The sequence below is a fragment of the Bos grunniens genome, chromosome 4 (genome assembly GCF_055505025.1).
Source record: "Bos grunniens cultivar Pamir isolate PY7600 chromosome 4, Bosgru_T2T1.0, whole genome shotgun sequence".
Lineage (NCBI taxonomy): Eukaryota > Metazoa > Chordata > Mammalia > Artiodactyla > Bovidae > Bos > Bos grunniens.
In genome coordinates, this window is record NC_141168.1 from 1,795,921 (window position 1) to 1,853,729 (window position 57,809).

At 55.9% G+C, this 57,809-nt stretch overlaps 1 protein-coding gene and 2 long non-coding RNA genes across 3 annotated transcripts; 2 read left to right on the plus strand and 1 right to left on the minus strand.

The window, feature by feature from the left end:
- The first annotated feature begins 25,862 nt into the window (after positions 1-25,862).
- Positions 25,863-27,472, plus strand: LOC147373371 (uncharacterized). The gene is made up of 2 exons (XR_015163069.1): positions 25,863-26,114; positions 26,773-27,472. It is a non-coding gene; the product is annotated as an uncharacterized LOC147373371 (long non-coding RNA).
- Positions 27,473-37,049: 9,577 nt separating this feature from the next.
- On the minus strand, positions 37,050-40,147 carry LOC147373372 (uncharacterized). Its single transcript, XR_015163070.1, has 3 exons — positions 39,860-40,147; positions 38,612-38,679; positions 37,050-38,037 (listed from the first exon to the last, which is right to left on the minus strand). It is a non-coding gene; the product is annotated as an uncharacterized LOC147373372 (long non-coding RNA).
- A 108-nt stretch (positions 40,148-40,255) lies between these two features.
- MNX1 (motor neuron and pancreas homeobox 1) lies at positions 40,256-45,760 on the plus strand. Its single transcript, XM_086398118.1, has 3 exons — positions 40,256-41,270; positions 44,040-44,200; positions 44,844-45,760. The coding sequence occupies exons 1-3, from the start codon at positions 40,571-40,573 to the stop codon at positions 45,204-45,206; spliced, it is 1,224 nt and encodes a 407-aa protein (XP_086254244.1). The 5' UTR covers positions 40,256-40,570; the 3' UTR covers positions 45,207-45,760.
- Positions 45,761-57,809: the final 12,049 nt, after the last annotated feature.

The following is a 57,809-nucleotide window of genomic DNA, read 5'->3' on the forward strand; positions in this document are numbered from 1 at the left end:
TCTCTTAATTAGCAAACCAATCTCTTTCAGAGGCTGAGAGTCCAAAAATGAAATCTGTCATCCCAAGTTCTCTGTCAGCTCACTCTCCGAGCAAAAAAGGAGACGCATGGATGTGATGCGCCCTCCCAGCCCACCAGCCAAGACGGAGAGCGCAGGAGAGCATTAGCATTAAGCGGCCTGCTAATGTCTGGAAGCCTAAACAGTCAGAGAACAGCAATAAAGGAGCTCTTCAAATGTTGCTGGAGAATGTCCATAAAGAGGATATAATGAAAAGGACTGCCCAAATGTGCAAGGATAATATAGTTAATGTATTACTTCTTTTATTATTTTATCATCTTTCATTAATTGCTGGCAGCGTGCCTGCAGGAGTTGGTTCCATGGAAAGGGCTTTTAGTTAAATGTCTTAAATGAAACGACCACTTAGAACCTGCGAACAAGGTTGAACCAAGGTTCACTTGACTTCAGTAAATCTTGTCTGAAGGGTGCAGGGGCGGGAGGAAAGGGATCCATTCTGGGACCAGCTAGCCGTCTTCAGCCGCCCCACAGCTGCTTGGAGCTGATTGTCTCAAGTTTGGAACCACAAAGGCGTGACTTTATTTTTGAAAGAAGGCCTTGTCTACCATCTGCTGCCACTGATCTGCTGTGTGACCCTGAAGAAGTGACTTGCAGTCTCTGAACCTCAAGTTCCTCACTCTGCAAAGACTTGACCTGACTCTAAGTTCATTACCTGGATATTTCAGGGTCACCAGGTCATATACAGGGTTTCCCAGGTGGCACCAGTGGTAAAGAACCCAGCTGCCAATGCAGGAGCCTCAGGAGGTGTGGATTTGATCCCTGGGTCAGGAAGATCCCCTGGAGGAGGGCATGGTCACCCACTCCAGTATTCTTGCCTGGAGAATCCCAAGGACAGAGGAGCCTGGTGCACTTCAGTCCATAGGGTCCCAAAGAGTCAGACATGACTGAAGTGACTTAGCATGCAGGTCATATATTAATTAATGGAGAGGGTGGTGAGGTTGAGGAGAGGAGTGTGACCCGAAACCAAAAGATGGCCCCAGAAAGGGGATGCCCACTGCTCAGGAGTGCTCTGGGGCCCCCAGGCATGTGAGCGTGTGCCCCTCCTTAAAGCCCCAGCTTCCTTCATGGCGCCAGGTGCCCCACCACCTCCCTGTAGACAGCAGAGCGCCGAGGGGTGAGGCGTCCCCAGTGCCAAGGTGCTCCTGCCCAAACGGCCTCCTTTTCCTGAAGGTCTGGGGAAAAAGTATGAAAATGCCGCCAACTCCTGATTTGAGCAGCTAGCTCTCCTGTCTTCTTGCACGTCTCAGATACAGCTGCCCCTCACTCGAAGCTAGCACTTCTGAAGCCTGGCCTGAGTGCTTCGCACTGCAAGGGCAACCGCACAAGCCACGGCTGCCCAGATGCAGCCTCAGGAGGTGAAGGGAGGGGCAGGGCTGGGCTGCTTCTGGGACTGACTTTCCCAGGCTTGAGCTCGGGTCAGCTGACCATTTCCACTTGAGGGTCCCATTCGTACCCCTAAACCACCAGGTCCCAAGCTGAATAAATCAACTTCCTCCTAAACTAACCCTCCTGCAGACATTTCAGTTTCTTTTAGCGGCTCTGCAGCTTTCCTCTCCTCTAGCCCTTTGTGCGCCCCTAACCTCTGGCCTGTGTTCAATGCCCAATCCCATCTAGGCACAAAACACCTGACTGTAAGCTAGTATAGACACGGCCAAGTTTTGATGCCAATAGGTGCATAACAATTCGTGAAATTTAACTGGAATGAATGACTCCCTCCTGGGTTAGACTCTGCCCTAGAACCACTTCCATCCCCTCACCCTAAGTCAAGGTCTTGGTAAAAGAGACAGCACCCTTCCCAGCCACTGTTTATCTTATTGCTGCATTTTATTCCGTTAATAACAGTTTTGCTACCTGAAATCGTCTTGTGCATTTATCGACTTGCACACCACGTGTCTTCCCCAAGTAGAATATAAATTTCACAGCAGCAGAGACCTTGTCTGTCCTGTTCCTCACTGTATTCCCAGGGCCAAGCATGGGGCCTGGCGGATCACAGGAGCTCGATAAGCACTTGCTGAGTTAATGGACTCATTCCGTGTCCTTTAATATTCCTCCTCAATCCATACTGCTCACCACTGCCAAGTCAGACTTCCCACTTGTCACCCGCTGCTTAGACACGTGTGGTGTCCCCCCACGGCCAGGGGACAGGGGCTCCAGCTCAGCCTTCCTCACCACCCACGCGGCCCCTCCAAGCTGACCTTCCACCTAAGCTTCTTATGCACACGGCCAAACCCTCCAGGAAGTACCCATGCCTGGCCCAGTCCCACGTGTCCTGGTTAGAACTCTTAGTGGCAAGTAATAGGAAGCACCTGGAGCTGATTCAGAAGGTGACAGAGCTTCAGTTTTGCCAGATGGAAGGAGTCAGGGAGATGGATGCACAGCCGTGCACAGGGACGCACGGTCACTGAGCTGCGTACTTACAGGTGGCTACGACGGTCAGTTTTGTGTTGTGCACACTCGGGCCCCCTGATGCAAAGAGTCGACCCATCGGAGAAGACCCTGATGCTGGCAAAGATCGAAGGCGGGAGGAGAAGGGGACGACAGAGGACGAGATGGTTGCATGGCATCACCGACTCAACGGATGTGAGTTTGAGCAAACTCCAGGAGATACTGCAGGACGGGTAAGCCTGGCGTGCTGCAGTCCAGGAGGTCACAAAGAGCTGGATGCAATTTAGCAACTGAGCAACAACAACCTGAAAAAAAAAAGCAGGGTAGGATTTAGTATGATGATAATAAGGTTGTAGTGGTCACTGAGTGCCTGTAACAGCACCGAGACAGTCCAGGCTCAAGGCTCAACCCATGAGGACCGACAGCTGCTGAGTCTCCATTCCCTGTCCCTGGAGCAGAAAACCTGCATAGCCAAGGCTGCATCAGGGTTCAGCTCCCCCGAAGTCAGCAGTGGTGCACAGAGGTCGCGCTGGGGTCCTCCTCCGGGACCTTGCTTTTAGAGAGATGGCCGTTCTCCATGAGTGGAAATCATCAAGAAAAGGGAGAACGCCCCCACGAGGGCTCACACCTCACCTGAGATTCAACTCAGCGAAGATTTCCTGGACGAAGCAGCATTCAATCTAAAATCTGAAAAATAAAGAGGCATGATCTGAGCAGAAACAGAGCAGAGAGAGGAATTCTATCCTGGGACTGTGTGCAGAAGCCTAGAGATGGTGCATCATTGAGTTTGACCACAAAGAATAATGGCGGCCTCCACCTCTTGATTCAAGAGGATGCTTGAGTTCCAGCCATTGTGTCTATATTCCAGGAAGAAGGATGAGGCAAGGGTCCCATCTCTTCCATTAAGCATCCACTCCAGACACCTCTTCTGCTTTACAAAGCACTGACTAGAACATAGTCGCACAGCCACTAGATGTAGGGAAGGCTGAAAAAGTCCATCTTTATTCTGGGTGGATATATGTTAATAGGGAGCTAAGAGTCGGGGATTCTATTGTCAGAGAAGAGACACGGATCCTGGGAGTTTTCTAGCGGCCTCCACTGAAGATGGGCTAGAGCATCACTCTTTCCAGGAAATGGGAAAGCGTGGCATGAGGAATCCAGAGATTAAGGAGGGGAGCCTCTGATTGGCTGTAGAGGTTGGCCACAGCTTTCATCACTGCCCATGTGTGTTCTTGCGCACTCAGTCATGTCCAACTCTCTGCGACCCCACTACTGTGGCCCTCCAGGCCCCTCTGTCCATGGGATTCTCCAGGCAAGAATACTGGAGTGGGTTGCATTCCCTCTTCCAGGGGATCTTCCCGACCCAGGGATTGAGCCTGTGTCTCCTGCATCTCCTGCATTGGCAGGCAGATTCTTTACCAATGCACCAACTTGGAAGCCCCTCTTTGTCCATGGGCCCAGCCTATTTTAAAGTAAATTATTTATTTATTTGGCTGTGCTGAGTCTTAGTTGAGGCATATGGGATCCAGCTCCCTGACTGGGGATCGAACCCAGGCCCCCTGCATTGGGAGCTTGGAGCCTCAGCCCTTGGACCACCAGGGAAGTCTCAGGCCCAGCCTATTTTTTGAAAACCCTTAATTTATCAATAACTGTAGAGTCACTGGAAGTTGCAAAGAAATGTACAGGAAGGTCCCAGGCACCCTTCCCTACCACTACCCCCCAGTATGAGCATCATCCGTCACTGCAGTACACTGTCAAAGCCAGAAACAAACACTCATGTGTATGTGTCTGTGTGATTTATCACCCATGTAGCCTCAAGCAGTCAGCACAGTCAAGCCACTGAACTGAGTCATCACCACAGACCCCTTTACCCCCTCCTCTGCATCCCTAACTCCCGGCAACCACTAATCTGATAATTACGTTATCTTACTCAAGCCACATGTTTCCTAACAGGCAGAATAATTTCCTTGAGGCTTGTCCGAGTTGTTGCGTGTATCAGCGCTGGTTCCAATTTATGGCTGAATCCTGTGGCCTAGGATGGCTATGCCCTTCGGTTTAGCCATTCACCTTCTGAAGGGCACGTGGGAAGTTTCCAGTTTGGGGCTAATACAAATAAAACTGCTATGAATGTTTGCATACAGGTTTCTATGTGAAAATAAATTTTTATTTCTCTGGAGTATATGGATAGTTGCTGGGTTGCAGGAAAAGTCCGTTTTTAATTTTTAAAGAAATCATCAACTATGTTCACAGTGGCTGGACCATTGTGCGTCCCCACCAGAAACGGACGGGTGACCTAGTTTCTCTGCATCTCTGGCAGCGTTTGGTTTTATCACAATTTTTAACTTTGATAGACGTGTAGTGACATCTTGTGTGATTTCCATCTCCATGTCTCTGCTGACCAACTTTTCATGTACTTGCTCGCTACCTCTACGTCAAATAGCACCGTGAAACCTGCGTGTCCCCTTCCTTCAGGAGACTGACGATTTCTTCTCTGGAATGATTGAACGAAAGAGGCTTCTTACATAAGGACGTGTGCAGAGAGATGCATGGAGGGGGTTGGCTCTGGTACAGCTCCCACGCTGGCTCCAGGCCGGAGGTGGCTCCATCTTGTCTACAGTCAGGTACCCAGGGGTTCACCAAACTAGAGGCCAGTTTGCCACCTGACCACCCCTTAGTGAGCACACTGTTGAAACCACTTGCCTAGCTGTAGAAGTGGTTGTCTATGCTGGGTCCCAAACCACCCCAAAATATAGTGCCTTAAAACAATGGCAATCATTTGCGTACAAGTCCACAGTCTGGCAGAACTCAGTGTGGACAGCTCATTTCTCCTCCATACAATGGGCTGGCGTGGCCAGGACTGGAGGATCAGCTTCTAGAACGGTTCAGGGCTGTCGGTGAGGGGCTTAGACCAGGCTGCTGATCCTCTCCACATGGGCCTCTCAGAGGGCTGCTTGTGCTTCCCCACAGCATGGCAGCTGAACTGCATAGGCAAGAACTCCAAAAGGCTGGGGCAGCAGCCACAAGGCTGTTTACGATCCGACCATAGAACTCTCAGGATGTAACTCAACAGGAGGAATAGAAGGAATTTATGACCCCACTCCAGTACTCTTGCCTGGCAAATCCCATGGACGGAGGAGCCTGGTAGGCTGTAGTCCATGGGGTCGATAGGAGTCGGACACGACTGAGCAACTTCACTTTCACTTTTCACTTTCATGCATTGGAGAAGGAAATGGCAACTCACTTCAGTGTTCTTGCCTGGAGAATCCCATGGGGGAGCCTGGTGGGCTGCCATCTCTGGGGTCGCACAGAGTCGGACACGACTGAAGCGACTTAACAGCAGCAGCGGTGGCATGGCTATATTTAAACCACATACCCAGAGCTCTGAACAGTTTTTTAGTGCCTTATCAAATGTGAGCTGATAGCCACATATCAGAAGACATTTGAGAAAAGCCTCCAATATGAAGACAAAGATAAAGAAAAGTAAAAGAGACTACAAAAAGCAAAGATAATATAGGAGAATAAGAAAACAACAACAACAACAACAAAACCACCAAACCCACTATAATTAATATCTGCAGAGAAGTAAGAGAAGATACTGGATTCATGCAGCAATGGAACTGAATGTTATTTTAACAGGGGAACAACTTATAAGTAAGAAAGTGCTCTTATACTGAAAGTATAAGAAATATTTAAAATTTTAGAAAATTTGGTAAAGGAGGTTGAAGAAATCTCTCAGGGGAAAAAAAATACAAGAAGACAAAGAGATGGAGTAGCATAAAAAATAAGGAAATGAGGATCAACCCCCAAAAGTCACACATTACACTAATAGGAATTCCAGAAAAGGAGAAGAGATACAACAGAAATGAAGAAATTAACAAGCAATACCAGCACTTTTCCCAGAACTGAAAGACAGGGGCCTCTAGATTGGGTTTGATAAGCATATAGCACATTATCATTTTTTTAGCCCATTATCTTTTAAAGAAAACTTTTAATGGAAGTATATTTGAGATACTGTTGGACTGTAAAGATGGCTGAGCACCAAAGAATTGATGCTTTTGAACTGTGGTGCTGGTGAAGGCTCTTGAGAATCCCTTGGACTGCAAGGAGATCCACCCAGTCCATTCTAAAGGAGATCAGTCCTGGGTATTCATTGGAAGGACTGATGCTGAGGCTGAAACTCCAATACTTTGGTCACCTGATGCGAAGAACTGACTCTTTGGAAAAGACCCTGATGCTGGGAAAGACTGAAGGCAGGAGGAGAAGGGAACGACAGAGGATGAGGTGGTCGGATGGCATCACCCACTCAATAGACATAAATTTGAGCAAACTCGCCAAGATAGTGGAGAACAAAGGAGCCTGCCCTGCTGCAGTCCATGGGGTCATGAAGAGTCAGACACGATTTAGCGACTAAACAACAATAGCCTATACTGTTATCTACAGCAACAGTGTGCTTTTCATTACCATCACGTATCTCCTTGAACGAATATACCACCAATTATTTATCCATTCTGTTGTTGATGAATTTGGGTTATTTCCAGTTGGTGGTTATAACAGATTTTGTTGCTGTGAACATTCCTGTTTGCTTCTTTTGGTTGACTGGATTTACATTTTGGGTGCGTAGGGAGATGTAGGTCGTACGATTGGCTTCAGTTGATACCGTTGAACAGTTTCCCAAAGCGGTTGAGCCAACGTGTGCCGCCATTAGCGGTGCGGGAGAGCTCCAGCCGTCTCTGCAGCTTCTTCGACAGCTGGTACTGCCTTTTCACCCGCTCCCATCCAGGTCATCATGACAAGTCGTGAAAGGATGTTCAGTAAGGGACATCGTGTTGTCAGAAGCTCTTCCAACCTTGTGCTGGGAAGGATCTGAGTAAGAAAGTGGCTCAAGAGAGGCCAGGAGAGCAGCCAAACCCTGCGGGACTCACGAGCCCTGACCGGGGTCAGACTTCATCCCGTGTGCTTGGCAGGCCTGAAGACCGCTTTTTGAGTGTCCGAAATGCCGTTTTGGCTTCACTGTGGACCATGGGTTCAAGGAAGGCGATATAAATGCAGAGGGAGCTGTGAGCTATTGCAGAATCGAGGCCAGTACTGACGAAGCTTCAGACGAGGGTGAGAGGGCTGAAGAGAAGTCGATTCAGGAGCAGTTCAGGTGGGAGACCCTAGCCGTCCCGGTGGCGGGTCCGTGGTGTCAGCTGAGGGTCGGAAGGACCACGGGGACCCCACGTGCCTGGCTCACCCCCAGGGACTGATGCTGCAGATGTGGGGTGAGGAGGAGAGTCCAGTCCTGGGTGTGCTGAATCTGAATTGCCCACAAGACACCCGAGTGAAGACCTCACACAGGCAGGGGGCTGTTTCAGCCTCCTGGTGCTCTCTAAACAGAGGTGTGGTGGGGGGTGGCAAAGATGTAGATCTGGGAGTCAGAATCACGAAATGAGGTCAGGAGCACAGGAAGAGCGCCTGGAATGAGAAGAGGCACAGACAGGCCTGAACCCTGAGGAAACACAACACTTCATGGACGCAGGGAAGTCTGCAAGGTGCTGTGGGGTGGAGGTGGGGCTGGGGAGGGCGTGGTCCAGGAGCCGCTTGGGCGGAAGGCTCTGCAACTTGGGACCAGTCTCTGAGGGTGTTCTCAGGGCGGGGGATTTGAACTTACAAGGGAGTTGGAGCAGGAAGAGTGAGACAGGATGGAGGAGGAGGCCAGTGGTAAATCCTTCTTTAAAAAAAAATGAAGGTCTGAGGCTAGATAACTTTCTCCATGGCCAGATGACTTCCCTCTAAGCCCCTCCCACCAACCACAGTCTGCCCAAGGCCCCGTCGGGGGACAGAGGTGAGGATGGGATGCTTGCTCCAGACTGAACTTTGTGGACATCACGGATGTCTCAAGGTCAGGTTCATCCAGGGCACAAACCGCAGGCGCGTGGGAGGGGATTTCCTTTTCTCCTTCCCAGAGGAGTGCCCCCAAGTGTCCCGGCTGCAGACTGAGGAAGGGGAGGGTCTCGCCCTGAGACTTGAGGAGCCGCTCGGGGGCGTCTCCAGGAGGCCGAGGACCCGAGACACCCAGAGGGACAGTGTCCTGACGGCGTCGGGAGCCGATGAGGGGCGCGGGCTGCCCCAGCGGCCAGTGAGCTGACCCTCTGAGGGAGGCATCCTGACCCCAGAATGAACGCCCACATGAGCAACACCAGCCGTGTCCTTCACAGCACGTCCTTCACAGAAGGCATGAGGCAGCGCTGCCCACTGGAGAGGGCCCACGACGGCGCTCGGACTTGAGCGTGAGAGGCTGTGGCAGGAAGAGCCCAGCCCCGGGCTCAAGGTGAAGCACCTGCTGTGCCCGGGGCCTGCCCACTCCTGACCCAGAAGCCGCAGCTGCGACATTTCTGAAGGGGCCAGCCGCTGGAGCCGAAACTGGGGCAGGAGCATTTGTGTGCGTGGTGTTGATTGCCAGCGGTTAATCACCAAGGGTAAGTGGAAGAAATCATTCCTGTTCATTTGCAAATGGAAATCAGACGAGGGCTGTGCTGAAATGCATCAGCGTTTTCCCTTCCAAATGAAAGGATTTCAGAAAGACAGCTGACCTTGGGGTGCCTGGCAGGCCCAGGCCGCCGGCTCCGAGTGTCCTGTGTCTCTTCCAGACGTTCCCGGGCCGCCATGCCCGCGGGTCCCCAGCAGACCTACTTAGTTGAGAAAGTAGGAGCATTTCGGATGCCATGAAGTCACAGGCACACAAACAGCCAGGCTCCCTCTTTTATTACCTTGCAAAGCCCTGGAGACGCTTTCACCTCACTTAAGGAGCCCCGGCAAATTATGCTGAAATCCTTCCAAGGGTTGAAATGATATGTTTATAAATCCTCCTTGCTGAACTGTTGGCCCCAAGAAATCTTACAATGATAAAGACGTGTGTGCTGGGGGCAGGAGGGGGGTTCTTTCCTCTGTCCACTCCCCCCCCAACCACCAAATGTGCAGCTTTTTCTGCCTACGGGTGGCGTGTTGATACTGCATTTTCGTCCGGCATTATCACCCTCCAAGGCCCATGATGTAGCCCCCTGATCAGACGTGTAATGAATGTCTCTCCATGCTGGTGGATTCATTACTGTGATTTATAGCTGTTTTAATGTACACAAGCTTCTTAAACAACTTAGAGTTGATTGTTCTGGAACTAGACCTGGGTCCCCGGGAACTCTTGGAGCTGAGCCATGGTTCAGGGAGTTATTGGTGTCCCTGGGCAGGTAAACAACCTTGGATCAAAGGTGCTAGGTTACCTGCAAACAGTGTCGATTGGAACAGGAAGCACCTTATAATGGGGAGCAGGGGCAGTCTAATAAACCTCCTGAACCTGGGCCAGCACCCCCCGGCATGGCTGCACTCTGTCTGTAGCACGCAGGAAGGACGGGCTGGGGCCCAGGAGAGGTGAGCGCTCTCGCCGGCATGCCTGGGCCGGCCGGGCACCTTCAGGGAACTTCCCCAGGAGGCCTGCACAGGGACATACAGAGGCTGACAAATGCCAGGGGAGAGAACCAACCTGGGTTACTCAGTGCACAGAGATCCTGCCTTTTTCAAAATACATTTTAACTTAGTCATCTTAAGAATGGCTCTAATGCTGTTCAGAATGTCAACCTAAACCAAGCACCCGCTGGAGCATTCTAGAACTGGGGGGCTGTGGGACTTCCCTGGTGGTGCAGTAGGTAAGAATCCGCCTGCTGATGTGGGGAACACGGGCTCAGTCCCTGGTCCGGGAGGATCCCACGTTTGTCGGGGCAGCTAAGCCCGCACACCACAACTACCGAGCCTACAAGCCCTAAAGCCCGTGCTCGGCAACAGGAGAAGCCGCCCCCGGGTGAGAAGCGCACGCAGCTCAAGTGGAGAGCAGCCGGGGAAAGCGGGCCTGCAGCGAGGAAGACCCAGCGCGGCCAAAAATAAATGCACAGATGATTAAAGAAAAGAACTGGGGGTTGTACTCAGAGGGGAGGGAGGGGAACCCTGTAGCAACTGCGACCAGGAATGAGGTGTGGAAAGCTTCAGCCGGACTGGGAGAGCTCAGGGAAAGAGAGAAGGCTCCAGAAGGAGGGTGAGGGCTAGGGGAGGGGGTGCTTTGCTGACGGAGGGCCGGCAGCGTTCTGGAAGTTACCGCCTAGAAGGAGGGCTTTCCTGGGCCCGGGGGAGGCAGCGGTGGTGAGGGCGCCCAAAAGAGACTGCCCACCTGTGCCGGGTGAGAACCCTTGAAAGGAGGCGGTGCCCACAGGGTTCCAGGGGCGCATCCCTGCTGCAGAAGGCTCTTCCTCACCACCCACCGGAGGACCCCCAGTGAAGTTCAGTCAGGCCGTCACTGTCCCCAAAAGCAATGCCACTTGGCTCATCTCCGTGGACCCGAGTTATTTGACTAAGAGGGTTGGATTTAGAAAAAAAAAATCACCGTCTGAGGCTTGATGACTTATTTCATGGCCGGATGACTCTCCTCTCTAAGCCCCGCCTACCCTAGCTAGGGTGAGGGGCATCTGCTCTGTGGAGCCGGACACCCCTCTGTAAGGCCGATGTGCAGGAGTCCTGGGCTGGGCTGACCCCTCTGGACTCCTGGACGGAAGGTCACAGAGGAGCCGTGAGAATGCCTGCCCAACAGGCACACAGCCTCCTCACCCAGAGGGGGACAGCGGGGTCTGAGGTGGGCAAGGGATGGCCACGTTCACCGGGGCAGAGCTGAGCCCAGGACCCTCTTTCCCAGCTTCCCGTGTTCTCCCAACTCCATCCTGCTCCCACTTCCATGGGACTGTCCCCCAAAATTCACAATGAGAGGCATGAGCCTCCCCCGCCCACCTCTCCTGCACCCCCACCTAAGGGCCACTGACCTCTGTCCCACAGAGGAGACCCAAGTCGTGGGTGGGCCCCTTTCCATCTGGGTGCAGGAACCTCTGCTATTCAGTCAAGAGCACAACTGTCTAGCTGACAGGTATTAATCGGCCAGACGGGGTGATAGTGTGCCCCACCGGCCAGCAACTTCAAGCCCAGCCGCGGCAGAGGGGATGCCCACAGGGAGGACAGCAGTGGACACAAGCCAGCGAAGAAGACCTCTCTCTGGCTGCGTCACTTCTGTAGGCTCCACTTCTCCAACCCTGGCTGGTCTGAGCATGGGCTCACCCAATGTTAGTGATGCCACCATGTCTGAGAGATGAGATGAAAGTGGGACCTGGCTTCTGTTTTGAGAAGCTCCCAATTTCATAAGATATCATGTACTTTATCAGTTGAATTACATTCTCCCTGCCCCAATTCACACGACGGAGTCCTAACCCCGAACCTCAGAAGGAGCCTCACTTGAAAATCAGGTCTTTGCCTGATGTGATCAAGTTAAGATGAGGTCATTAGGGTGGGTCCTGATCCCACAGGACTGTCCTCACACAAAGGGGAGATCTGGACATGGAGACAGATGCCCACAGAGAAGACCCCACGTGACGACAGAGGCAGACCTGAGGGTGATGCTCCTACAAGCCCAGGGACACCAAAGACAGCAGAGACCACTGGAACTGGGGGAAGGCCTGGGACCGAGGCTGTCTCGTGGCCCCAGCAGGACCCCACCCTGCCCACAGCTTGGTCTCGGGCCTCCAGCCTCCAGGACGGTGATATAATATATTTCCACTGCAAAGGATATGAATTTGAGCAAACTCTGGGAGACAGTGAAGGTCAGGGGAGCCTGGCGTGCTGCAGTCCATGGGGTTGCAAAGAGTCGGACACGACTGAGTGGCTGAGCAACAACAAAGCCGCCCCCGTGGCGCTTTGCTCCAGCAGCCCCAGGACTCTAATAACACAATGTGTGTATCAAGTTACCTCCTACAGGGACCCACGGCCCCCTGAGTCGCGGGGAAGGCGGGATCCACATACGCAAGTCCCACAGATCATTTTTTACCCGACCAACCACTTTAATTAAAGGGGGGAGAAAAAACAATTTAGTTGAACAGCTGGTTTCAGTGATATTTTTTTCTGTCTTTCACCAGCAGTTTGCCTGAATTTATATGGTCTTTCCACGGACAACTGTTCCAGCCCCTTGACCCTAGGACGGGCTCTCTGGCGCTGTGCTGGCGCCCTGCCCTCATGCCAGGCCTTGACCCCTGGATGCCTGGGAGAGTACCTGACTGATCCAGCTGGGGACTCTGCTGAGGTCAGAGACGCACGCATGTGGCTCCATCAGGAAGTAAGGTTGCTCTAGCCACCACCGATGAATGGCTTGCTTGGGGCCAGGAGACTGTCTCCCCTGAGAAGATGCATCCTCCTATAATTTCCATAAAATATTAAAAGTGGAGTTGGGTTATAAGAGCCACACCTGCTGATTCCCACCCCTGAAGAGGAGATGGCTGAAGGGCTCTGGAATGAGGTCACGCTTCCTAACCCGAAGGCAGTCTTGGGAAGGTGGGTTTCTGCTGTATCTGCTGAGAGCACCCAGCTTTGGAGACCGGCAAACTTCCGCCCACCATGAGGTCACAGCAGGGTGAAGGCAGCCATGTGGCCAGACGTCTGGGGGGCAGGGAAAGCAGCGGTCACTCAGAAACCTGGGAGACAGTGAGCTGGCCAGTGGGAGAAGGGCAGTGAGTCTCCAGCTGAACTCCAAGGACAGTGCATCTCAGGGCTGTGAGCCGAGGCGTCCCAGAGGCCCACCCCGGGAGATCTGTGGGCCATGTGCGGCAGCATGGATGGATGTAGAGACTCTCACGATGAATGAAGTGAGCCAGAGAGGGACGAGCATCCCATGACGCCACTTACATGTGGAATCATATACGGTGGTGCAAATGAACAGAAAAGTCACAGAAGCAGAAAACAAACTTATTTACAAAACAGAAATAGGGCCAGAGATGTAGAAAGCAAGCTCATGGTTACCAAGGGCGGGGGGAAGGGCATACAAATAAGTTGGGAGACTGGGACTGACATATGCTGCTGCTGCTGCTGCTAAGTCGCTTCAGTCGTGTCCGACTCTGTGCGACCCCATAGACGGCAGCCTACCAAGCTCCTCCGTCCATGGGATTTTTCCAGGCATGAGTACTGGAGTGGGTTGCCATTGCCTTCTCCGGGGACTGACATTTCACTTTCATGCATTGGAGAAGGAAATGGCAACCCACTCCAGTGTTCTTGCCTGGAGAATCCCAGGGACGGGGGAGCCTGGTGGGCTGCCGTCTATGGGGTCGCACAGAGTCGGACACGACTGAAGCGACTTAGCAGCAGCAGCAGCATATATAAAAATGTGAAGTGAAAGTTGCTCAGTTGTGTCCAACCCTTTGTGACCCCATGGACTATACAGTCCATGGAATTCTCCAGGCCAGAATACTGGAGTGGGTAGCCTTTCCCTTCTCCAGGGGATCTCCCCAACCCAGGGATCGAACCCAGGCCTCCCGCACTGCATGTATAAAAATAGATGACTGATGAGAACCCATTGTACAGAGCCGGGGACTATTCAGTACTCTGTACTGACCTGTATGGAGAAAGAACCTAAAGGAAAGGTGGATATGTGTCCATGTATCACTGATTCACTTTGCTTCACACCTGAAGCTAACACAGCATTGTAAATCAGCACCACTCCAATAAAAAGGTAAAAACGAGCTCTGTGGGTAAAATTCAGGAGTCCTGTACCTGGATAGGAAATAATTTCTTTGTTTTCACTAACCTGCGACCGGAATTTCGCAGGCCTTTTAATTATGAATGTGGAACAACCCACCGCCAGCACACGAAGCCCACCGTGTAGTATCACGTGGCTGCAGGCTCCTGTCACATGGCTATGGGCTCCTGTCACGTGACCGCAGGCTTGGGCCGCCTGCACAGACCTCACAGGGTGGCTTACACATGCCAGTCCTTCAGAGGCGTCTGCACCAGGGACCTTGTGGTTTAAGTCGCTGGTTAAGAGGCGAGCGTGTTACTCTCACACGTTTGTTCAAATGTTCTCAAAAATATGTTTCAGAACAATTGTTTTCCTTTATAAGCCCCCATATACCTGTAATGCAGGAGATGTGGGTTCGATCCCTGGGTAGGGAAGATCTCCTGGAGGAGGAAATGGTGACCCACTCCAGTATTCTTGCCTGGAGAATCCCATGGACAGAGGAGCCGGCTGGGTCGCAGAGTCGGACACAATGGAGTGACTATCACTTTCACTTCCACATGTTGCATCATAGCCCGAAACCCTTTCCTCTGAGAAGCAGGTCCCTGGGCTCCACCAAGGGGCCAAAGCGCCCATGACTCACAAGATGAGCTCCCAATCTTCTAAGAGGGGACGGGAGCCGGGTTTGAACCAGGAAAATGGTCAAGGACTAAAGGGAGGCGACTCGGGGTGAGGGGATCTCAGGAGTCGGGGGCCAGGCAGCTGAGCAGGGGCAGAAAGATTCTCGGCAACTGCGACAGCGGAACCACTACATCCCTCGAGCAGAAGACAGAAGGGGCACAGGGCCCAGACTCCAGAAGCAGCTGGGACTGTGGCAGAGATGCCCACTCCAAGACTCTCCGAGAGGAAGGCTACCCGCCCCTCCCTTCCCCCGGCTTCCAGAAAGCCACCTGTACCTCCTCTGGCTGAGTCCCAGTCGCGCAGGGGCTGGGATCGGCCTCCCCCGGCACACCCCGTGTCACCTCGCAGAGCAACGCGAGGGCTCATCACCTGGGCTGAGGCCCTTTCTCCTGGGGCTGCAGCGGCCCTGGCAGGACAGCGGGAGGGGCCTGGCAAGACCAGGCAGCCCCACGTGCAAGAGCCCCCGAGTAACCACACGCAGGAAACACGGAATCACAGCTCCTCTACTCTGAATGCGGGACTCCTGCCGACGTGCCCTTTCTGACCTCCCCCCTGGATTGTCATCATGTGCATTGACACGCTGTTGAGGGAGAAGAAATGAGATTATGAAGAGTTCTTATTGATTCACTTGTCAGCAGGCAGGCCTGATCCGGAGGAGACAATAAATATGGGTGGTACCTGTGTGAATTCGAACAATCACTGGCTTATTAGCGTTTGGCACCAGGAACACGGCTGGGATTAATGCCCCGGGATCCCTGGTGCTGCCTCCAATCTTATCTATTTTATGAGCCAGCGCTTTGCTTTCTGAGTCACTGGGAGAATTGCACTTGTACATCAATTACATTTCCATTAGTACTGAGATCTCTTTCTTCCTAGGACAGGATCAGGCTGCAGATACACAAAATATCAATACTCACTCTCCCTTCTTTATGCTAATCCCGGCCTCGTCCAGGGCCTAGAGGGGGTTTATGCTGATGCAGTGTTTACAGGCAGCTGGGCTTCCCGGACAGTGCGGTCCCCACTTCTGTGGGTGCTCAGCCCCAGGGCTAGAGACTGGGGTGGAGACCCCACGCGTCTGCCCAGGTGACCTCCTGGTGGTCCGGGCACGGTCGCTGCATCAGGGATGCTGGAGTCATGCTGCTGCCATTGGCTTAGTCATCGGCTGTGTCTCCACACCGAAGTCAGAGCATCCTTACGTAAATGAGTGAAGAGGACATGATGGAGATGTTAGATCACCTCCAGGAGCTTGTTCTTTGCCTGGTTTTCCGTCGCTGACCTGACCCCCACCCAGAGTCAGACATGGCTGAGCCCACATGCACAAGTATGTTCTTTGGGAGGGTGACCATTCTGACTCCCACATTCATTCATTCAAATGAAGGCAGCTATTATTTTATTCAATCAGTATTTATTGACCCTTTACTGTGGATATTGAAAGCCACGAGACTGAAGGAAGTCACCTGAGGAAAGATTTGACCTAAGGAAGAAAGGAAAGTTAAGGGCGGAGCCTGGCGCACTCCAGTGTCTAGAACTTGGAGAAACGAGGAGGAATCTGAGACAGGGACTGAAAAGCAACATCAGGTGAAGCACGGACACCACCTGGAGAGGGCATCCTGGATCCCAAATCAGCGCCGTAAGGAAGGTGCAGGAACCCCTGCAGCCACTGGGCAGGGGCCCAGACAGGGGGCTGGACTCCGCACACGGGCTCCCTCCCACATGTCCCAGCAAGATGAGACAGGCTCCAGGCGAGCCTGAGTGGAGAGGGCCCGGCAGAGGCCCCACCTGGCCTCAACAGCCTTGCAGAAGAAGAGCGACCGTGCTGGAGGACTCACCCGTGCCGAAGTGCAAACATTCCTCAAGGCACGGCGCTCAGGAGAGTGAGGCGCAGGTAAAGGACGGTGTCGGCGGACGGGAAAGAGCTGTGGACCCAGCCCTGAGCCCTCACATGTACACTCAGCTGTTTGCCACTAGGTTGCTGAGACAACTCGGCAGGGGAAATATTAATGACCACCTTTGCAACAGGTGGTCCCAGGACAACAGGCTACAGCCACGGCAAAATGATGAACCTGGATCCTCACACCACGCGAAACGTAGTTCACTCATAGTAGATCATGGACCTAAATTTTAAAATATTCACTTATTTGGCTGCACCTGGTCTTGTTGGGGCATCTTAGTTGCAGCGTGTGGGGTCTCAGCCCCCTGACCAAGGATTGAACCCGGGTGCCCCACGTTGGGAGCACCAAGTCTTAGCCACTGGGCCACCAGGAAAGTCCCCATAGATTTAAGTTTAAGAGGTCAAACTATCAAATTCTTAGAAGAAAACACAGTAGCAAATCTTTATAACCTGGGTTAGGTAAAGCCTTCCTAGGCTTTTAGGACACTAAAAGCACTAACAAAAGAAAGATAAGTAAGCTTGACTTTGTCAAAAAGAAACGCTTTCGTTCTTCCAAGAACACCATCCAGAAAGTGAATGGACAAAGTGGAATAAAATTCTTGCGAATCATACATACAAGTTCTGGAAAAGAACTTGTATCAGGAGTATGTGAAGAACCCTTACACTTTGATGGTAAAAAGACAAATGACCCATTAAAAACAAGCAAAGGATCTGAACAGACATTTCTTCAGTGAAGATGTTCAAGTGTCCAATAAGCACATGGAAAGGTGTTCACCTTCACAGGCCATTAGGAGGCGAAAGTGAAGTCGCTCAGTGTCCGACTCTCTGCGAGCCCGTGAACTGTAGCCCGCCAGGCTCCTCTGTCCATGGGATTCTCCAGGCCAGAGTACTGGAGTGGGTAGCCTTTCCCTTCTCCAGGGGATCTTCCCAACCCAGGGATCGAACCCAGGCCTTCCGCATTGTGGGCAGATTCTTTACCAGCTGAGCCACCAGGGAGCCCCAAGAGAAGTCAAAACTGCAGTGACACAGTGTGCCACACCCCACTAGGGCGGCTGCAACGAGATGGCCGGAGATAGAAGCTTGTAAGGATGTGGAGAACCTTGTAAGTTACCATGCTCAACAGCAGGGATGCCAAGACACGCCACCACGATGGGGTGGTCTGAGCAGCAGACTTTCCTTCTCACAGTTCTGGAGGCGGCAAGTCTCCGACCAAGGTGCTGCAGGTCTGGAGGAGGGCTCCCCTCCTGGCTGGAGACGGCCACCCTCTCTCCGTGTCCTCACATGGTGGAGAGAGAGGGGGAGAGAGAGGGGGAGAGAGGCTTTGGGGTCTTGTTATTGCTGCTCAGTCGCTCAGTCGTGTCCGACTCTTTGTGACCCCATGGACTTTAGCCCACCAGGCTCCTCTGGCCACGGGATTTTCTGGGCAAGAATACTGCAGTGGGTAGCCACTCCCTTCCAGGGTATCTTCCTGACTCAGGGATCAAACCCCCTTCTCCTGTGTCTCCTACATTGCAGGTGGATTCTTTACCCTCTGAGCCATCAGGGAATCCCCTTAAGAACAAGTGCAAAGGTTGGAAAAGACCAGCTTTCCAGCTCGTCTCATCAGGCAGCAGGGTCCCTCTTACTCAGCCCTTCCTTTCAGCCAGGCCTCCTGGTGACTGATGAGGCCCACCCTGGGGAGCCATCGGCTTTAGTCTATAGTTTCAAATGTTCATCTCATCCAGAAACACCCTCACAGACACGCACAGAGCAGCGTCAGACCAAACGTCCAGGCACCTGTGGTGCAGCCAAGTTGACGCGTAAATGAGGCATCACACAGTCCTCAAAACGTTCTGTGTCGTGTTACCAGACGACTCAGCCGTTCCACGCCTGAGCATAAGCGACGGGAAATGTAAAGGAACATCCACACAAAAGCTTGCTCACGAAATGTCAAAGCGGCATTTCTCGTAACAGCCAAAAGACAAAAACAACCTAAATGTCCACCAGCCGACGAGAGAGTAGATGGAGCCTGGTCCATCTCTGGCAAGAAGAAAGGAGGCCCTGACGGAGGCTGCGACGTGGTGATCCTCGAACACGCTGAGTGAGAGGCCGGACACAGACGCTCACGTGGCCCGTGATCCCATTTATACAGTGTCTGGGAGAGGCAAGTCCATCAGGACAGGAAGTAGATGAGCGGTCACCCGAGGCTGGGGAGGGGCAGATGGGAGCTGGGGTGGGGTTCTACGAGCAGGTAGGTCTATGACTACCCACTGGAGCTGAGACAGTCGGCGTGGGTGTCTGCTCAGCTGCAGAAGTGTGGACAGGATGTGTTCCTTTACTCCGCTTGGAGATTTGCAGGACGAGGGTCAGACAGGGGGTGGGATGCAGGCGCAAGGGAGTTTCGGACATTGAATGTACGCCATGCAAACCTGGGAGTCTGGACGAAACAGCCTGCTGCTGGACTACCTGAAGGGTCCTCTCTCCCCAGAGCTCACTCACCGCTGCTCCTGACGGCCTGCCCCGCCCCGCAGCATCGCACCATGGGGATCGTGGGGTGTGTCCTCCCCGAGACGACACGGCCGTCTCAGACAGCTCAGGAACTGGCTCCATGTCTCTTGGCTATGAGGACCAGTCTGTAAGACCGTTCTTAAATATTGATGTATATTTTTAAAATAGCAACAATTAAGTTATAAAGTAAAATCTGGGGAAAATATTGGCAATGAATGTGATAACTAAAGGTAAAGGCCTTTGGTACGTTCGCGTCAAGCTTTGATAAGTCAGTAAGAAAATGCTGAGCGCTGCATGAGGGAAACGGCAGAAGATACTACTCAAGAACAGGCTTTTAACCACGATGTTTTAAAAAAAAAAAAAAGGGCTTCCCTTGTGGCTCAGACAGTAAAGAATCCTCCTGCAATGAGGGAGACCTGGGTTCAACCCCTGGGTTGGGAAGATCCCCTGGAGAAGGTACGGCTACCCCCGCCACTATTCTGGACTGGAGAGTTCCACGGACTGTATAGTCCATGGAGTCACAAGAGCTGGACACAACTGAGTGACTTTCACTTTCAAAAAAGAATGTAAAAAGTGGGGTGTGAACTAGTGATACAGTGTGGCTGAATCTCAAAATAATCACACTGAGTGAGTCAGACCGAAAACAGTCTGGAGTCCACATTCTGTAGTGTATGGATAATCTACAGCCAGCCAGCCAGCCAGTGCCTGCTCAGTCGTGTCCAACTTTCTGCGACCCCACGGACTGTAGCCCACCAGGCTCCTCTGTCCATGGGATTCTCCAGGCAGGAACACTAGAGTGGGTTGCATTTCCTCCTCCAGGGGATCTCGCCGAGTCAGGGATCGAACACTCATCTCGGGGACAAGGTCCCAGCTCGATCGAGTGCTTCTTCAAGGAGCATGTACCCCAGGGCAGGAGAACTGGCTCTGCTGGGGGTGGGCATGGGGGGCAGGGCCGAGTCCTGCTGGAGGACCAGCTGACCAGCCTGGCCGGGGAGGGGCCCATGAGCCCGGCGCTGGCAGGAGCAAGGAGAAGCCTGACCCACACAAGGGCAGGGACGGCCTGACGACTTGGCCATCGACCGGCGTAATGGAGAGATGACGGAAGGAAGGCTGGCGGCCTCGCTCCTCGTGATAAATACATCGGTGGCCCTCCTGATAAATGCTCACGGCACAGCGGAGCAGATGAAGCTGTACCCAATAATGATCCTCATTCGTTCTTGGACCTCTCTGCTGAAACTGCCAATTAAGATAGTGCTTTAAGAGGGATGTGGGTTCCCACCGGCTCCAAGATGGCTTGAAACCAGCACGTCTCACCAGATGCCAGGAGGCTTTCGGGTGGCTCTGCTGATGAGCAGCCACTGACCTGCTTCTGACCCCAGGTGACCAGTTGCGGGGGGGGAGATGCTCACTGTCCTTGAGGCAGCCTTGGCGCTGCGTGCCCCTGCCAGGCCCTCTCCTGTCCCCGCCAGCACGCCGGTTCCGCTCCAGAGAGGGCCCCTCTCTGCCCCCCGACCCCCGCCTGCATCCCGCAGCCTCCGTGCCTGGTGCCTTGTTACCCAGGCCGCCTCAGGTGGACTGGGGGTTAAATGGAGAAGGCCTGGGCAGCCACACTTGTTCAGGAGGTGCCATGGAGGCAGGACCACGTGAGGGCTTAGTGGAGATGCCCTGAGCCACAGGTGACCACGCTGTGGTCCAGCCTCCATCAGCTTCAGTCTCCCCCACCTCTGATCTGAGAGCTGTCCAGGATGGGTTCCTGAGTCTCGGAGGCTGTGTTCCGTCCATCCCTCCCAGACCCCCACCCATATTTAACCGTCATCTAAGCCCACGTAAGTTGAAGCCACCCAGATCCCTCCTGGGGTCCCCTGGTGGCTCAGTGGTAAAGAGTCTGCCTGCAGTGCAGGAGAGGCAGAATCGATCCTTGGGTTGGGAAGATCCCCTGGAGGAGGGCCTGGCAACCCACTCCAGTATTCTTGCCTGGAGAATCCCATGGACAGAGGAGTCTGATGGGCTACAATCCATGGGGTCACAGAGATTCAGACACAACTTAGCAACTAAACAGCACCACCACCCCAGTCCCAGGAGACCAGGCTCCACAGCAAAGCCTGAACAGCCAGACCCTTGGCACAGTCTGAGCTCTGGGGTCTCTGTGTGCCCAGAGAACAGCAAACAGTCCTCACAGTTTGGAAGCTGCATGTGGTGGTTGCCTAGGGCTGCCAGAGCAGACCAGCAGAGAGCGCGTGGCTGACAAACGGAGGTCACGGTCCCCAGTCTGGAGGCCGGAGTCTGGACGTGGCCAGGCTCCCCAAGAGTGCTGGGGAGGGTCTGCTCCACGCGCCTTTCCTGGCTTCTGTGGGCCCTTGACTCGGGGCTACAGAGCTCCAGGCTTTCTCTTGCCTTCTCCCTGCACTCGTGGCCACGGCCAAAGGGCCCCTTTCTGTGCCGACACCAGGGGTATTGGGCTAGGACCCTCCCTAACGACCTCACCTTCACGTGGTCATCAGTAAAGTCCTGCTTCTCTAAATAGGGCACGTCCTGAGTCAATGGAGAACATCAGCACAAGCATTTGTGGCTGTGGGGGACACCATTCAACCCACAAGAGGGGGCAAAAGCAGACTTGAGCCTGTAAGAGCTGTGACTGCAGATTGTTATGAAAGGAAAGCAATATTATATCATCCAGATAAGCACAGCAGGAGTAAACACGCTCTGGTATTCACCCAAAAGCTTCACTGAAGTCTGAGTGACGAGCAGTGATGCTCCGTGCACACCCCTCGCCCCCACGCGGATCTGCGGAGAACACGCAGAGCAGACAGACAGATTTACCTGGTTCTTACCCGGATGGGCTGGCTCGCAGAATGAGGCAATTGATTAGATATACAGCTTTAGGAAAGCTCAGTATTAAACTGTCATTTTGTCAATAAAACGTCATTTCATCAATATAATGTCGGCACGCCTGAATGTTTCTGCATAATTAATTCTGCTGATGCATTAAGGAATGTTATACACAATATTAATCAAAAGGTAGTGTCAACAGAGGGCCATATATAAACCCAGATATCAAGACTGCAAACCTCTCTGAGAACCCTGTTCCCACCGAGACACTGCTCATCTAGAAACACTTGGATTTTTTTTTCATAAAACTGCTATTTAAAAAATTAATCAGTCAAGGAAAAGCAATTAGAGTAATATACAGAAACCTCCTGGGAAATTAATTTTTTACAAAACACTTTTTAATAAATTGCCTTTGCTGTTGCTGTTGTTCAGTCCCTCAGTCAAGTCCGAATTTTTGTGACCCTGTGGACTGCAGCATGGCCTCCCTGTCCCCCACTATCCCCTGGATTTTGCTCAAACTCATGTCCATTGAGTTGGTGATGTCATCCAACCATCTCATTCTCTGTCATCCCCTTCTCCTCCTGCCCTCCATCTTTCCCAGCATCAGGGTATTCTCCAGTGAGTCAGCTCTTCACATCAGGTGGCCAAAGTATTGGAGTTTTAGCTTCAGCATCAGTCATTGTAGTGAACATTCATGACTGATTTCCTTTAGGATGGACTGGTGTGATCTCTTTAGTCCTAGGGCTTCTCAAGAGTCTTCTCCAGCACCACAGGTCAAAAGCATTTAGCTGTACTCAGTGTTCAGAGAGTGGCCCTGAGTCACAGGGTTACGGGGCACATGGAAACCCAGCAGTGTCCTCGCAGACACTCGGGCACAGTTCTTCGCGGGCTGTGTGCAAACAGATGCAGCTTTGTCATCCTGGGAAGAGGGGCTCTTGACCACATACAGACGCACGGCCAAGGCCAAGGCCGAGCGCTGAGCTCTGGACCTCTCCGCAGAGCCCAGGAAAGGTGCCACCGGCTCCCAGCTGCTTCAGAACCAGCCAGGAGCAGGCAAGGGGCAGGTGACTGCCAGGAAGAATGGCCCGTGCCTGCCCGAGGCCAGCTGCTGCCCCGCGCCTCCCGTTACCCCTCATTGGCCCCTCTCTCCCCAACCCCCGTTTCTCCCTCTCTGTGGCCACAGGCCTGTGAGCCCCCTGCCCTCTGCCAGGGCTCTGTACCCCACATCCGCTCACGGGAAACTGGACTCCCCTTGAGCGAGAGAGGCCCCCGACAAGCAGAGGGGGTGCTCAGATCTGCAGAGCTGCCTGTCCTGGCTCACTATATCGGGAGCCCGGGGCACTGAAGCCTGGCTCCCCCCAGGCCTTGAGGCCAGGGTGACCCCATGGAGAGGACACCTATCCCCCCATCCTGGCCACTACGTCCTGGAAGCGGTTCAGCTGCCCCAAGCCCAGCACCCACCTGGACACCATGGCCTCACCTAGAACCCCCTTCACGGGTCCCCAGCCTGACTGGTGGAGTTCTGCCTGTCCCGACCAGGATCAGACCCAAAGACCCCCGTCAGGGTGTGACGACAGACACCCGGGCTTGAGCCCCAGCTTCGCCACCTCAAATGCTGCTGCTCTGGGCAAGTTTCTGGGTTCAGTTTGCAATTCCAGGAAACAGGGATGATATTAACAGTCAGTTAATATCATCATGTGTTGCTCACGCGGCGTGAGCAACACATGAGGCTAGACGTCGTCACGTTACTGCCTCAAACCGTGCTTGGCACGTAGAAGGCGTGGGGAGATGTCGGCTGTCCCCAGGGCGGGGCCCGGACACCGGTCCATACCCGGGGGGCAGAACGCGGGTGCTCCCAAGCTTGAGTCAGACGTGCGGCACCTACTGCGCTGGCTCAGCCACCCCCGGCTCTGGGGCCTGACACGCCCCTCCAAGGCGGGGCCACGGCTGTCCATACTCTGCACCTCCTGAGCCCAGAAATCTCAAAGCTTGGAAAGGGCAAGAAGCAGTAACCCACAGGTAGGTTTTCTGAAGGTCCATGGCCGGCCCCGGGGTCCAGCTCTCTGGTGGCAGAAGCCTCACGCTCACTAGGGAAGACCCAGAGAGACTGATCAGCAAGGAGGCCTGGATCGACGCCCGGCACCTGTGGGGTGGTCAGGGCCACACGTGGTGAGGCCTGCGAGCTGGACTCCCCGGGTCCCTCCGGGGCTACAGCGTCTCCAGAGCGGCCCTGGGCTCACCACCGTGAGGCTCCAAAGGGAACCATGGATGAAGCCGGATGCACGGCCTTCAGACTAACTGCAACTGTGAACCAACTTAGCTGCTGCGCCCCTCTGAGCCTCATTCTGTTGACCCGTCAGATGGGCAGCGATAAAACCCACCTCACAGAAACACGAGGCTTGCAGGCTCGAGTCCAGGATCAAAGTGCTGACCAGTTCCATCCTTGGCGAGGCCCCCTACCTGGCTTGCTGGCTTCCCGGGTCCTCACGTGATGGGGGTTGGGCTCTGACCTCGTCTCAGGAAGACCTCAATGCCGTCATGAGGGCCCTCCCAGGGACCCCACCTAAACCCGAGCCCCCACCCTGAAGGCTCACTTCCATAAGTGATTGCACTGGGCGTTGGGGCTTCGACAGATGAATTCTGGGCACACAAAAGTTCAGTCCACAGCAGACACATTCCCCCCACAACTCCAGCTGCCAGCACTTCACAATGAGCGGATACCAAATATCCCACAGAGAGACGGGGACCTACACGTATCAGGCCATTGCTGTGTGCCTATGCTCCACGCGCGAGCTTTCCTCCTGCCCTGACATCCTCATTAGAATCCCGGAGGTTGTTTCTCCATTTTACAGATGAGAGAAGGAAACCGAGGCTGAGAAGACCACAGCCTCTCACCCGGGTCCCATCACTGTCCGCAGGTTGGGCAGGCTCCAAAGTCCAGCTCCCACCCAGGAACCTGGCTGCCTGCCCCCTCTCCCTACCATGCACCAGCTCCCAAGAACACTTGGCCCCTGCGAAGCACACGTCTCTGTGTTCTGAGCTGTTCTGAGCTTCGCCTTACATGTCGCGGTCTTGGGAGCTCCTGTTCAGAGATGCTTTAACAGGGATTTGGGATTTTTACCTCTATTTTGCAATGGATTCCTAAAATTTAAAAGGCCATCTTTTATGGAAACTTTTTATAATTATAAAAATGATTTTTTTATCCACAGGAATAAAATAAGAATATTGTTGTGAACTATTTTACATTTGTTTTTTTTTCTTTAGTAGTTCTGGAGACTGTATTTAACTGCACTTTAATAGAAAGGTCACTGATGGGTTAATAAAGGGCCAAGGGTGGTCTGGCTACAGAGGCCAGGATGGTCTTTTAAAACCTCTTTAGCTGGCAAGACAGATATTATTAGCTCTGTATATCATCAAAAGGCCCATGTTTGAATCAAATAGTTCTTATTAATTTAATTATTTAACCAAATTTGCAATCATTACAATCCCTTTCAAAAGAAAAATTGTATTATCAATATATTTCCCATCAAGGATTCTGAGGAGCTTACAATTATCTGCAGATATATCCGTGCTCTGAGTGAGGTCCTCCATGTGAGACATTTCATCTTCCTCATCTGATATCCTTTATCACCTGAAAATGCTTTATAATAGATTGGGAAAACCAAACTCTCTTCATCTCTTAAGTTATAGGGCATCAGTTCAAAGGAAGGTCATTATGATATATTTAAGGCATGCAATAACTCCTAGGCATATTTTTTTGTCTGTGTAGGAGCCAAGCAAGCATTTTTCCTTGTAGTAATATAAGTGGGAAAGATTCACTAACTAAAAATAAGTATGGCTTGGTAATCACTTAGAACGATCTGGTGAAGACCGAAAAGGTTAGGGTGATGGGGAGGTTGATGATGAGAGTATTAATAAAATGTGTCCTAATTGCTCTCTAACTAAATCAATAAACCCCAGCCCAGAATCCCCGGGTCTCCAGGCATGGAGGGAGGTAGTCGTGGGGAGGGCACGCCTTTTGGATGATTTCAGTGTAGTGGAAGCTTCATAGAAGTCTTGCCTTTTCTCTCCACGAGGCTGCCTTGACTGAAGTTGTCAGAGTCTCTGGTTGGAAATGGAACTGCCTCAGCTCAGTGCTGCACGTGTGTCCTCTCTCTCGTGAGCACCAGATGCTCAGTATGTCTTAAACGGATTTTTTAAAAAGTAATGCATTATTTTAAATTCAGCTTGGTATGCAAGAATAAGGTCTATAGAGAAAAATGAGAGCAGTCTTTCATGTTGCAAAGTTTTCTAGTTTTTTAAACATTTGTTTGTTTGATTGCACGAGGTCTTAGCTGCAGCACGTGGGATCTAGTTCCCTGACTGGGGCTCAGACTCTGGGGGTGTGGAGTCTTAACCACTGGATCACCAGGGAAGTCCCACAAAGTTTTCTTAAACAGACTAAGTCAGAGAAAATTTATATGCAAAGATAAATCTATCAAAGTAGATCTATAATGAACACCAAAATGCTTAGATGACAAATTCTCATTACTAGATATTACTAGATATATTTTGGGAATCAGTGATGCTATCTAAGCATCTCACATGAACTTGAGCAAACTCTGGGAGGTAGTGGAGGACAGACGCCTGCTGCAGTCCATGGGGTCGCAAAGAGTTGGGCACGAGTTACTGACTGAACAGCGAGAACAGCATCTTGGGAATCGGAGGAAAACACAGACAAACTCAAAAAGCTCAAGTTAGATGGCCCACTAACAGTCCGTTCTAGGATTCTCCGCCCTAACAATTCACCCCTCGCTGTTTGGAAAATGCCAGCCTGCATTATGACAGAAGAAGAACATTACTCTATTTAATTTTACTCTAGGGAAATGGATCCTTGTTATCTGAGAACGACTGTGACTTGCGCCCCCAACCTCCCAGGACACCAAGTACCCCCGAAGACACACCGACTGAAATCTGCCTCCTGACATAGAAAGCCTTCAAAGTCTATCCCTCCTCCCCTAAAACACCGAGCAGGAAGAGAGCATGCCTGGGGGTAAGGGCAGCCCTGGCTTTAAGAATGTCCTGTGTACGTGACCAGCGAAGGGAACAGCGTCACAACACCTGGCCCCTCGGCCCCCTTTCCAGATCCTTCTCCTTCAACCAGAAGACCCAAGAGAGCACACACGTCAGAAAGCGCCACGGGACTACGGCATGGCTGAGTGGGTTTTCATAGCATTCTGGGCTTCTGAGCCCCTGAAGCCAAAGGCCAAGCCCAGAGTGGCTCCTAGCTTCCTTCGCCGGGCAGTTCTGGCTCTGAAAACGCTTGGTGCCGGGTTTTTGAGGCCTGGCAGCTTTAGGTGAAATGCAAGGTCGGCCTGGGTTGATTTAGTGCTTTATTAGCTGTTTATACAGTACTGAAGCAGCACAGGACGTATGAAAAATGACTTTCCGATCTCAGGGAGTAAATCAGGGCTGCACGCGATTCCACTTAATACTTAACTTGGGCCAGTAAAATATTACACCTGTTATTATTCAAGGCAAACACAGCCCTTCCATTTGCTTATTGAGGAAACAATTTATTTGAGGACATTTAATTGCAATAGTGAAGCCTGCCTTGGGGGGTTAATCCCAGTTTATCGATGCAATTAAAAGCAGTGTGTGCTGGGTCTCATATTTATTATCTAGAGGGAGAGTGTTGACACAAGCCGGTGTTGAGCCCGGCCGCCCCAGAGCATCTGGGCTGCGTGAGGTGTGAGTTGCGGGCTGCTGGCGTGTGTCCGGGAACATCACTGTTTGTGCTCCGCGTAACCTGAGTTTGCATAATCTAATTGGGGAAAGGCTTCTAATATGATTTTACATGGGGCGATATGGGTTCAAATGGTCATACGGATCCAGCGCTGTTTGGTTTCTTGTCAATGATTCATGGCATCTCAATGCCCCCCCAGACAAACACTAAAGCTCATCACCTCACATTTGGCAGCAGGCCTCTGTCACCTTGGCCTGTAGCCCACCCCCGACTCCTTCCCCAGCCTCAGGATGTCTGTCCTTCTCCACCTCCAACGTTATTAGGTCTTGCCTAAGTCGGTTCCCGGCCGCCTGCCCTCTCGAGGGGTGACAACCTCCTCACAGCTTGGAGGGACCTGTCTCCCGGCGAGCTGTTCTCAGATGGGGTTGGGGGGGTACCGACAGGAAGCCACCTGCTGCCCCCACACCACCCCCGACCCGGGGTCACCATGAGATGTAGTCAGTTCCGAAGACCTTGAACATCTCTCTCTTTTCCCCCTTTTGGTTACTATCTTCATTTTCTTGATCGTATTTCTGGGACTTTTCTTTGGGCTTCCACATTTTTCTCTTTAACTGTCTGTTTAATACTTCCCTCCCAGTCTTGGGAACCACCTCCTGATTTAATTTTGCTGCCCTAATATGCGGAACGGGGACCGGCCTGAGGTTCCTCGGCTGCCAGCCCTCCCCTTCCTGTCGGCCTCCTCCTCAGCACAGCTCCGTAACCCGCTCGTTTGCCTGGGCTGGCCCTGGTGGCCGCGGCTTCTCTCGGCAGGTCACTGGTTTGCATCAGTGGCCCTCTCTGTGCGTCCTGACCGTCCCCCCAGCTCCGTGTCTGGGGTGCTCCCAGGCTGTCGGTGGCTGGACTCCTGCACTCGAGAGGCGTACAGAGCAGTGGCGCTTGGCTTTTCAACAGAAACGTGAGGCTTCGTCCTGCTGACAGGTCACCCTGTCCCTGTGCACGGCGGCAAATTCCCCGCTGCGAGGTGCTCGGACAGGGGACAGACGCTTGACACGAAGGCCTTCCTGCCGAGGGCCGCCAGGCTGTGGCAGGAACACGTGTGAGCACAGCGACGCGGGGCTTCGGGCCATGCGGGTCTCGGTTCAGATCCTGTCTCCGCCACTTGCTGGATGCGTGATTTGGGGGCAAAGCAGCCAAAGTCCCCAGGCTGCACCCCCTCCCCTGTAAATGGCCTTAAGACCACAAACGGCAGCTGGACTAGCATAAATGACCACTTCTCCACTGGGCTTCCACCATACTGAAATGCCACAAATGCTAAAACATCCCCTTCTGTTTGATGACTTTATGAGCCTCCTAACAACTCTGTGGGCTTCCCTGGTGGCTCAGCTGGTAAAGAATTCGCCTGCAATGCAGGAGACCTGGGTTCGATCCCTGGGTCGGGAAGATCCCCTGGAGAAGAAAATGGCAACCCACTCCAGTATTCTGATCTGGAGAATCCTGTGGACAGACGAGTCTGGTGGGCTACAGTCCATGGGGTCGCAAAGAGTCAGACATGACTGAGAGACTGATATATTCACTTTCAATAACTCTTTAAGGATGGATGGCAAAAGACATTTTTCACGGATGATGAAATTGAGACCCAAGGAATTTAAGTAAAATGCCAAGGCGATGGGTAAAGAATGAAAGCCCAGGGCTCGAGCAGAAGTCATGCTTCCGTTGTGAGATGAAAAGAAAACAAGCTTCCCGCACCATTCCCTGTGCAGCCCGGGGTTTTTCCCTTAGAAGGGTCCTGGAGAGACAGTCCTGGGATCCACTCCATCACAGGTGACCCGGCTGCAGGTCCGCCTCCACCAAGCGCTATCCCTGCTGCGGGGCAGGATTCCACTGTGCTTCTGTTTCATCTGTGCACGCTCTTCCCTCCCTTCAGAAGGAATTAAGTTCCTTGGGCACAGAAAGGTATTTTAAGTGACTGCTTTATCCTGCAATATGAAGCTGATTGTGCAAGAGGCTTGATGAGCAGTTGCTGACTTGGATCATGTTAAATAGATTTGGGGCCAAGACACCAGAAATGTCTCTGTGAGTGTCATCTGGGGCAGGGGAATGAGGCTGGATCCTCACCCCCTCCAGCCACAGCGGGAGATGGTGCAGGGAGTGGAGGTATTCCAGACTACTGTTTCAGTGAGCGCGTCCTTACTCATCCAGCAGAAAACTCCCTTGGGGAGCTTACCTGCGCTCCCACCCCCTGGCTGGCCTGTCTCCAGCCCCTGCTCCGACCACGTTCAGACTAAGCAGTGGAGACGAAATAAAATCCATCTGTTTTGCTCTGGGCGTGGCCGTGACCCCCAGGGTGGACGTGACCCCCAGGGAGCCAGGCAGACGTCTGCAGCGTTTGCCATCTAGTGTTCTGCGGTCAAGGACTCTTCTTCCCGCTAACCTGTTGGTGCACAATTGGGTTAATAACCAGAAAGACCAGAAGCTGACCACAGTTTGATCTTCCCCAGCAGAAGGATTCAGGGTGAATTAAAGGAGACGGCCTGCCCTGTCCACTCTCTGGGAAAGGCTGGTCTACTGTGGTGCTTGGTACTGGAGATTTTCCAGTAGCATCCAGACTGAAGGGTTCCCCCCTCCCATCTCAGGCAGAGCGGCTGAAGGAATGGGCACCAGATTCAACTGGCCAAAGTCCTCCTCTCCCCTCAAAAAATGCCACTGCAGTAAAGACCCCAGGCGCCAGCTCCTGCCTTTCCCTGGAGCAGTGTCTTGGCAGAGGGGCAACTCACGGAAGGGCGGCTAACTGGGGTCCGGGCGCAGGTGGGACCCTGGCGAGGCCCCAACTTCTCTGGCCTGGCTTCCCACGGCCTCAGACGTCAGACGCCCAGACTTACAAAGTTCATTCTCTAGTCCCCTCTCCAGCTCCCCTGCACCACCAGCATTCAGGGAGCAGACCCAAGAGCAGGACCCCTCTGGGCCTGAAGGAAAGAGTTTGAGGTTCCTGCGGAAGGGGGGTCCCCAACACAGGCTGTGGCAGGAGGCTGCCCCAGGGCTGCTGTGCCAAGTGCCTCCAGGACAGGGACCTTGAAGAGGAAATCGGAATCCCTGCTCCCTCTGCGGAAGGAACCCAAGGTGCCTAGAGATCTTCCCAGTCCAGAAACTTGTGGGAGGGGAGACTCAGCTCCTAAGAAATGTGCAAAATCAGTTGCTATCTGCCATGGCCGGGTGGGGAGGGGGCGGCGGGGAGGGAAAAGAGGGTGAGGGGCTCCCAGGACTCTGGCTGGAGGAAACCACCCCCCACCCAGCCTTAAAACTGGGGAAGGTTTCTATCAATAGAAGTGGCCTGGGGAGCCTGAGCCTGCAGGGAGGTCTCCTGAGAGGCTCAGGCAGGGATGGGGCAGGGATGGGGCAGGGGTTGGGGAAGCTTGACATTAACCCTGGGTCCTGGGACACGGCTGTGACTGCCACCCAGGTCCCACTTGGCGGGGACTCCAGGGAGCCAAGAAGCCGACCCTCGGGACCTACTAAGCATCCACACCAAGTAGGGAAGGACAGAGCAGGGACTGGGCGCAGGGCTGGGTGTGGACTCTGCCCCTGCCTCCTCTCCCCTGGCTGGGCAGGTCTGGTGGTGGGTGGGGAGCCCTCCCATCAGTTACCGAGTTTGAGGCTGGGGGCAAGTAGGGGTGGGGGTACGATGGGGGTGAGGAGAGCTGGGTCAGGGTGGGAGCGGGAGCTAGGCGGGGCTCGCACCGGCCAGCTGGTCCCTAATCACCGCGCGGGTAGGGGGGAGGGGGCGCGGGGGCGCCGGCGGGATGCCCGCCTCTTCCCGGGAGGAATCAGTTAATTCCTCAATTAATTAATTAAGGAGAGGCGGACCCCCTCCGCGGTCAAGCTGAACTTCTGCGCCGTCAGATGGTTGTGGGGGAAGGAACGCCGTTGTCGGGGGAGCAGAGCCGGAGAGACTGGATAGTCAGACTCGGCCACACCGTTTCCTGAAAACGATGTTCAGGCCTTTCAAGGCAGCGAGGAGCGAGAGGGCGGTGGACAGGGGAGCCCGGGAGCCGCCCGGGGCCGCCCAAAGCGCCCAAAGCACCCAGAGCCTGCTGGGTGGCCGCGGCCCGAAGTCGCCCGGAGGGGCGACGGGCTCCTCCCCGCAGAGCTGCCCGAGGCGGCAGGGTTAAAATCGAGAGCAGCCACGCAAAGGCCCCAGGCGTGGAGGTGGCCGCGGAGCCCAGCCCGGGCAGACCCCGGTGCCCATCGACCCGGGCGCTGCCAGGAGGCCCGGCGGCCCATTTCGGCCAGATGTTCAAGACAGATGAGGGACCAGTAGTTAAAACCCGCATTATATAGTTCTGTCGGGTATAAAATTGCATGTGCTGACCCATATATTCTAACTGGAAACGGACTCGAGTCACTTAAAATATTGCAACGTCGATAGGACTAATTAATTGGAAATAAGAAACGAAAGAATACAATTAAACGAGAAGAGAATCATTTTCTAATTTAATAGAGGGACATTTATAAAGATCACAAGCTAAAAGGCATCGAATGATCCTATCGACATTCTATTAAATCAGCCCCCGCGCCCGACTGGGAGGAGGAGGACCGGCGAGCGCAGCATCCGCCCGGGTTTGGTTCGGGTCTGGGCCCCACACCCGCACGTTCCCGTCTGACCCGCCGGCCGCCCTCCCCGCGGAATCGCTCCTGTCTCTGCGCCGCTTAGGTCCGCCCAGGCCAGCAGAGCCCTGCCTCTGCGAGAGTCCCCGGTTCGCAGATAGATTACAACAAAATTACTAATTGGAAAATGAAATTGTCAATAAAGCATCTCCCCACCCCCGCGTATACAATATCCTTAAATATTAAGTTATTTTATTAGACCCATTTCCTAACAATAATTTATTGCAATAAAACAGACACCGCAGGTCCACCTAAATTGTCTTTTCATAATGAATAAATTTAAGCAGGCTAATTAATATATAAACTAGCCCGATTTGTCAAATTGATTTGTATTTCAGTTAATTGTGAAAGTAATTACCACATGGTCAAATTAACAGCTTTCTGGAAATGACCAAGCCTGAGGTTTTATTTCCTTCCTGGGTGAAGAAAATTCATTTTTCCAAGCTCTTGATGTGATGAATAAAAGTCATAAATCTGGGTGATTGGTGCAGGCAGAGTCTAAATGGCTTCATATTTCATTTTAGGTTTAATAGAAATATTCATGCTCTGTTTTAATGAAATTAAATTGAGGGGGGTTGGGGCTGGGAGGCAGCGGTCGCTGGGGGCTTAAAGCGACAGCGCAGGTTTTCCTCCCCCACCTGCAAGCCGGGTGCTGAGGTCACTTCCAGCGCGCAGCCCCTCAGCCTCTCCTATCCGTGGGAGCCCAAGGCCTGGAGGGCCTCTTCTGCAGCCGGCTCACCTGGGGCGCAGGCGGGGGCAACCAGCCTGAGCCCCAACCCAGGTGCACTCTCAGGCAGCTGGCGCCCTCTCCCACGGGGCTGAGGTCAGGGGCCAAGGGCAGGGGCAGCCCCTCCCCCAACACCTTTCTGCCTACAGTGGACACGCTCTGGCCTGCGCTGACCCTTCAGAATCCGGGGTCCCCTGGTGGGGACACGTGGGAAGGACATGTGGCAGAGAGCCCCTCACGCACGCCCTCTGCCCTGCGCCCCCTGTGACATCCCTCCTCCCCCCCAAGGTGACCTGCTCCAAATCTGGAGCACGAGGACCCAGAAGAGTGGAGGGAAGGCAGGCGCTGGGCTGTAGGCCTCTCCTTGGTCCTCAAGGGAAGTGGAGGCGCGTCTTCAGGCCTAGCGCCTCTGCTGTATTCCTCCCAGGCGCGCTGCTCAGACTTTAGGGGAGGCCAGCTCTAGACGGCGGGGGTGGGTACAAGGTCCTCAGGGGTAGCCCTGGGCCCCAGGACAGTCCTGGATCTGCAGCCCCCTGATCGGGGCTGATCTGTGACTTGTTGATTTCTCCTGAGCAAATAAGGCTTTGATGCAGTTCCGGCAAGAGTGGTTAGCTGATGAATTGACAAAAACTAATCAGCTTTATTGGGAAACAGGTTAAGGGCACGGGCGTGTCAATAATTCTCAGCCTGACCCCCTCATCCATTAACCGAGGCAGGCTGATTAGAGTAAGAAGACCCTCTCGCATTTTGCACTGAAATTGCTTTCATAAACTCACCATTATTAGCAGTCGATGCGAGCAGCTAATTTAGAGAAGACATCCCAGGCACGTCACATCTATCATCCGGGTTTATGTATCATTATCTCATTTACAGAATGTCGCAGTGTAATATGTGTTTTTGGCAATAGGCTTGGCCCCGCGCCTGGGCCGCGCCGCTCTTTTTAGCAGCACAGCGGGGACCTCCTCGCCTCCTGCCCCGCCACCCCGCACGGAAACCCGTGCCTGTCTGGGCCGAAGGCGCACGAGGAGCCGCCCCCTCCGCCCGCGAGCGTCTGGGCCGGTGGTCGCCCACCCCCGCTGCGCCCTGGCTAGCGGCCGGGCCGGCGTCCCCGCCCGGGGGCTCCCGCGGCGGCCGGCAGCTCCTCTGCGCCTGGGCGGCGCGGTCCCCGGCCTCCCCGCTTGGACCTCGGCCCACTGGGTCGCTGAGGGGCGGGAAGGCCCCCCTCCGCCGCTCCCCACCCCCGGCGGCGGTCCCGCGGCCCAGATGTGCCCGAGGGGAGAGGGCCACCTGTCCCTCCGGGTAATTATTTTAATGCAGGGGCGCAGCGTCGCCGGGTGCGCGCCTCTTGTAGCGACAGACGGCGCGGCGCAGGACCCTCTGCAGCCTTTCAGTGGAATTTCCCAGATGGGCCGAGGGGAGGCCAGGCGGGTCACCAGGGGCCGTTTAACGAGTTCATTAGCCAAATTATCTTGCCCGCCCGCACAGGGCCCTGGAGACTGCGGGAAGGCAGCGAGCGCCGGCCGTTCTCACCCCTGGTCTCGAGGTGCGGGTGGGGAGGGCTGACTGCAGGGCTCCAGCAAAGCCCCAGGCCAGCCGGGTCAGGGAGAAGGGGGGCGGCGGATCCTCTGTTGTTTAGCAGCAAACATGCCACCTCCCTGCCATTGTCAGGTCCCACAAGTAGGAGACTGGCCGGGGCAAAGGTCGCTGGGAAAAGGGGTTATTAGATGCGTGGAGTGACTGACCAGGCCATGGTGTGAGGCCGGGACTGCAGGGTTGGAAGCAGAGCCTGGCCTCTCTGCTGTGGGCTCTAGAGCAAAGTGCCTGTTTTCTCAGAGCCTTAGTTTGCCCGTCTGTAAGATGGGGGCATGGGTACACTTTCCACAGTGACAATGACTATTCGAGGGTGGCCTGAGGCACTCAGGAATGAGCACTTGGACATCCTGGCAGGTGGAGGGAGCGGTGGAAAACCTGACCCCGCCGCACTTCCTACCAGCCCTTCTCTGGGCCTCAGATTCCTCTCGGGGGACATATTCCCTGTTCACCTGGTGGAGGAAGCAGGGAGTTGCCTGCTGACCACACCCCACCGACCCCCATTTAGGAAACCTGGATGGGGCTGTGATGGGGCGGGGAAGCTCAGGGATGGTATCCTTGGCAAACCAGTCACCTCCTGTTTGCAAATACAACCCCCAAGTCCACCCCCAGCCTGAGAGCGGGCACCTGACGGGAGACGCTGGGGCTGGGCTGAAAGAGATGAACTTGACCAAAGATCCCCCAGCTCTGGGCGGGTGCAGCAGGAGGAGGTCCAGCTTCCCTTTGTCCCCCCATCTCTCCGCCCCCCCCCCCCCCCCCCCCGCTGCCTCAGCTTCTGCCACCTCAGCAACTTCTAAATAGACCAATTAGCAGCAACTTCCTGCCATTACCCACTGTCGATCTGGACATTAGCGCACTACTATTTAGCCATAATTTGGAGTCAGAACGCACTAAAAAATGCACGCACTGAAGCATTAAAACGCCCCCAAGCAATGTCTTTGTGGGGACTCGGCAGTCAGGGTCCAGGCCAGGGGAAGCCAGCCTGTGCTGTCTGACCTCCAGGAGGGGGGCAGACCTGCTGGCCTGGGCTCTGCAGCCCCCCCGCCTCTGGGGTGGCAGGGTGCTGAGCGTGGAGAGGTGTCAGTGCCCCCTGAACACCTGAGCAAGCTGCTCTTCCGTGACCAGACACATCCCCTGGGGGACCGGAAAGCTGTGCAGATAAGCCTTGTTCTCGGTTTTAAAATACGAAATCACCCAGATTCAGGACTCACTCACAAGAGCTGCAGGTCTGAAGGGGTCCTGTGGGCCTCTGCACTCTGAAAAGCTGGCTTCTCAGGTGTGCCTGCTACATACCTTGTTTCTGCCAACAGCACGAGTAGAGGCCGCTGTGTGAACCTACAATTAAATTACATTGAATTTAAATCTTCTGGCCAAAATGCAGTCTTCTCAGGAAGCTGTTCGTCTCAGTTGAGGGTTGTTTACCCCCTCAAGGGGCTCCAATGAGCTTCCTCCCTGCTCCTGAATTTTGGGGGAAATATTGTTTCTCTTTGTAACCCGGGAGCTTTGAATTTGTGCAACAGAAAGGCTGGGTATACCTCTTCCTTCCCTGGTGGGAGGAGACCCGCAGGGGTGGAAACACTCTAGGGATACCCCACGCCTGTCCCTTCGCCCTGGTGTCCCTGGAAGCTGGAAGGCTGCCCAAAGTCCCAGAGTAAGGCAGATATTTTTGTGTTTGGAGGAAATTTCCAAAAATAGAAGGCTGGTAGCTTGCTGGGATGTTCCAATGATGGGAATGTGAACCCTGCAGCATCCTCTGGCCTTCTTAGCAAGCCCTCAGCAATTCGCCCCTGGTTTGAGGCTGAGTCAGCTGGAAGGGGACAGACCAAGACCCCAGGGACATCTGGAGGTGGGCTGGGTTTCAGCCCAGGCGCCTGGCTACACGCAGCCTGGAGTGGGGAACGGCCAGCGTGTCCTGCAGGCCCTTCCCAGTCCCTTTAACAGGCCGAGCGCCTGGGTCTAGGAGGAGGTTTCGGCGAATCAAAGGGTGTGCTATGAGACACCTTTGCCCACCGCACCCCCCCTGCCCGGCCCGTTCTCCGGCTCTGCTGCTGGGGGGTCGGGGGACACCTGTGCAGCCTGCCCTGCCCCCCTGCTTGCCCTCCAGTGACCCCAGCCCCTCCCGCTCCGGTTCCCAGAGTCTCACACAGTTCCTGCCTCACCCTCCTGCCCCTCCGCCCTGACAGACCTGGGGACTCCTCACCAGCATCTTCGCAGAGTAACCTGACTGCCTAGGTCCTGACTCTGGCAGGTGACACAGCACCCCGGTGCCCGTTTCCTGAAGGACGCCAGGCATGGTGGTTCGACTGAAGTTCAGCAGAGTTAGTCCCGGGAGCAGTGCATGGTTTGGGTGGGTCAGGCTGAATCACCTGCACCCATCCTGGTCTCAGCTCTGGGGGTGTGTGGGGGGAGCTGGGCAGAACGGTTCCCAGGAAAAGCCGTCCTCCCGCCTGTGTCCCAGGGCCAGCGGGATAGAGTCGCCCTCATGATCCTGCTCTGTTGTGCCTGCCCCCTGCCCGTGGAAGGAGGCAAAGTGTAACTGATGAAGAAGGATGCCTGCCTTCCATCATCTGAACACGTGAATATATAGGTTTAATCCCAGCTCCACATATACCGTTCCAGACGTGAACAGACATGGATGACAACAGCTCTTTCTTTCCCAGTGGTCCGTAAACATCTCCAGTTCTCCTTTCTTCGTCGAGGAAGGTGGGTGCAGGCAGTGTTCGGTGTTAAAGGGACACGCTGCCCGGAGTGGAGGGGCAGGGTCGGGAGGCAGCTTGATGGGAGGTGCTTCTCCTGGGAAATGGAGGGTTCTCCCTGTGGCCCTGGCACCTGGAGACTGAGGCCAGGGGTACCACTCAGACCAGACCTTTGATCTCTCGCTGAGGCCCTTCCCCAGACCGAGTCCGCTCCTGTCTACCCCAAACCTTCAAAGCCAGCTGGGCTGGGTCAATACAGATGCTGGAAACAGGAAGAGCCCGGTGTGCACAGCTTCACAGGTCGTAAACCACACAAAGACCCCAAACCTCCCAGACTGCTTCATCTCTCTGCCTCTCTCTTCTCATACAACTTCACAGAGACCTCCCATATGTATTACCTAATTCTTAACATAAACAGTGTGTGTGACCATTTTAAAGTCCTTTAGCATGTAGAGTCCATTTTGTCTAACCCTGACTTTTGGAGACAAAGAAAAACTCATCAAGATAAAGAAGCTTCTACACCTGCAATCACACTGCATTTAGAGAGGCACCCAGGGCAACCTGGGCCGTTCAGGTGGTGTGGGCTCAGGGTAACCAGGTGACCCGGTTCAAGCCGGGTCCCATGCACAGTGTCCATTCTGTCTGTTCAGGCAGTGTTACCAGCCAGTCCAGGCAGAGTAGAAGCCCAGGGGAGGTGAAGGTTATGCGAGTTCGGGAGCACAGTTTCTGTGGAACAAAAAAATGGTAATGTGAAGTCCTCTAGGAGTTATATTTTTTAAAAAAGAACGATTTTGTTGGTAAAGATGGGGTGATTTATGAAGTCTAGCCCACACACCCCGTCACCAACTAAGATAGCCCTGGCAGCAGTTATTTGAGGTTGCAGAGAGGCAGTCTACTTTGGGACGTTTACCTCACAGTCATGCCCCTGCCACAACCTCCTAAATTGCTGCTCTCAGGACCAGCCGACCTGCAGCACAGGTGGAGGAGGGGGAGGTGATGAGATGGGGAAAGGCAGCCAACCATGGGGCTAAACGCCCCCATCAGACGGGTGGTCACGTTCGTTCTCTGCTCACTCTATCTTGGGAAGAGTGATCGAGAGTGTTGCAGAGTGGCAACAGACACCATCACCTCCCTCGAAGGGCGAAGAAGGTCTTTTGTCCAGAACCGCTGGCTACTCTCAGGTCTCCTTGTAAAACCCTCCTTCCCCAGAGAGAACAGACAGGATGGGGAGCAGGGCTGGGGACGCTGGGAGAGCTGGGGACAGCCAGTGGGAATGTGAAGCTCCTGTAGTCACACCCACCTCATTTCAAACTCTGAGGCTTAACAAGTTTGCTGGGATGAAAGCTTCAACCTCTTTGAATCTGCACTCTGTGAAACAGATGAGAAATCCTTCATCAGGCATCACAGTTAGGATGAAGTAAGATGATTCTAGAAAGCCTGTAGCACACAGTAGGTGTTCAAGGGATGTGAGTCCACCCCTCTCTCCATTCAGAGGAAGGATGACTGCACTTTTACCACCATAGAGACATGATCTAGAGAAGATAACCACGTCAAAGCTGCCGTTTCTTGCAAAACCGTGTAACATTTATTCCAGTTGCTGTCACTTATCTGCCCCTATCCTCCTAATCTTCCTACTAGTCCTGTGGGTCTTGGATCTACCCTGTTAGAGTGAAAAGGAAACACAGCTCACCCCCGGAACCAGGAGTCACTGTGATCCACTCTCACCTGGGTAAAAAGCCTTTGAAGGGAAATGACTTGGTCCCTGCATTTACCACTAAGTCTCTCTGTAGCAACCTGACCTGCTAATTGTAAAGCTTACCTGGCCCTGTGTTTTATCCTCCCTTGGCCCTCGGCCCCTCCCACAGCCCCTTCCTTTTAGTCACCTCTCACCTGCAGGGGAAGCCACCTAAGCTCCCTCTCAAATTCTCACATCTGTCTGGAGAAGATAACTAAGTCTGATGGAGCTGTTGACAAAGTCTGGTGTTGGTGGCCGCTGGTCTTTTGGACCTGCATGGTCATTCTTTCCACTTCAAAAAGCCCTTGGAAGTGTTTTTTACTGTAAATATGTTAAGTGCAAATGGGGGACGGAGGTGATGGCTGGACTCTCTCCCCACTGCCCTGCTCCGGATGAGGGAAGCCCTTTCCTCCAATTTCCCAGAGCTGCAGGCAGGAGAGAGCCTGCATCATCTGGCCCACGGCCTCGGGGCAGCAGGATCAGAGTGACCAGCCTCGGAGGCCTGCGGCCCTGCTGGGCTCTCCAAGGCCAGGGTGGGCGCCGCGTGCTGCGTGCGCACAGCCGGGCGTCCCTGGCCGAGAGGAAGAGCTCTGTAGTCGAGGGCCTGCCCCAGGGCAGGTGGGCGACGCCTGCAAGCCCACCTGGGTATTGCAGATTTTCACCTGGACCCGAGAGGGCTGAGGGAGAGGGTACGTGTCCGTCCCCCGCCCCACCACACACACAACACCTGAGCCGCACAGAAGTTCCAGAGAAGGTGGGAGACCGGTGGCAGGGACACAGCCGCCCACCCCGCCCCCCCGCGCGTCTCGAGACCTCGGAGCAGGGCCGGGGACTCTCTGCAAACAGAGCCGCCAGATGTGAAAGCCGCGTGGGCTCTCCCGGCCGAAGCGGGCACCGTCAAGTGCTGGCGGGGAGGAGGGACAGGACGCACGCTAGACTCGGGTAGGGCGGCCAGCACCCGCTGGCCCGCTCCAAGGCCTCAGGAGTGCGAGCAGGCACCGTGGGGGCGCGCCCCTCGCGGCCCCTCGCCGTCCCGCCCCGCCCCCGCGGCCCGGCAGCCCGCGCTCTTTAGGACCCCGCGGCGCGGGGGCGGGGCGGCGAGAGTCCGGGGAGCTGACAGGTGCAGCCCCCGGCCAATGGAGGCCCGGGGCCCCGCCCCCGGCCCCGCCGCGCGCGCCAATCGGCGGCCGCGCTGCGCTTCAAGTGCGCGGAGGGGCGCGGGGCCCCAGCGGCGCGCTCGCCCGCGGCTGCAGCGCTGAGCCCGGCTCCCGGGCCCCGGCGCGCCGAGCGGTCGCGTGGGCTCCGTGAGGGTGCGAGTGAGCGCGGCCCCGGCGGGCCCGCCCGGAGGAGGCTTCGGGCCATGGTCGCCCTCGGCTGAGTTTCCGGCGGCCACTTTGATTACCGGCAAATAATCGTAACCATACCGAGCCTCGGGGCCGGCGGCCGCCGCGCACGGACTCCGCGAGCCGGCACGCGGCCGCGTCCCGCACCGCCCGGCGCCGATCGCCGGCCCCTAACGAGCCGATGGAAAAGTCCAAAAATTTCCGCATCGACGCGCTGCTGGCCGTGGACCCCCCGCGAGCGGCCTCGGCGCAGACCGCGCCGCTGGCCCTGGTCACGTCGCTCGCGGCCGCCGCAGCTGGACCCGGCAGCGGCGGCGGTGGCGGGGCCGGTGGCGGGGCGAGCGGCAGCTGCAGCCCTGCGTCCTCAGAGCCGTCCGCAGCGCCCGCCGACCGCCTGCGCGCAGAGAGCCCTTCGCCGCCGCGCTTGCTGGCCGCGCACTGCGCGCTGCTGCCCAAACCCGGCTTCTTGGGAGCGGGCGGCGCGGGCGGCGCAGCGGGCGGCGGGGCGGGCGGCGGGCCCGGGGGGACCCACCACCACGCGCACCCTGGCGCCGCCGCGGCCGCCGCAGCTGCTGCCGCCGCCGCAGCCGCGGGGGGCCTGGCGCTGGGGCTGCATCCGGGGGGCGCGCAGGGCGGCGCGGGGCTCCCGGCGCAGGCGGCGCTCTACGGTCACCCGGTCTACGGCTACTCGGCGGCAGCGGCGGCGGCCGCGCTGGCCGGGCAGCACCCGGCGCTCTCCTACTCGTACCCGCAGGTGCCGGGCGCGCACCCCGCGCACCCCGCCGACCCTATCAAGCTGGGCGCCGGCACCTTCCAGCTGGACCAGTGGCTGCGTGCGTCCACCGCGGGCATGATCCTGCCCAAGATGCCGGACTTCAACTGTGAGTACCGCGCAGCCCGGAGCCTGTGGAGCGAGGAGGAAACGGGGCGGCGATGGGGGTGGCGAGCATGGGCAGAAGGGTCTCCCGCGCATCCTCCGCCGGGCATCTCCTGCCCCGGCTCTCTGCCCCGAGCAAGCTGTGGACGCGCCCCCAGGCCGCCTCGGCTCCGCTCGGGGCCTGCGAGGACTCGCGCGGGCTCCGCAGCGTGGGATCGCCAGCGATCGAAAAAATGGCCACGCGCGGTCCTTGTTCTCTTCCTCTCTTAACGGGAAGGGGCAGCTGGAGGTTTAAGACTAAAATCTAATGATTAACTGGCAGGCTAGAGGAGAAGGAAGTGGTGGGGGAAGGCGAGCCGAGTTAGGCGTGCCTTGGAATCAGAGGCCACCGAAACCAGGGCTTTATGCTCAGAGAAACGGACGTGACTTCGGTCCCACATTCTGGGCTCTGGAGAGACTCTGGGTCCCTCCCAGGAGAGGGAGAGCTCCCAGAGTAGGATAGGAGGAATGAGCCTCAAGAGGCTGGAGACGCAAGGCTGGGGCCCTTGTGGGGCTGTGTCCGCCTCAGGAAGGCCCCAGGTCCGGGGTGGGGTGAGGCCCAGGAAGGCGGGTGGCCCGGTCTGAACCAAGATGGCATGCTCCAGCGGGCCGGAGATGCACCCTCCTACTTTGGGGTACCCACTAAGGGGCTTTGAACAGCAGGCACCCACCTCGAATTCAGGGCACCCAGCACAGTACGAACCCCTCCCCAAGACCGCGGCTGGGGAGGGCAGGGCACCCCCAAGCCCAGAGCTGCCGGACTGTGGGCGGAGAACTCGCCACTCAGACGGGACACCTCGCCGGGGCCTGGGTCTCTCTCTTGGTGCGGGCCGGCGGGGGCCCAGGACTGGAGCTGCAGAGAGTGTGAATCTGCGGTGGGTTTGCTGCACCCAAGCTCGATCAGTGGAAGGTGCGTGAAGCTTTATGCTTCGAGCGGCCAAACACCCAAACAAAGAGACCCCATTATTTCCGTCTGAGTGACTTTGTTTAGACTAGAGACATGCAGGCATGGTGGGGGGAATGAAAAAGAAAACAAATAAACACGTGTCAGAAATCAGATTCCTCTGCTAGAAGCGACGGTTGTGACTAAACAGAGAAAAGCTAGGATCCCACAAGGCTGGAGAAGTCACAGCGGGGTGAGAAAAGCCCAGCATGTGCGCTGTTTGCCCTCCACGCCCAGGCCAGCCCGGCTCAGCTCCCAGAAGGCCCTGATAGCCACCTTTCCCTTCCATGGGGTCACCCCTCCCGGCCTCAGGCCAGGCAGAGGGCAAGCTGGCCCTCACATCCACAGCTTCAGGCACATCTGAACTGCTAACCCGGGTCCACCAAACCCAGGGAGCCCTCGGGGCCTGGCCTCTGAGCCCAGCAACCCCTTCTGATGAAATGCCACCCAGCCATCTTCCACTCTGACGGCATCTTGCAGCACCTGGCAGGCTTAGTCTCCCACCATGGGGGGCCCGGGGGGAGGGGTTGTGCACACCGGCTGCCCCCCTCCCCCGAACTGGGTTCCCTGGCCACCCGGCTGTTTTCTCAGGCCTGCATGGAGCCCAAGGCTGCCCAGAAAATCGACTAAAACCCCATCGCTTTGCCAACAGGCTTCGTGCATTCTTACTCCTAATCTTGACCCGGAGGTAGCTAATTAAAACCCAGCCAGCTTTAAGTTCAGAGAAGGAATCTGAACACCGAGTCCTAAAGGGCAATATGAACAGGCAAGGATGCTGGAATGGGTTCTCACTGGAAAACCTGTTTGGTTTCAACTGGTGTCTCAGCCATCGGATGGCATTTCCCAAATGGTCCCTTCAGAGCCAGCGTTTTAATTAAAGTTCTAATGTATTGTCAAGTTGGGAATTCGGGGCCTTGTTTAACTAAAGCAGGGGGCGTGGGCCTTCCCATAAAGCAAATTGCCCATCCCAGGGGAGCCTGGGCAGGCCTGCCCGGGGCTGGCTGCTTCTTTCCTTTCTTTTATTGTCTAACACTTGTCAGGCTCCTGGGAAATCAAGGGAAGTCTCGTTTTGAGGTCATAAAATTCTCTGTGATGTAACCGTGTGAAATTATGTAAATAAAGCAGAGAGACCTCCTTGAACACACAGAAAGCCGGATCCCCCTTGGGCCCAGGCCTTTAATTTGCGTAATGAGAATTGTCCTGAAAAGCTTCCAATTGTCCCAGGCTCTGCCGCTGGGGACTGGGCAGCATTGTCAGAAAACACTTTACAGGAGGAACACATGCTTAGGCCCAGGATCTGGCCCTTTTCCTCCCTCTTCCCTTCCTCCTCTTTCTCCCCCTTTTCTCCTTCTGCTTGTTTTGTATGTAAGGAGGTGGTGGTGGGAATTCTGCACCCGGAAGAAGCAGGAAGTGATTCCCAGGGCCTGTGTGGGTTTGGGCCTGAGTTGGGGGGGAAGGCGCTGGGCAGAGCATGCAGGGGGTGGTCTCCGGGCTTCTGCTACTTGCCTTTCTGTCCACCTGCTTCCCACCAACGCTCACCGGAGGGGGCAAGCCGAGCCTGGTCGATAGGACACCAGGCCCTGCCTGGGATGAAAAGATTGGGTCTCATTAAACCCAGATGGTCTGGGTCCACCTGGCGGTGGGGTCCGGGGCTCCAGGGCCTCCCTGGGGAGGGGGTGCTGACACTGAAGACTGAGCAGCAACCCTGCAGGGCCCGAGCAGTGGGCAGCGGGGTATGAGGGGCGCTGCTGGCCCTGGCTTGCTCCAGCCTCACGGCCTCTCCCACCCCAGCCCAGGCGCAGTCCAACCTGCTGGGGAAGTGCCGCCGGCCCCGCACCGCCTTCACCAGCCAGCAGCTGCTGGAGCTGGAGCACCAGTTCAAGCTCAACAAGTACCTGTCGCGGCCCAAACGCTTCGAGGTGGCCACCTCACTGATGCTCACCGAGACTCAGGTACGCTGCACCCCCGCACCCACACTGCTGGCACGTTCCAGCCTCCCAGGAACCCTGTCCTGTCTGCACATGCTCGCCTCCCAGGGACCCTGTGGCCTCTGCTCTCTTCACCCTGGGCCTCCCTGGGCACCTGGAGCTGCTCCTGCTGACCTTTACGGTGGATTCGCATCTCCCCGAGCCCACATCTCCCCGCAGGGTTCCTACGCCAGGGTCTGATTCCGCTGGTTCTGGTGGGCCCAGGAATTTTCACGTGCACACACACATTCCCGCACACACCCTGTTCGGAAGCAGGTAGTCCTCAAGCCATATTAGAGCAATTTTGTTCCTTCCGGGAAGAGAGAGGAGGGGGCATCTTGAGACTCAGCGGCGGGCAGCATAGCTGCCCTGACCCTTCCCACGCAGACCAAGGGTGCGGGTGGAAGACCTCGGGGGTGGCGGGGGTCTTGGTTTGAGCTTCCTCAGAGCCCCCAGCCCGTGTCAGAGTCTTCCGGAGCTCCTGAGCCCTCTTAAGGGGAACCTCACCCGAGCCCTGGCGATGGCGGGCGCGCCGGGCCCCGTGCGCAAGCAGGCGCGGGAGCCGGGGCGCCGGAGAGGGCCGGCAGGGAGGGAGGCGGCAGGCCTCTCACGCCGCGCGCGCCCGCAGGTGAAGATCTGGTTCCAGAACCGGCGGATGAAGTGGAAGCGCAGCAAGAAGGCCAAAGAGCAGGCGGCGCAGGAGGCCGAGAAGCAGAAGGGAGGCGGCGGCGCGGGCAAAGGCGGCGGCGCCGACGACCCGGGGGACGAGGAGCCGCTGGGGCCGCCGGCGCCCGGGGACAAGGGCGGCACACGCCGCCTGCGGGACTTGAGGGACAGTGAGCCCGAGGACGACGAAGACGACGAGGACGAGGACCGCTTCCCCTACAGCAACGGCGCGGGCGCGCGCGCCGCCTCCTCCGACTGCTCCTCCGGGGCCGACTCGCCGCCCCCGCGGCCCGGCGCGCCCGGCCACCAGCCCCCGCCCCAGTAGGGGCCCCGCCGGCGGCCCAGAACGCCGCGACCTCACCCGCGCCCCCAGGCCCGCGAGCCGAGGCGCGGGGTCCTGGGGGCTGCCCTTCTGGGTCCGTTTTCAAGGGACGGAGAGAGGGAGGCCCAGCAGGTTCAAACTCGAACTCTTTTGTTCTTTTCTAATTTAATTTGGCTTGCGTTGGGGGGAGGCGTTTCTGAGAAGAACCGACCATCGGGGTGCCTCCCGGCTCCCTTCTTCCCTAATGGTGACGTCGGAAACCTGCAGTGTTAAACGACCTCCGAAACCTGAAACCTTCTCCGGATACGCCGTTCTTCTGAGTGTTGGAAAAAGAAAAAAAATGTTTTGTGCTTATGTATATTGGGAAGGGGGGAATTTATGTAATGAGCGTTCAAACTGCTGGACATCCCAAAACTGTATTGTCTTTATTTTTGTATATTGTATTTATAAATATATATATATATATAAAGAAATGTCTACTTACGCATGCTAAATTATCATTTAGCTTCTGCCATCGACTACGATGGAATGTAAAATAAATTGTTTTTTTTTACTGGATGAGAGTGCAAGTCTTTTGAGGGGAGTTGTGAAAGCAAGTTTTACTGTTTTTGTTGCTGAAATGATGGGGTGGGCTGTATTCCTGAGTTGACAGCAGAAGGTGAAAATCAGAATGGCGAATGGGTGTCAGGACGGCCACCTCCTCCCGGCCCTGAGGCCAGGGGTGGGGGGAACTTGACTCCGGCTGCTGGGGAGTCGCCAGTACCAAGTGTCGCTAAAAGTCCCCGAGGCCAGGTGTCAGCGCGCGTCCACGTGCCGGCTCACAGCTGTCGCGAATGCGAGCATCTCAAAGGAGTAACTCTGGACGCCGCGTGTTTGTTTTCCTATTTCTATGAGGATCTTCTTTCTTCGCTGGCGCCCCAGACGTGGAAACACACTGTGAATGTTTCAGAAAAGGAGCTTCAAATGACTACACTGGTCTCCAGGGTTCGTTTGGCCGCGGCGCTGCTTGCGGGATGGCCTCGGACAGCGCGGCTCGTCTCCTCTCCGACCCCGGCCCTCTCTCCCGAAGCGCCTCGAGCCGGCCAGGGCTGGTTTTCCCGGATCAGTGCAAAAGGCAGCCTGCGAGGACCGCAGCGGAAGGCGAGAACGCTCCAGCCGGGCCGCGGCGGCTCTGGGTTTATCAACGCGGCCGCGCGTCATCCATCACGGGCAGAGCCGGGCCCTCGCCATGTGCGGCACACATGCCCGCGCGCCCTCCGCGGCGCCCCTTCCCCCGCGTGACCGGCCGGCCGCCCCGGGTCCGGAGGAAACAGGTGAGCCTGGGCCCTGCTGCTCCCCCCATCAGCTGCCTCCCCCGCTCCGGTGTCTCACTCCTCGCCCGCACCTGGGCTGGGGCACGCCCCTCCCCCTTCCCTCCCCCTCCGCGGGCCCCCCTACTCCCGGCAGATAAATGAGTTCAGAAGGGCCTGCAGTTTCATTTGGGTGATTACAGCGCGGGCGAGCGGGGCCACTCCTCGACTTCAGGGCCGGGTGAGATTAATATCCTCGCTGGCAGCTCATTATCACCCCGGCTCCTTCCATAAAACGCGGGCTCAGCCGCGGCCGGGGGCGCGGTGCTGCTGGGAGCCGGGCCGGCGCAGCTGTTGGCGCGGGCGGCGGGGCGCGGGCCTGGCCGCCTGGGGTCCAAAGGTGGGGGGACCGGGACTGGGTTTGCAACTGGGGGGAAAGCCCGAGAGCCCCAGGAGAGGGGTGGGAAACGAGGAGGGGGAGAGACGAGAAAGACGCCTTGGGGCTTAAGGAAACCTGCCCTCCGTGTGCAGCTCGCTGTAATTTCTACCACATTGCTCAAGTTCAGCCTGAAGCCATCTCGGCCCGGCAGGCTGCACATCTGGGGGATAGTCCCCTGCGCCCCGCCTTCCGGCCGGCCGGGCGTCGGCGCCCCCCAACCCCGTCTCAGCACCGCCCCCTCCCCCGACCGGCGGCGGCCCTGGAGCGGGGTGGGCATCCGGCCTCGGCAGAGGGTCGTTGCCGCATCCCAAGGCCGGACCCTCCTGAAGCCCAGGAACCGTTCGCTCCCCCGGCGAGAGGGGGGCAGAGAGCAGGGCGGGAAGGCAGAGTGGTGACGACCCCCGCCCCCCGCCCCCCGGCGGAGCCAGCCCGGCTTGGCGCGGGGACTTGGCGGCCGGGAAGGCGGGACCCACCCGCGGCCCCAGCGTCTCCAGCCAGCGGCTTAATCGCGACGGAATTTATCTCGCTAATAAATTTAATGATCAATTCGTTCTTGTCACAGTAGCTCTTCCCCAAATCAATTATAGCAAATTTAAATATAATCACTGGCTCATCCTCACCCACTCTGGGCACAGCGAACAATTCATTCCGCCGAGTGAGCGGCCGCCAGCCCCGCTCCGCCACACTGGGGGGAGAGAGGCCCTGCCGCCTGGAGGACCCGGGTCCCAGGACCCCGAGCCAGGTCCCCTCAGCCGGGCCCCGAGGGGGACGAAGCACTGCTTCCAGACAAGCCCGGCCTGGCCATCGGGCGGCCGGGCGGGCCTCCGGCCGTGGAGCCTCAGTGCCCGGGGGGCCTCCCCGCCGTCCACCCGCGAGGGTCGGCCCTGCGGACCCTGCTGCCTCCAACAGCGCGGCCCCGACCAAGGCGAACCCTGCCCTTTGGGACCCCTGCCTGTCCCTGTTCATCCAGGGCACCACTCTGGGCGTAGGTTCTCTTCACCGTGGTGGGAGGTGGGGTGGTCCTTAGTTCTCGTCGTGGGTCACTGTCTCCAGGGTGTGTGAGAAAATGGGGTTAAAGCTCTCTGTGATTGAGACCCAGCGATCGCAGGTCCAGCCCTCACAGAGCTCCCGCCCAGGGTCCGAGGCCCTGACCAGCCTTATGCTCAGAGTCTAAAGTGCAGAAATGGCTAGAAAGTCGACAAAATGGGGCTCTTCCTTTCAGGTTGGCCTTCCTGCACCCTGCACCCAGGCTGAAGTCAGCCTGGAAAGATCAGCAGAAAAGACGATGACAGCAAAAGCAAAGGGGATGATGTCAGCAGTTAGAACTGCAGCAAGGGAAATGGCCAGCAGGACCAGAGGCAACCTGGGGAGGAGGAAAGCACTGGCAAATCAAGTCTCTGATAAGGGATTGATACCCAGAATATGTAAAGAACTACGATTCAGCAACAACAAACAATTCGATTAAAAATAGGCAAAGGAATTCAAAAGGCATTTGTCTGGAGAAAATGTACAGGTGGTCCACGAGCGCAGGAATTTGCATCACCAGTCATCAGGGAAATGCAACTCAAGACCATGGTGAGCTCTCACCTCCTGCCTGTTGGGATTTATTATAGAAAAGAGAACAGAAGATAATGAGTGTGGGGGAGGATGTAGTGAAATTGGATCCCCGCAGCACCGTGGGTAGGGATGTAAAACAGTGCGGCCACTGTGGAAAACTGTTTGGAGGGGCCTCAAAAAAAAAAACACCCCAAGAACAATAAAAGCCTAGAATTACCATATGACCCAGAAACCCTACTTCCGGGTGTGTATCCAAAAGAATTGAAAAGGATCTGGAAGAGATATTTGCACACCCATGTTCACTGTAACGTCACAATAACCACGAGGTGGAAGTCACCTAAGTGTCAACAGATGAACAGATAAGAAAATGGGAGCCACATATAAATGGTGGAATAGTGTTCAGCCTTTAAAAAGAAGGAATTCTGACACCTGTTACAACAGGGATAAACACTGAGGACATAATAGTGAAACAAGTGAGAGTGAAGTCGCTCAGTCGTGTCCGACTCTTCGAGACCCTGTGGACTGTGGCCCACCAGGCTCCTCCGTCCATGGGATTTGCCAGGCAAGAGTGCTGGAGTGGGGTGCCATTGCCTTCTCCGAATAGTGAAATAAGCCAGTCACAAAGAGACAAATACTCTAATTTGTACACAATTCTACTTATATGACTTCCCCTGGTGGCTCAGATGGTAAAGCGTCTGTCTACAATGCGGGAGACCTGGGTTCAAGCCCTGAGTTGGGAAGATCCCCTGGAGAAGGAAATGGCACCCCACTCCAGTTCTATTGCCTGGAAAATCCCATGGACGGAGGAGCCTGGTAGGCTACAGTCTATGGGGTCGCAGAGAGTCGGACACGACTGAGCGACTTCACGTTCACTACTTATGTGTGTGTGTGCTCAGTCGTGTCCGACTCTCTGTGACCCTGTGGACTGTAGCCCGCCAGGCTTCTTCGTCAGTGGGATTCTCCTGGCCAGAACACTGGAGGGGGTTGCCATTTCCTCCCCCAGGAGATCATCCTGACCCAGGGATTGAACCCAGGTCTCCTGCATCTCCTGCATGGTCAGGTGGATTCTTTACCACTGCGCCACCTGGGAAGTCCATTCTACTTACATGTGGGATCTCAAATAGTCAAATTCTTAAGTGACAGAACATAGAAAGGAGGTTGTCAGGGGCTGGGGGCGAGAGAAAGAGGAGGATGTTCAGTTTTGCAAGATGAAAAAATTCTAGGGCTCTGTTGCACAGTATGTGTATAGTTAATGCTACTTACCAGACCCTTCGCGTGGCTAGGAACATCAGAGGATAGGCCTCCTTCCCCTCCTCGCTCATCCCTCCCTCCTCCTCCTCCCCTCCCTCCTCCTCCTCCTCTTCTCCCCACACCACCCCGCCCCCACCCCCCCCATCGCTCCTCCGGAAAGGGCTCGCTTGCTTGCTGTAGAACACCGGGATCCTGGGAAGGCTGAGGAAGGGAGCCCCGGCCCCCCAGGACCAGAGCGGCCCTGGCCCCTCTCCCGCCACCCCCTCTTGGTGTGGGGAGCCTGGTGCGCCCCAGGCCGGTTCCGCGGGCAACCAGGTTTGCGTCCTCCTCTGTGCCCCCACCTCGCCCCCCGCAGACCCGGGGCAGGGGACCGCGCTTCGGGGGTGGGGGCTCATGCGGGGAGGGGCCCGGGGGTGCAGCGCCGGGTGTGGGAGACGTGGGGGGGTCTCTACCTGTGGGACGCGGGCGCCCCCAACCCGTATCAAAGTCCTGCGGTGCCTGGTGTCTCCCTCAATAAAACTAATCCTTTCGGAGGTGTGACTCAGCCCAGATCGCCGCAGTGTTCCAGACTGCAGGCAAATATGTTTTTCAGATTTGGTTTTTATGGTCGGATTAAAGTTTATTTTCCATAATAGGGCACCTAATAAAACTCATAAAGCCGGGTCGGGGCTCCAGCTGGTGGCCTCGTTTAACACTTTCACTTCGTAAATCACTTTACGACGTGCCAGGTGTGTCCCCAACGAGAACCAGCCTGCGACCCCCAGACCCCCGCCCCCGCGCCCCGTCCCGCGCAGCCCTCGGGGTTCGGGCCGGGCGGGCCAGCCATCGAGGGTCCGCGCCCCGGTCCCTCCCCTCCTGTACCCCGAGAGGCGGCGGGGGACCCCCAAGCAGGCGGGGGGTCGGGGCGGGAGGCGGAGGGGGCCCCCGCGCGCGCGCCCCGCCCGCCGGCCCCGCGCCGACCCTGCATTCCACGACCGCGCACCTGGCCGCCCCGAGAGTACACAAGGTGCCGGACAATGCGCGGCTCCCCGGCCATTGTCCGCGGCGCTGGGCGGGACAAAGGTGCCCCCGGCCGGCGGCCGCGGCGAGGGGCGGCGGCGCGGTTTACCCAGCTGGGGGCGGAACAAAGGGCCGCCGCCTTATCGCCGCCAGGCCGGTGGGGGGGACCGCGGGCCGGGCGGGGCGCGGGGTCAGCCCGGGGGCGCGGGGAGGGCCGCCCGAGGGGTGGCCGCGCCCCCTCGCGGAGCCCCTGCCGCCCGCGGGGGGCTCGGGAAGGGGCGGCCTAGGCGCCCCACGGGGACCCCGGGGCTGGAAGAAAAGCAGGCTCGTCTAGGGGCGGGGTTGGTGCTCCGAGTCTGCAAAGATGCTGGTGGTTTTTGAGTGGGATCACCTTCCGACGCAGAGCCGTGGTTCCAAGCACAGGTTTTCTTCTGTGCTGAAACAGCACCTTGGAAAACGATACACAGAAAGAGTTAGAATCGCCCTGGCTCGGGCGTCTGCTGGGAGAGAAGGGCCCGCTTTCCCGTGTCCAATCTGGGGGACCCAGAGGGGTTTTCTGGGGCCAGTCCTCCTAAGGAGACACCCGTGCCAAAGGTTCTTAAGGGAGACACCAGTGCCTGAAGCTTGCAGTTGAGTTTTTAAATAGCTAAATCTGTAAAGGAAAGGTAACTTGTGTGTGTGTGTTTTACCTTGGGTCTGCTTTCCTGCTTTGTACCTTTCGCCACCCTGGTTCATTTATCCTGGTGATTAATTTATTGGGGATGGGGGAAACTGTCAGATTCCCACAAGCCCTGGGATCAGGCACCTGTGTGACACCGCAGCCTTTTCACCTACAAGAGATACTAGCCAGCCCAGAAAATCCATCAACCACCCAGTCGTTTGGCAGATTTAGAACAGCTGCTCTTCTAGACATGGTTCTGAGCACCAGGGTGGGTGCATGGGTGAGTGAAAGGCAAAAGTCTCCACTGTCCTCGAGTCACACAGTGGGAAGGGGAGACGAGACTGACGCTCACTAAACTCGTGCAGCACGTAGTGTGAGCGGTGTGTGAACCCGGAAGGTGAGGTGTCAGGTAAAAAGTGATCCTGCTAAGGCACTTCAGTCGTGTCCGACTCGGTGCAACCCCACAGACGGCAGCCCACCAGGCTCCCCCGTCCCTGGGATTCTCCAGGCAAGAACACTGGAGTGGGTGATGAGGGAGGTCCAAAGCCCCCATCACCTGAGATGCAGGACTCATCTTCTCCTGCACTGTGGGAAGGTGAGGACGTGCGCTGTAGCTCAGGCTGCCTGCCTGTGAGAGAATTAGAGACCTTTAAGAACCATACAGGGTACTTATCCCAGGTCCAAGCCATCAGATACTCACTTCTTGATTTAAAGTGTTTGTAGCCCTGATGGCGGAGTCAGTCCAGAAAACAGAGGTGCGTGTGTGCGTGGTGGAATTGGGAGTTTGGAGACAGGAATATGTTTCAGGTATGTTTTCCTCCGTTTTTTGTTTTCCACTGAGATGTAATTGACTTAAACCATGGTATTAGTTTTAGGTGTATAGTGATTTCTTAAGTAATTCAGGCCTTTAAGACCACTCTGGAAAATAGAAGAGAAAGCCGCAGTTTTCAGGTAAAAGGTTCACTGCCAATTTTAGGGAGTCTGACCCCAGACACAGAAGCTTCCAGACCCCTGGGAGCAGGACGAGGTCTGGCGTCCCCCTTCACAGAGACGCCTGTGCACTGCCGGGAAGCTGGAGGCAGGCCCTTCACACCCAGCACGCCCCGCCTGCAGGAGCCGTTCGAGCAGCAGAACTCGCGACTCCCTCGCTCACCGTGGACGTGGAAGCCTGTGCATGCTTCCAACCAGGATGCAGGCCCGTCACCGCCCCCGCGGTGTTCTGTGCCCAGAGGGCCCTGTGCCCCCATCTGTAGGAGGAGGACTGGGTCGTCCCCATCTCAAAGGAAGAGAGAAGACTTCGACAGCTGAACCCGCACCAGGCTGCACCCGCAGGCTCATGGGACAGTTACACAAACCCCCGTGGGACGCAGAACCAGTCCTCGAGATTCACTGAGGATCCTCGGGGTTGCAGTTCAAGGCTGGTCCAGGGAAAGGCCGTGGTGGGTGGGGTGTGGGCTGGGGAGGAAGTCTCCTCAGGGATTCCAGGGACTCGGGAAGCCAGGCTGAGAGCCAGGAGGCAGAGGTGCAGGCGACACCTGGGCACTTAGCAGCTGGGCGGCCTTGGGCAGGGGCGTGACCTCTCTGTGCCCGAGCGCGTCGCTTGGGAGAGTGGCAGCGCCCATCTCCTGGGGCAGCTGTGGAGAAGGGCATGCACCGTGAGGAGGGGCCAGAGGAGGCTCCCCATGTCAGCCCCCCAAGCCTGCACCCTCTCCCCGCTTTCTACTCACTGCCCTGCTGGGCTGGTCGGCCAGGTGTCACGTGGACCCAGGGCCACTGTGTCCACACCACGGGATCATTCTCTTGGGGACTCCAGCCGAACGGAGAGATGGACAAACAGAGAAGGAGAAAGCGTGTGAGCTGATGGCCACCTGGGAACCTGCCTCTCTGGGCAGCCCGAGCCCTGAGCCTCCTTTGGTCCAGTGGGCATGTGCAGATGGGACGTGCCAGGGCCTTGAAAAGGGCTTGTCCACCTGCTACCCTGGAGGGGCAGGGGCCAGCCAGCTGGACTCAAGCGACATGCAGGGCGACCGCAGGCCTGGGAGGGAGCCCCGAGTCCCACCCGAACCGTCGACCCAGAGAGAGACGAGCTGAAGGCGGCTGCTGCAGGTCGCTGCGTCCGGGGCAGCCTGTCACCCGGGAGAAGCTGTCTGAGCTGCGGCTGCACGGACGCCGGGGTGAGCTCTGGCCTACTGATGGCTTCTGGACCCCTGATGGAGGTAGTATTTGTGGAGTAACTCTCATCTGCTGACTCGGAGCCAGTCTGGATGGAGGACGGAGAACTGCAGAGCCGGGCTGTCCCTGCCGTGGGCCTCAGGGCGGAGCAGGCTGTGGCAGGAAGCCCAGGTGGGTCCCCAGGAGTGGGCAGCTCCCTGGAGGTGTCCACACAGCCCGCGCTAGTCGGTGACCGTGGGGTCCTCATTCTCAGCGCTGTGCGCACCCCCCGCGGCCCGTGGGCTGCCGGAATGCAGGGGCAGAGTCAGCGTTCATCAGTTAGGATCGCGGTGGGGGGGGGTCCCCAGGGGCAGGAGAGCCCGAGGGACAGAAGTTCACTCTGTCTCCTTCCACCTGGGCCCCCGGAGCTGGGCTGGTGGCCCTGGGACCCCCAGGCACCCAGGCCCTTTATCACGTGGCTCTCCCTCTGTGGTTCAAGATGGGGCTCGGGAATCCTGGCCAGCCAGATGGAGGGCGGTGTGCGTCCTTCCTGGGGATGAGAGTGTGGCCCCTTCTTTCCCTCCCCTCTGGTGAGAAGTCTCTCTGTTTTAATTTGGCTGCGCTGCACGGCTTGCAGGATCTCAGCTCCCTGTCCAGGGATTGAACCGGGGCTGTGGCAGTGAAAGCCCCTCATCCGAACCACGAGGCCCCCAGGAACCTCCCCGGTGAGAAGGCCTGATGCCCCCACACTGAGCTTTGCCTGCGGTCAGGAAGTCTTGATTTCCATCTGTGCACAGGCCTGCGTTTCGGCTGTGTGTGTGCGTGTGTCCAGTCGCATCACAGCATTGTGTTCCCCATTTCTCACCCCAGCCTAACTCTGTCCTGCTTAAACACCAGCCTCCCCAGCCCCCCACCCGGGAACATGTGCTCTGCCGTCCAGCTCTGAGAGTCTGCCTGGTCTGTTGAATGAGTAGGTTGTGTTCCTTTCAGACACTTCCCACAGCATCCCCTGTAGGTCTGAGCACGTCGAGGGGCTCCAGTGAGTGAAGCTGGTTTTCCCGTGTCTCCTCCCCGGTGTTTGAGCCAAGGGCTCCGGGTCACATCTATGCTCCATCTCATCCTCCCGGTGCAGACCCTGAGGCTGAAGCCACCCTGGACACCACGCAGGGCCTGCCCCAGTGCCGCGGCCTCCGCCATCGCCCCCGTGTCTGAGGGCCTCCCCACCGGCTGCCCCATCTGCTCTGTGCCCAAGAGTCCAGGGGCAACAGCTGGTGGCCCGGGTCAGGAGCCCGGCAAGCAGACTCCTGTGCACCAAGGGTTCCTGAGGCCTGACCGACCGGCTGTCATGGGCACCAGTACACGCTGCTGCCCGGGACACCCCCAGGAGCCCAAGGGCGGGGCAGCCAACAGAGCAGCGGTCAGGAGGCAGTGGGGTCAGGAGGCCCCATCTTGAACCACAGAGGGAGAGCCTCGCTTTGAAAGGTAGAGCCAGTGCCCCCACGACGTGAGTCCTCCACTGCATAGCACCAGGAGCTATGCTCAGCAGAACCTGAATATACATATATACACATACACACACTTATGCTCAGCAGTATATGATAACCTACAAGGGAAAGAACCTGAATATACATATATACACACATATACATGCATGTATGCTCAGTAGTATTCATGTTATGGGCTTCCCTGGTGGCTCAGTCAGTAAAGAATTTGCCTGCAATGCGGGAGACCTCGGTTCTATCTCTGGGTTGAGAAGATCCCCTGGAGAAGGGAAAGGCTACCCACTCCAGTATTCTTGCCTGGAGAATCCCATGGACAGAGGAGCCTGGTGGGCTATAGTCCTTGGGGTCACAAAGAGTCGGACACAACTGAGCAACTTAGCACAGCACACATGCTCAGTATTATGTGATAACCTACAAGGGAAAAGAACCTGAATATACATATATATAAATGTATACACACACACATATACACACGCACACACATATATACACATGCACACACACATATACACATGCACAGACATATATACACACATATACACACACACACATATACACATGCGCACACACATATATGAACACACATATACACACACATATATACACATGCACACATATATACTGACACATATACACACACATATATACACATGCACACACATATACACACATGCACACACATGCACACACACATATACACACGCACACCTACATATATATATATATACACACACGCACATATACACACATAAGCACACACATATACACAAACACACATGCACACACACATGCACACACACATATACACATGCACACACATATATACACACATATACACATGCACACACATATATGAACACATATACACACGCACACACATATACACATGCACACACATATACTGACACATATACACACACACATATACACACACACATATACATACACACATATATATATACACACGCACACACACATATACACACGCACACCTACATACATATATATATATATACACATGCACATATACACACATAAGCACACACATACACACACATATACACAAATACGCACATATACACGCACATATACACATGCACACCTACATATATATACACACGCACACACACACATATACACAAATACACACGCACATATATACATGCACACCTACGTATATATACACACGCACACACATACGCACACACATATACACACACATGTGTAAGTGAAGCTGCGCTCACGTCCAAAGCTTACATGATATTGCAAATCAATTCTACTTCAATAAAGACAGTTTTTAAGAAAGTCCTCTGCTGCATTTAAAACCAGCAATATTGGCGGGCTCCGTAGCTCTCAGAAGTCTTCCCACTACCTTGACATATTTCCTGTTCCTATTTTCACAGGTAAAGGAGACACCTGAATCGTCGTCACACACTGCATTCTTGGCAGCTCTTCAGAACTGCTTAGAATAGCCCCAGGTTTTCCCAGAAGCACCAGGGCTGTCGTGACCCCCTGGGTCTCCTCCCAGCAGCGCCCTCCCTGCGGGTGGTCTGCCCCCGGGGGCCGTGGAGCCGTCCCGGGGCCCCCACACTGAGGCCTCCCCTATCTTCGTAAAACAAGGTGATTCGCTTTTAATGACTGCCGGTGTTTCCTTTCCCAGTTCTGTTTGAGCAGATAGTGTGCGGGGCGGTCCCAGCAGGGTTAAACCACCGTGACCTTCATAATCAGGGAACAGAAACAAATTGTGTTTACTCACATATGTGACCCAGTCTCTGGTGCCCAGATGCCCCCTAATCACAGGTGCTGTGATAATATGTTGCTTTTATCAGGCCTCTCACTCACAGGTAACAAAGTACTTTATTATCCCACCCAGCAGGGACAGGGCCCATGGTCACATGGTGTCCGTGGCCTGAGGCACAAGGGGTCTCCCTGCCGGTGGCCCCGCCTGGCCCCCCAAGCCTGGAGATGGGGGTGGCAGGAGGCGGAGGGAGCAGAGCCCCCGCGGGTCCCCTCTGGGATCTTGACAGGCACTGTTGGCCGCTGCTTTCAGGAGCCACGTCCACGGCCCCGGCCCCGCTGGGCTGGACTGACCTCAGTGAGAGGTGTGACTAGCTCACCACAGACCCCCATCCGTGTTGTTTCTCTGCCCACTCGCTTCCCAGGGCTGGGCCAGGAGCCGGCACGGAAGCTCGGCAGGGAGGTGGCTGGAGCCCACTGGTTGTCGGGGAGAAAGTGGAGGCCTGTGCCGGCCTGGCAGACCCGGACCCGGTCTCCTCCAGGCCTGAGTGGCCCGGCCTCCAGGTGGGCAGGTCAAGCCCCAGACTCGAGGCGACTGGACGGGGACATGGAGCACAGCTCCACCTCGGCCTGGTCTTGCGCACACGGCCCGTGGCTCGCGAGCACAGGGGCGGTGGGCCTCGCTCCCGCTGCCGTGGCCGTGCTGTGCGGACAGACAAGGCGCAGGAGCAGATGGCCAGCCCAGCCCCGGGGTCTGCCCGGTGTTTCCCGCTTCTCTGTTTCAAGGCTCTGGGGGGTGTTTGTGGTGGGGCTGGCACAGCCCTGTTCCAGGGCAGACCCGGGGCAGGCCGCCTCGGCCTGGGCAGCTTTAGTGAGCCCTACAGTCACTAAGGTAGTATGCGGACTCTGGCTGGCTCATCAAATCTGATTAAGAAAACAGGTTTAAAAAACAAAAATACTCATTGTCCGTCTAAGTCAAAGAGCGTACGGGTGCTCATGACCACTGCCTGCGTCTCTTAC

What these genes read in the sequence shown, in the direction of transcription:
- MNX1 (XM_086398118.1), top strand. Translation starts at nt 40,571, where the DNA reads ATGGAAAAGTCCAAAAATTTCCGCATCGACGCGCTGCTGGCCGTGGAC. An exon ending in CAAGATGCCGGACTTCAACT is followed by an intron (nt 41,271 to 44,039) that starts GTGAGTACCGCG and finishes CTCCCACCCCAG; the next exon opens with CCCAGGCGCAGTCCAACCTG. An exon ending in TGATGCTCACCGAGACTCAG is followed by an intron (nt 44,201 to 44,843) that starts GTACGCTGCACC and finishes GCGCGCCCGCAG; the next exon opens with GTGAAGATCTGGTTCCAGAA.